The 71,568-nt window shown below is 45.8% G+C and overlaps 2 protein-coding genes across 6 annotated transcripts; both read right to left on the bottom strand.

The window, feature by feature from the left end:
• Positions 1-19,234: 19,234 nt before the first annotated feature.
• On the bottom strand, positions 19,235-25,907 carry Casp14 (caspase 14). 2 transcript variants are annotated; one of them, XM_063263160.1, is made up of 7 exons: positions 25,735-25,907; positions 22,845-22,911; positions 22,292-22,441; positions 21,966-22,191; positions 20,938-21,054; positions 20,676-20,779; positions 19,235-20,155 (listed from the first exon to the last, which is right to left on the bottom strand). In XM_063263160.1, exons 2-7 carry the CDS (start codon positions 22,881-22,883, stop codon positions 20,051-20,053), a joined length of 741 nt encoding a protein of 246 aa, XP_063119230.1. In that variant the 5' UTR covers positions 22,884-22,911; positions 25,735-25,907; the 3' UTR covers positions 19,235-20,050. The 2 variants fall into 2 exon arrangements, with proteins under 2 accessions (XP_063119230.1, NP_001178705.1); NM_001191776.1 differs by lacking the exon at positions 25,735-25,907 and having other exon boundaries at positions 20,051-20,155; positions 22,845-22,883.
• A 19,056-nt stretch (positions 25,908-44,963) lies between these two features.
• On the bottom strand, positions 44,964-51,673 carry Tektl1 (tektin like 1). Of its 4 annotated transcripts, none has more exons than XM_039079737.2 (7): positions 51,516-51,673; positions 48,325-48,429; positions 46,846-47,044; positions 46,372-46,538; positions 46,169-46,264; positions 45,969-46,082; positions 44,964-45,345 (listed from the first exon to the last, which is right to left on the bottom strand). In XM_039079737.2, exons 2-7 carry the CDS (start codon positions 48,406-48,408, stop codon positions 45,094-45,096), a joined length of 912 nt encoding a protein of 303 aa, XP_038935665.1. In that variant the 5' UTR covers positions 48,409-48,429; positions 51,516-51,673; the 3' UTR covers positions 44,964-45,093. The 4 variants fall into 4 exon arrangements, with proteins under 4 accessions (XP_038935665.1, XP_038935663.1, XP_038935664.1 ...); XM_039079735.2 differs by lacking the exon at positions 51,516-51,673 and adding an exon at positions 50,076-51,143; XM_039079736.2 differs by lacking the exon at positions 51,516-51,673 and adding an exon at positions 49,713-49,820.
• Between the last annotated feature and the right edge of the window lie 19,895 nt (positions 51,674-71,568).

The following is a 71,568-nucleotide window of genomic DNA, read 5'->3' as shown; positions in this document are numbered from 1 at the left end:
GACACAGCTTCTCCCCAGGACTTATCTTTACATCTCAGCTTGCCTTAGTGTCTCTCAGGAGCCTTTCCTGCTTATATAAGCTTAGGCAGGGTTGGGGTGCTGGTGGCGGCCAGAGAAGAATCTGCTCAGTTTCAGAGACTTCCTGGTACTATCTGACACTACCAAGTTTCTTTACTTCATAGGTTTAAGGAACTTCTTTGTAGGATGGCATGTTTTATCCTGGAGAAGAAAATTGCCACACAGTAGTGTGTGTGTGTGTGTGTGTGTGTATGCGCGCCCTGGGGATAATATGCAGGTCATTAGTCTTTGCAGTAAATGCCTTAACCCTTTAATCCTGTTAAATCCTTTCCTTGACCCCCAAAAGAGGTTTGTTGGAAGATCTAAGAGTTTGGTCAGAAGCTCACAGAGCATATTCCTTTCCTCAACTAACTTGTTGCCATCCACTCTAGTGACTTGTAGTCCTCAGAACTGCTACTTTGATGACTGCTTCACATTTTCTGGTCCTCTCCCTCCCTGCTTCTCACTCTTCTGCTCTCCCCCTGCCTCTACCCCCAACCCCCAATCCCCTTCCCTCTCCCACTGTCTAGTCTTTAGCTTGGGAACTCACTCTATGGACTCAAACTCACTGATCCTGTGCTGAAATTAAAGTCAAGTTCTTTGTACCACCATACACATCTCTCCTTTTCTGTCAGTTTCTTAGATCAAAAGAAGAGAAGGGGGTGAGAGAATGCTTGCCTAGGCTGCATGAGGCTTGGGGTTCCTCCCCCCTCCACTGAGAGTACTGCAAATCAAACCAAAAACAAAGGGGAGAAAGCTCTTTTACAGCCTTTGACACAGCAGAGAACTCCAAAGCCTGCAGGAGTTCATGTCACTACCAGATATTTTACTGTTAGCTAATAAAACCCAGCCAAGAGTTTATTAGGGTTTAACAGGTCTCGACAGGCCTGGAGGCCACTGCAGACGCTGTGGGCTAGCTTGAACCCAGCCTCATGGAAATTGTAGCATGGATTCTGTCCATGCATCTTAGTGTGAAAGGGCGTAGAGAGGAGGGGGCTCTGCGGTTCCTCTGAGGTTAGCCGGAAGTCCCTTTCTTCAGGATGTCTAGCTGTGGCTTCTTGCTTTCTTTGCAAAACCATAAATAACAATCTACCCAGCTGACCTCCCCTGTCAGAGTCCTATTGACCCTGTTAGAATTGAGTACTTGCAGCTCCCCTCTTCCCAGGCACAGATACTGGCAGGCTTTTTTTTTTTTTTTAAATTAAAGATAGTCTGGCAAGAAAGTAACTGGACCTTCCCTTCCTAACTGGACCCCTTTGCCTGGATTAGCCAATCATGTCAGTTAAGTTGGGCCTTCACCAATGGCATAAAATGTAGTCCCCACAAACGACACGGATAAAAAACTGGAGCGCTGTTGGCCATGTGTTGTTCAGCTCACTTTGGGTTCTGGTGGACCCTTAAAAAGGACATTGCCTTGTGGTGGTATTTTATTTTTGTCCTTCTATATTCCTTTGGGCAACATCAAAACCATTTTTTCTTTCTTTTCTAACACCATGGAGAGTCTGCTTGAGGACTTCAACTTCCTAGCAGACTTCCTAGGCACCTGAGTTTCTCAAGGGAGGCCTCCAGACTTTAGACATCAAAGGGCTGCAGTCGGCCTTGGGTAGTGATACCCCTCCCCAACTCCTTCAACCGGACGCCCTTCTAAGGAATTAGCCGCTGGCTGGAGGCCCCCGTTTCACCCTTCTTCTGAGTGTAAAAAGAAGGGTCTTTATGCATGTTTATTGTTTATTGCTCTGATCCCCGGATGCCTGAGAACAGTACTGAACTGTTGTCTGTCTGCCCGTGGCACTGTGACCTCTTCTAATACACATCTGACCCCCAACAGTCCGCCTCAGTGCTCCTCAGTGCTCCTCGGTCCCCTTGAGCTCTGCTTTTGAATCCTTTCAAAGTGGTTTAGTATTTTATTCTTGTCTTATTGCAAGAAACTCTGTTTCTCTGCCTCCGATGAAATAATCCAATTCAAGCCAGATTTGATTGTATCAAATGCAGGTTTAATGGGAAGTTGCTCATGAGCAGGGGGATTCTCTGGCCTCAAGGAGGGAGGGCAAGGGAGTAGCCATGGGAAAGGAGAGAGATGAGGGGGGGGGATGAGAGTGAGAAAGAGAGAGAGAGGGGGAGGGACAGAGGGAGGGAGGGGAGAGGGACAAAGAGAGAGAGGGGGGAGGAAGGGAGGGTGGGAGAGAGAGGGGGGAGGAGAGAGAGAGATAGAGAGAGAGAGAGAGAGAGAGAGAGAGAGAGAGAGAGAGAGAGGAGAGAGGAAAAAAGAGCCCACATTGTTGGTGGGGGAGACAGAGACACAGAGAGAAACACATAGACAGAGAGAGGGATGAGAGAGGAAGAGTCTGTGTGCAGGGGCGAGAGACAGAGATAGAGAGAAAGGAGAACTGCTGGGAGAACAAGTTGTTTGGATGGTATAGGGAAGAGCCTCTGGGGGACGGGCAGCCCAGTCCCTGGGCTGTAAAGTTTAGGGCTGGAGATAAGGTCTACCAGGTAGGGGCTGAGAGATGCTGGGAGAACCTGGAGGCCAGGTCTGCCTCGATAGGTAAACAGTACACCTATTGTTAACAATGCACCTTACTCCTTAAGTTTTCTAAAGCAGCTAGCACCCTGGAAAACTCACTGACCACCAAAGTCCCCCCCAAACCGGTGGCTTTTGGGCTCTTGTCTTATAAATTTAAAAATGAAACTCATGGGCCACGGAAGGTGAAATTTATTATAGATTTCTAGGAGGGCGCTTACGAGGGAGAAAGACAGTGAGCGAGGAAGCACTGAGTTCTTGCCCAGTAGTAACAGGGCTCCCAGAGACAGCGTGTTTTGGTCTGGGCTCTTTTAAAAGGACTTTCAGCAGGCGTTGGGTGAGGGGTGGAGAGGGGATATTCCGGAAGGCCAGGCAGGCGCCCATGTGCCAGCTCCAGTCTCAGCCATTAGGCGCAGTCTCTAGGCAGATGCTCATTTAGGAGATGACAAAGAAGCAGCAGGCAGAGCCAGGACTCTGTCAGAATCGCAGCTTTGGGGTCTTTACCCTTTCTGACTAGCTTCTACTTCCTGTTCTCACCAGAAGAATGTGGACACAGAGCCCAGCACAGTACAGGGGCATCTAAGGTAACACGCAGTGATGTCGAACTCCGTTTATTTATCTTGAAACAGGATCTCACTCTGTGTGGCCCAGGCAGGTCTCAGAAATGCTGTCTTCCTGCCTTTATCCATCTTCCCAGGGTTTTCAGTCTTTCAGCTCTGGAGTCGGGTGCTATTTTCCTGGGCCAGGAGTGTGGTACAGAGCTTTGCCTAACATGTGTAAGGCTGGTTTCTACCCCTAGGACCATAAAAACAAAACAGAACAAGACTGAAGAGATGGCTTGTTTCTGTGCGTCCTCAGTGGTCGTCCTCTGACCCTTGTACTTCTACTGTCGCACGTGTGCTCCTCCCCAGACACACAGAACAATAAATAAAAACATAATGAAAAGAACCTGTCAAAAAAGGAGAAAATCGGGGGTTGGGGATTTAGCTCAGTGGTAGAGCGCTTGCCTAGGAAGCACAAGGCCCTGGGTTTGGTCCCCAGCTCCGAAAAAAAGAACCAAAAAAAAAAAAAAAAAAAGGAGAAAATCAACCAATACTAAGACAAAAACCAACGTCAGCTCCCTGGCACCGGCTGAGGCTCGGAACCTTCTGTAGAGCTGATGAACTGTTCTGGAACCATTTGGAGATGTTGATTGTACAAAATTGTACTTGCCGCTGACCTGTATGTACATTTCGGTTAAAATGATAAACTATGAATTATACATATTTCACCATAATAAGAAAAGCCTCTTTCTCCCATCATCCTCCAACCCCCACGGTGCTTAACTTTTCTGTTAATATTATCTTAGTCACACTCGACTGTTAGGAATTTAGCAACCTCCTCCCTACCAGAATGTAAGTTCCATAAGACTTAAAGCCTCAGCCTTAGATTTGATTTATTTATTTGTTTGTTTGTTTCTTTATTTATAGTGTATGTGTTTCTTGTGCATGGAAGTCAGAGGACAATAACTTTCGGGGGTAGGTTCTCTCTTCCTACCATGTAGGTTCTGGGCCTCAGGTTATCAGGTTTGGTGGCAAATGCCTTAACCTGATGAGACAGCTCCCTGACTCAGATCTGGCACTTAAAAAAAAAAAAAGATGCGCTTATGTTTGTTTTATGTGTACAGGTATTTTGCTTGTGTGTACTCACAGAGGCCAGAAGAGGGCATCGAATCCACTGGATACTGACTTATCTACGCTTGGGAGCTGCTATGAGGGTGCTGCTGGAAGAGGAGACCTGCAAAGGCAGCAACTGTCCTAACCCCTTGAGCCATCTTCTTGCACTTTTAAAATCACATCATTCCCAGTACCCCACACAACCTGGCATTTGGTAGGGGTAAAATAAACCATTCTGAAGCAAGAATGAGTGGACAAATACATCAGAAATAAAAAGGCCTTTCCCCTTTGACCTAGCAGTTCTATTTCTGCAGAAATATTTGTACACATGCATAAAGAGACATGGACCAGGGCTGGAGACATGGCTCAGAGGTAAAGACCCTGTCTAGAATCCCCCAGTGAGAGGCTGGGGGTGTGGTTCAGTGGGAGAGCCTCTGCCGCAGCTTCTTGAGTAACTGGGCTCACAGGCGTGTACCACTGTGCCTGGCCCAGTGTGGCTCCATGCGACTGGAATTTTCCAGTCTTTCAAGCTCCGTTCATGTTATAACTTGTACCAGTTTTTCATTCTTTGTGTTACCAAATGAGATTCTGTGTTTATGGGCAATCACATAAGATCGTTTAAGGACAGATCTGGGCATGGAAAAGAGCAGTCAGGAGTGGTAGCTGCTTTTGTAGAGGAGGGAGTTCAGTTCCCAGCACCCGCATATAGTGGCTTACGACTACCTGTACCTCCAGTTCTGGGGACTACGGTGCTCTCTTTGGGCCTGTATGAGCACCAGCGCACACGCACACGTACCCAAAGCATACACAGAGGCACACACAGAATTACAAACAACAATAAACGTAAGAAGGAAATAAAGACAAATACCTTGGAACACCAGCTTGTGGGATGAAGGTTAATATAAAACACAGAACCGTGGGGACCGTGACATAGGAATCCTGTCTGGAAACTGGTGGGGATTGCATGAAGTGTTGGGGCATGCCTTCTGGGTGGGTGTGTAAATACTCTTTAATTCTGTGGTTTGAGAGGAAGGATTATTTACTGAGTGTTCCTGTCAGTGCTGATTTTACCCTGCTCTGTTGAGGTATTAGCGGGAAAGTGCTGGGTGGGAAACATTGGCCAGGGAGTCTCGATCTCTGTTGCATCATCTGTTTTCATCCAAGACTCTGCCCAGAGGAGCAGCTGCCTTAACAAGTTCAATCCACATTCCCACACATGTGTGAATATACCACCTTCACACGCCAGGCTCGCTCACAAAACCACACGGTACCCCTGGGTAGACATAGGGGTCACTTGACAATGAAAACCTTTATAAAGCAGCTTGTTGAAAAGCAAAAGGAAGAACTAGGCTGGTTTGTATGTTTGTTTTCCTTTATCAGTAATGTAATACCCATAATTTGGGGGATTAACTTTCCCCAGGTTGAGTGACAGTTTATCTCGATACAGTTTCATTGGAACCCTAAGCACCGGGACCAAACATCTAAATTCGTCCCAAGTTAAGCCTAATCACAAAAGGAGGGATTTGCTAATCAGAAGTTTCTGGCAAATGACAGATTCATTTGCATAGATTGGATTCCCTGGGTCTATTGCTCTGCTTTGTAATTAAGGATGATTAACCCTGTGGCAATTAGGATTAAACACAGGAAACAAAACACAATAGCCTATTCTGTATTTTATGACTGATCCACAAGAGAGGAGCTGAAGGCTCTAAGAAAGGACAAGGAGCAAGTTCAGGGTGTGGTTCAGTGGTAGCACAATTACCCAGCGTGTGTGAGGTCCTGGATTTCATCTCCGAATCTGGGGGTGGGGTGAGGAGGCAGGGGAGGGGGGTGAGGAAGAAGAGAAAAAAAAAGGAGTGCGCATTAAGCTTCTGTGCAGCTGGAGAAGTAATCAGGTGGAGAGTAAACCTATGGAATGGAAGAGAAGCCTTCCCAGATGTACATCTGACTGGGGATTCATATCTAGAATGTATAAAAACTCTGAAAAGAAACAGTCAAAGAAACAAATGACCTATTTAAGAAAATGGGCTCAGGACCTGCACTGAGAATTCCAGGAAGAGGAGGGGGAGGAATAGGGGGAGGGGAAAGGGATGGAGGAGGGGAGAAGAGGGGAAAGGAGGGGGAGAGGAGGAGGAGAAGGAGGAGAAAGAAGGAGGAGGAAGAGAAGAAGAAGAGGAAGAAGAAGAAGAAGAGGAGGGGGAGCAGGAAGAAGAAGAAGAAGAAGAAGAAGAAGAAGAAGAAGAAGAAGAAGAAGAAGAAGAGGAGGAGGAGGAGGAGGAGGAGGAGGAGGAGGAAGAGGAGGAGGAAGAGGAGGAGGAGGAGGAGGAAGGAGAAATTGCTAAACAATATCTCAAAAAAAAGTTCATTGTCCTTAACAGTTAGGGAAATGTAAATCAAACATTTGCATTGAAGTTTCATCTTACCCCAGGCAGAGGGCAAAGATCAATAAACCTACAGAAAACAAATGCCGGAGGAGATGTGAGGAAATGGGAACCCTCATCACTGTTGGGGTCCAGGTACCCTGGAAATCAGTGTGGAGAATCCTCAAACGGTTAAAAATGAAGGTACCACATGGCCTAGCTATTCTACTCCTTGGCCCAAATGACTAGCTACCTATGTACAGACACTTGTTCAGCCACGTCCACTGCTATTCTAGGGAATCAGAACAACTTAAATGTCCTTCAACTGAGAAATAAACAATGAAAATGCAGCACATATGTATACACCATGGAATACTATACAGGTGTAAAGAAGCTATGCATTGTAATTCAAGTAAAGTTTTCCCATTTGGGTTGACAGTGTTCCCTCTCAAGAGCTAAAGATTGTCTAACAAAAACCCCAACACCGATCATGAGAATTCCTCTTTTGAATTATGGGTTACAGTTGTTCAAGAGACCCCCAAAATATTGTAGGCTGCTGCCATTGTCCTTGCTTGGTTTTTCCTTCCAGAGGTGGAGTATATGCTTCTACTACTGCTGAGGCCTCTACTGCTGAGGACACCATGTATTTTGGACACAAGGCACGGAGTGTCTTGAGCTAGAACTGACTTGAAAGTCTCCTCCCTGAGGACTAGCTTTTCCTGGTATCAACCATGGTGCCACTCATGGTTCCAAAGGAGGGAAGCCACTAATAGCCCTACCCAGCTACAACTCCTGTGAGTCACTATGGCAACCAGCTGAGCATGACAACCTCAAGGGTGCACTAGCGTCACGATATCTATTGGGTATCCAACAGCTCTCACACTGGACGTAAGATCCTCTCACCAAGAGGTGTCCCTGGAACTGAAAACCTAGTCAACCACACAGGGTTGGTAAAGCCATGAACCTTGGACATTGCCTTGTTAAGTCATCATTATCTCCAACCGGGTCTGAACACTTGTCTTTCTACCCACAGACAAGTGTAGTCCTCACCCTTCATCGAGGGAACTTCTTTTGTTATAAGACTATTTCAGAAAACCAGAACCAATCAAAATGTGGAGCCCAGTCCCATCTACAACACAACTCCTGAATATAAGCGTCAGGGATAATTTTTTTAAAAAACAAACGAACAGACAATTCCTCACACCATAGAACTGTTGTTGTAGGTAGTTGTGTGTCTTCTGCTGTGTGCGCTGGGAACCAAACTCAGGTGCAAGAGCGGCAAGTGCTGTTAACCACTGAGGATCTCTCTAGCTCCCCAAATAGAAACTCACATAATTAAACACTGACTCCCAGCTGTCCCCTGCCCTTAGCGTTTGATGATCTCAAATCCATTGTCCCATCTCTGAACTTGCCTTTCTGTATACTTTCTGGAATCATGCTGTGTGTCTGGCTTGTTTCTTGAAGCATGTTTCTAAGGGTGAGCACAGGCATCTATCAGACCATCAGTAGAGGGTTAGAAGGGAAAGAAGGCCACGCTGAGCTAGTGAGATGGCTCAGGAACTAAAGGCATTTGTCTCTAAGCTGCATGACCTGAGGTCATTCTCTTGGACTGATACTAGGAAAGGAGAGAACTGGCTCCCACAAGTTGTCCTCTGACCTCCACACACAGGATGTGGCATACATGTCCACACTCACCCACCCAATAAATAAATGTTAAAAAAGGAAATGCTAGGGTTGCTTTAATTTCCCCCCTAATATTTTTCTGTTTAGCATTGTTATATGTATGTATATATATAATTTTCTTTGTTATTATTATTAAATTATGTTATTTATTTACATTCCAAAAGTTGCCTCCCTTCCTGGTAACCCCTCCCTGAGTTCTTCAACCCCTCCCCTCTTCCCATCCCCTACCTCTGAAGGTGCTCCCCCACCTGCCAACCCACTCCCACCTCACCCCAAACAGCATCCTTTTTCCCTGGGCATCGAGTTTCTACAGGATTAGTCACATCCTCTCCCACTGAGGCCGGACAAGGCAGTTCTCTGCCACATGTGTGCCCAGGGCCAGGGACCAGCCCATGTGTACTCCTTGGTTTTTAGTTTAGTCTCTGGGAGCTCTGAGGGGTCTGGGTTAGTGGACACTGTTGTTCTTCCTATGGGGTTGCAATCCCTCTCAGCTCCTTCAGTCCTTCCCCTAATTCTTCCATACTGGTCCCTGATCTCAGTCCAAAGGTTGGCTGTAAGTATCTACACTTGTCTCACTTAGCTACTGTTAGAGCCTCTCAGAGGATAGCCAGGCCAGGCTCCTGTCTGCAGCACCACATGGCATCAGTGATAGTGTCAGGGTTCAGTGCATGTGCAAGAGTAGGTTTTGCTGTTGTTGTCATTCTTTTTTGTTTTGTTTTGTTTTTTGTTTTTGAGACAGGGTCTCTCTATGTGGCTCGGCTTGCCTGGACCTTGCTATGTAGACCAGGCTGGCCTCAAACTCATAGAGATAAGCATATCCCTGCCTCCTTAAGTGCTGGGACCAGAGGATTACGTCACCACACCTAGCCTCCAATTTCTTGTATGTGTATGAATGTTTCGCTTGCATGTATCTATGTGCACTGCTGTGCATGTCTGACTCACTGAGGTCAGAAGATGGCCCTGGATTCCCTGGAACTAAATTTAAGGATGGTTATAAATTATAAACCAGCCCGGGTCCTCTCAAGAACAGTACGTGCTCCTAACTTCTGAGGCATCTCGCTCTCCTCTGCCTTCCCTCTATTTCTCCCTCCTCCCTCCTTCTCTTCTCCATTCTATCCACAGTGCTCCAAATGTAAGCTATGGCCTTGTATACGTGAGGCAAGCGCTCTACTACACGGCTGTTCACAACACTGTGGTTTTAGCGGATTCTTCTTGTGAGAATCTGCTGAGCAGCCCAGGTCTGAGAAGGAAAAGTCGATGTGAGATCCTATTAGTTTTGAAGACAGAAATGAGGCTGCTGTGTGGATCCACACTTATCTCTCAGGGGGATTGGTCAAGCAGCTGGTGCCACCATGTCAGAAACAGAAATCACAGGCCAAATTGAGTTCAAGTCCCAGGACTCGTATGGTAGAGAGAATGAATTTCTGCAGGTAGTCCTCTGACCTCCACCTCTTCAAACACATGTAATACATTGCAAACTAAGAGAAGCAGAAATAATTTGATACTGAAGACAATCAAATTGGAATAAAATCCCCCCCACTCTTCCTCTCCTTGTTCCCCCTCTCCTTGTTCCCCCTCCTTTCTTCTCCTATCTGCCTCCTCCTGTTCTCTCCTCCCTCTCGGGCCTTTCACTGTCAGAAGCTAATAGGAACAATTGGCCACATGGATCTTGGCGTAAGGTCATGGGTGTGGACTCCGAGCGAGGATCTCATCAATAAGGGATTAGTTTAATGATCTGGCTGGGTTGATAATGACCTCATTTCTTATAATTGATCACTGTAAGGACAACTTCATAAACAGATGAAATGCTCTCCTTCCCAATAGCCAAGGAGTTAGAATGAAGGTGGACTAGTTTTTGTGTGCAGTCCTCAAAGCTGGAAACACCATCAGTTTTCTTGGGTCTTCTGTTGAGTGTAGGGATGAACTTGGGGCTTACGTTTTACAGTGATTAAACCCTGGACACTTGTGAGTTAAACTTTCTCATAGATGGAGTGGCTTTGTCTTTGTCTCATACATTCTGTGCGTTTCTTATATGGGTTCTAGGTCATTTGCTATGATAGTCATTGTGCGGTGCACTGTCAACCTGGTCCTCTACCTTGGCCTTGTCTGCTGAGGGACCAGTCAGTACAGGTGAGGATACACTGCGTAACACGGGGCATCTGAAAGCTCACTGGCTCACGACATTTACCCAGGGAGTCATTGAGTGGGGAATCCAGATTTAAATAATCACAAAACCCAGAGCTTCACTTTCTTTATTGTCTAAACTTTTTTTTTTAGTTTACTTGATATGCCATAAAATTAGCATATGACCTTAAAGTTTCATGGACTTGGACTTCATGCTGAATTGTGCGGCTAACTTTGAGGCTTTTGGAAATGGATTGTTTGTGAATGAAATTTAAATACTATAAATTCAAATTCCTCCTAGATAGAAAAATATATTAGTGTGTGTGTATGTGTGTGTGTGTCTGTGTCTGCTGTATGTGTGTGTGTGTGCCTGCTGTGTGTGTGTGTCTGCTGTGTGTGTGTGTCTGTTGTGTGTATGTGCATGTGTCTGCTGTGTGTGTGTATGTGTGTCTGCTGTGTGTGTCTGTTGTGTGTATGTGTGTGTGTCTGCTGTGTGTATGTGTGTGTCTGCTGTGTGTGTGTCTGTTGTGTGTATGTGTGTGTCTGCTCTGTGTGTGTGTCTGCTATGTGTGTGTATGTGTGTGTCTGCTGTGTGTGTGTCTGCTGTGTGTGTGTATGTGTGTGTCTGCTGTGTGTGTGTATCTGTTGTGTGTATGTGTGTGTGTCTGCTCTGTGTGTGTGTTTCTGCTGTGTGTGTCCCTGTGTGTGCCTGCTGTGTATGTGTGTGTCTGCTGTGTGTGTGTGTGTGCCTGCTGTGTGTGTCTGTGTCTGCTCTGTGTGTGTGTGTGTGTGTGTGTGTGTGTGTACATGTATATGTAGTGTATGCTCCTGTGTATGCGGGTTCATGTACAAAGGATCTCCACCTCAGATATTTCTCAGGAGACATCTAGGTTTTTTTGTTTTGAGATGTGGCTTTTGTCTTGGACCTGGGGTTCTCCAATTAGACTAGACTGGTTGGCCAGCAAACCCAGGGATCTGTCTGTCTCTACCTCTTCAACCCTGGAATTGCAAATTCACACCTGCATGCTTCCCTCTTCTTTTTAAATACTATAATATAATTCCACCACTTCTGTCTTCCCTCTCCTCCTGCCTCACCCTCCCACGTACACTCCCATCCCTACGTCAAACCCATCACCTTTTTCTTTGTTGTTGTTACATATACATGTGTACCTATAAATATCTATGTCCAAGTATATAAATCCGACCTGCTAGTCTGTGTAATTTTACTCGTGTTTTCAGGGCTGGCGAATTGGTACTGGTTAACTAATTAGTATGCTTGTCCCAGGGGAAGTATTTCTCTTGTTCTCAGAGTTCCTTAGTTACTGCCTGTAGCTCTGTGCAGTATCCAAGGCCTCTCGAGCTTCCCCTGTCACCATTAGGCTGTCTATTGGGGCCACGCTGATTCATCATGTTTAGGACTCTCCCTGTAAGACTCCGTGGGTGTAACTTCTGGTGTTTCTAGGCAACTCACAGCAAACTTCTCTTACGCTGACCTCGTAGTCTTTCTATCTCCTCTTCCACGATATCCTGGAGTTGGGCTGTTGATGTAAAGATTAGGTCCCGGCTTTACAACTCTGCCCTGTGGTTAGTCGGAGCTTTCTGACATGGTCTCCATCTGTTGCAAAGAGAGGTTTTCTCGCGAGGTGTGAGTTACAGCCCTCAGGCTCCCATGACCCTGGAACCAGCTCTCTGGACTGGCAGGTGATGAGGGACGAGGGGATAAGGATACATATTTAAGATGTAGTTAGGGAGTATGCTGGTTTAGTCACGTCCGTGCCTGGCTTTTTGCATGGGTGCTGGGGATCAAACTCATCTGCTCAAGCTTACAACCATATTTATTTATTTATTTTTAACTTCTTATTGATTTTTTTCGAGTTTCTCATCAGGAACCCCAAGCCCACTCAACTTCCTATACCTTCATATCTGCCCTCTGCCCTTGCAGCCTCCCCCACAAAAGGAGAAACAAAACAAAACATAGAAAACATCTCATCACAGAAGCTGTAGAGTGTCATAGTGTGTATCCCACAGTATATACTTTTGTTCACACATCTTTTCTTGCAAATATTCATTGCAGTGAGTCATTGGTCTGACTTGAGGCATCTGGCTACACCATCAATGCTGGGTCTTCACCAGGACTCCTCTCAGTTATCCTGTTGTCCTGTGTCATGGGGATCCTGCAGCACTCGATCAGTCGGACTGACCCTTCCATACACTCCAGTAGTCCATAGATGAGGCCGATTTGGGATGGGTCAACTCAAAGGCCTGGACCTGGGTCTGAGTGGTAGGTGTTTGTCAGCCCACCAGCTCTTCTGCATCTGCACCACCAGGGGGAGCTGCCCTGCATTGCCGTGGCTTACCCAATGCTGTAGTCCGCAGTGGGGCAGGTCCGCTCTCTTGCTCTCTCACCTTTGGGCTTGGCTCACCCTTATCCCTGCCATCAGAGTCAGCTCTACTGTGAAGTTCAGTAGAGGTGCAGGACCTGCGCTCCTGAGTGCTGCAGCTCGTGAGGGGCAGGGACAGCCTCATGCTCTCATGACCCTGGAACCAGCTCTTGGGACTGGCAAGGATGAGGGGGTTGAAAGCATTACTCCCATACCCAAGCCACTTCACTACGAACAAGTGGCAGTACAAGATCTTCCTGCTTTCACCCTCGGGGCTGGTTCACCTGCAACCGCACCTACACGCACACGCACATGCACACACCCATTAGGACCAAGGCTCCTGCCCAGGTGAGGTGCAGGGTCTCCTCTCCACAGTGCTGGAGCTGGAGAAGTGGAGTCAGCACAGCCCCATCTACTTGGTCCCAGGCCAGGGACGTCCACATGGTCTCTCGTGGTAACATGAGCCATAGACATTGACACAGGACCCTGCTACTGCATGGCCGTGGACCCAGACGTGGTCCTCAGCGACAACACAGGCTGGGACTTCACCACGGCTACTCACAAAGGCTGTTCCTCTCCACCTCTCTAGTGCCGCCTCTCTTCGTAATGCTCAAACTCTTCTGCTTCTTTTTCTCTCCCATCTGTTCACCAAATACTTGGACCCTGTAGCGAGTCCTGCTGAGGGCAGGGCACGTGGCTGTCAGGTCATTGGGTGTCTTCTTTCACCTGTGTGTGTTACGTGGCATGGCGGTAGGCGAACCTTTGGGTGGCCTCTGCCCTCCTGCACTGCCTCGTGATCCACATTCGTTTTTAGCTTAAAGAGTCTGTGGCTTTCTCCTGTGGTTGAATATGTCATTTGTGTGAACACAAAACATCTACGGAAAAGTAAACTTTGGTCCTATATACATGAATAATATTTGTGCTAGAATAGGTCATTTTCAAAGGGTAACTCAGTGGTAGAGCTCTTGCTTAGAGGCCCAGGTTTAATTTCATTACACACACACACACACACACACACACACACACACACTCACACACACAGACACACTCACGCACACACACACACGCACACACGCACGCACACACACAGAAGACCCATAAACAGATGTACATACACACAACACACACTCATACAACACTCACATACACACAACACACACACACACAAAATACAGCATACAAATATGAAATCCATAAAAACAGGCATATGCACACACACATGCATACACAGATGCATGCCTGCACGCATGGCACACACATGTTCACAAGGATATACAAACATATATACACAAGTGTATAAAACCACATGTGCACACACATGCACATTTCTCCACTCCCACCTCAGGGTAAGCTTTCAAATCCTTCCTTTTGTCCCCTTTGCTGGGTGCGAACCTCAGGAAAGTGCACCAGTCTCCCTAGTAAGGGAGGGCAACCTGCAGCCCAGAGCAGGTGTGTTTCAGGGCTCTGCAGCTCCCTGCCCCAGGCACAGTTCCAGTGCTGAGTAACTCTGACTTCAGCAAAGTTGGAGTTAAAATTGTATGCATTCAAAGTGTATAACGTGCTGTCCCACGTAGACAGACGCTGGCTTTCCTATTGTGAAGTGAATGAACATATCCACTATATCTTTCAGTTAACCACCCCTCTCCCTTCTATTAGTGATAAGAGCACTGGAAATCTTCCTTACTGTGTGTTGTCCAGACTGACCTGGAGCTTGTGATTTTCCTGCCTCGGCTTCCTAAGTGCTGGAGGCCCCTTCATCGGTCGTATCTGCTGTTGTGTACTGTTTGATCCACTTCTACCCATTTCTTTTCCTATTTGTCCCTTCTCATCTATAACCAGTATTTGGTTCTCTACCTCTATGCAACTGAATTTCCAATTTCACATGGAGGGACAAGAAGGTGGTTAAGCAGTTAGGAGCACGTTTGCAGAGGACCCAGGTTCAGCTCCTAGCATCTATCCTGCATAGCACAAGGGACAGCTACCCGGCTACCTGCCTGGCTTATTTTAAAAACTTTTTTCTTTATTTCTTTAAACTTAAAAAAAAAAGTTTTATGACTGTGGGTGTTTTGCCCGCACACGTGTCTATGCACTGTGTAAGTGCTTGATGCCCTTGAAGGCTAGGAAATGGCGTTGGGTCCTTTGGAACTGGAGTTGCAGACGGTCATTCGAGCCCAACGGATGGGTCCTAGGAGTCGAACTGATGTCCTCTGTGAGAGGATCAAATGCTCTTAACATTTCTGCCGTCTCCAGTTTCTTTTCTTTGAAAAAAAAGTTTTCATTATATTTTATTTATTTATTTATTTATTTTATTTATTTATTTATTTATTTATTTATTTAGTGTGCATGTGCGTGTAGCTGTGATATGCAAGTGGCAGTCAGAAGACCACTTGCTGGAGTCCGCTCTCTCCTGTGGGTACTGGAAGCTATGCTCAGGGGGGCAGGCTTGGTTGGAGGTGCCTTTCCTTTAGGAGCCATCTCACACACCCTGTTTTCATGCCTTTAGGGACCTCTCTGCTTCCCCCCATGGTGTCCGTGTTTCCTATTAGCTGTAAGAAAGGCTCATTTTCCTGCACATTCCTCTGCACATTCTTGCTTGCTCCCCACCCAGCTTCTTCTCTCTATAAAAGCCGTACGTACTCGCTGTTGTGAAGTGGTATTCCGCTGAGGTTTTCATAGTAAATTTGGGATTGGTTGGTTTCGAGGATAATTATCGAATAAAAAAAAATCTCCATTTATTTATTTAAATATTTTCTAAACTTGGTTTTCAGTGCTGGGATAGAGGTCAGTGTTTGTGCGCATCAGATAATCACTAAACCACACCCCCAGCCCAGACAAATAGCTATACTTGTTTTTTTTTTTTTTAAAAAGTGGGGGAATGGTGGTGTAAACTAATCCCAGCACTTGAGAGGGGAGGTAGGTGGCTCTCTGAGTTCAAGGCCAGCCTGATCTATAAAGTGAGCTCCAGGAGAGCCAGGGTTACAGAGAAACCCCATCTTGAACCTCTCCCTGAATTTTATTAGTTAAATTTGTTTTAGACAGTTTTCCACATATGTACAATGCTCACCACCCTTACTGCCTACCCACTGCACTCTCCTACCCGCCTCCCCCACCTCCGTCTCTCCATGCAACATGTCTTTTTCACTTTCAGGTCTGCCCCTTTTGTTTGTGACCCACTGAGTTTATTGAGGACGGGTTGAGTGACCATGGATTTGGAGCCATCTGCTGGGGTCCGCTGGGCTCATCAGTGGCTAGACAACTGAGGACATCAAACCATTTTCGGCAAGGACCAGATAGTATTTTCAGTTTCCAGGCCATGTACTGTCTGGTGTAATGACCCATGTTTCCTCTTGTAGGATGAAGGCAACCATAGACAACATGTAAATGAGGGAACACCATTCTGTGCCAATAAAGCTTTGTTTATTAAATGGCCGCGGTGTGGATATAACATGTGGGCCATAATTCTTTGACCTTTCGTGTAAAGACTCCGGAGTGACTGGGTATTTGATCTATGGGTTGGTATGCTGTCTGTGCGTGCCATCTATACTTGTTTGGTTTTGCGTGACCACAGCTTCCTTGGTTACTTGATCTACAATTCTATCGATTAATCTCCACCCACACCATAGTCATGGCGGTAGCACAGATCCGGACCCCGAAGATGACCCTACGGAGACTTCGTTAGTGAGAAGGTTGATCAGCAATGACCGGTGAAAGCTATGGAAACATGGACGTAACTCAGTGGTGGAGCATCTGCCTGTAATGCACGAGACCCTGGGTTTTATCCCCCAAGTCACCAACAGGAAAGCTTTAAAAACTATCTCGTTAGGCCTGCTACACAGGAGGGCACCAGGCCTGCTACTATATAACCTGACCAAAAACAACCGATGGGAAAGCCATAGGACCTGGGAAAACCTACTGTTTGTCAAACTGCCTCCTTCGAGAGGTATGTCTCTACCCATGCACTGGTGCTTGCTGTAACCAGACAGGCTTCATTCTGCAGCAGCAGCCGTTAATGCTCACTCTGAACTTTTCAAACCGCTGGGACATCGATATCAGCACCCCTTCCAAGAGATCAGGGACCTTCATATAAAAGGGGTGCAATGAGAGCTGGATGGTGCTGGTGCAGGCCTTTAATCCCAGCACTCAGGAGGCAGAGGCAGCAAGATTTCTGTGAACCTGGTCTACGGAGTGAGTTCCAGGACAACCAGGACTGCCCGGAGAGACCTTGTCTAGGGGGATAAAAAGAGGGGCACGTGTGGAAAGAATGTAAGAACTGGAGTGTGTGGAGGAGTGCTATGAAACGCAGCCTTCTGAACATGTATAGCCATTGTTCTCATAAAGCTGCAGCTGTTGTCACCTGCACAAGAACAGGCCAGCAAGATTGGTTGATATTCCCCCAGGCATAATTAACTCAGTAAATTATTAACAAAAAGGGGAGAGGACACAAAGAGAAATGTGTTAGGGGATCCCAGGGAGAGGGGGAGGGGTAGCTGAGTTGCATATAAGCAAGATACATTGTTTACATGTGTAACATTTTCTTTTCCTTTCTCTTCCTTCCTTCCCTTCCTTCCCTTTCCCTTCTCTCCCTCCCTCCCTCTTTCTTTCTTCCTTCCTTCCCTTTTCCTCTCTTTCTTTCTTTCTTTCTTTCTTTCTTTCTTTCTTTCTCTCTCTCTCTCTCTCTCTCTTTCTTTCTTTCTTTCTTTCTTTCTTTCTTTCTTTCTTTCTTTCTTGTGTGTGGCTGCAGTATTTCGAGACAGAATTTCTCTGTGTAGCCCTGGCTATCTTGGAACTTGATCTGTAGACCAGACTGGCTTTGAACTCACAGAGCTCCATCTGTCTCTCTCTCTCAAGTGCTGGGATTAAAGGTATGCACCACTGCTACCTGGGTGAAAATTTCAAAGAATAGATAACAGAGATTCCGTCTTAAAAATTTCCCTAAATATGAACAATATACCTATACCAATAGACAAGTCTAACTTCTTGGATGCTGAGAAAAGAAGCTTTGAGGGTATGTCTGAATTTAGTAGGAGAGGAGGTGTGATTAATTAGTCATGTCTGCTAGGGGCACCAGGATAGAAATAGTGGCCTGTCAAACATGGTTCTCAATTTTCCTAAGGCTGCAACACTTTAATACAGTATCTCATGTTATGGTAACCCCTGACTATAAAATTATTTCATTGTTGCTTCGAAACTGTAATTTTGCTACTGTTATAAACAATAATGTAAACATCTGGTATACAGGTTATCTGACATGTAACCCCTGTGAGAGGATCATTCAATGTACAAAGGAAACATAGCCTGCAGGTCATGGACCAAGGTTGTCTTCAGCATGTAGCTTTGACAAGGCATGCTCAGATACTCTCTTGGAAAACATGTAGCATATAGCCATCTGGTATAGAAATGTAACCTGTAATTTTATAAATCCTAACATCTACTCGTACATCAGAGTCAGGATAAGGGTCTTGATACTTTGTTCATGATAGAGTCACACACAGATAGCCATTGGGAAAAAGGAAGCAAACTCATAACTCCTTCTATTTTACCCCCAAGTAAGTCTCAGAGCAAAGAGTCTAACATAGTTCTGGCAAAATTCAACAGATGTTTACTGAATTCTCATTACACCAATCAAAGGTTGACATCTGACAAAAGTAATTACAGCATTTCATCATGGAAGAGACCGCAGCATAAGCTAAAAAGAACATTAGGAGTGGAGTCAGTGGTGAGGGGGAGGCACTGGAAAAAGGGAAAAAGAGAAGAGGCAGGCATGTGGGAGACCTAAGCTTGGAGAATCGGTCTATTGGGCAAAAGACACAGAGGCAGAGGGGAGAGAGAGAGGATGCTAGCATTTCTGGGAGAACAATTTCATAGAAAAGGAGATGAATTTATCTGAGGGCAGATTGGATGGAGTCATAAAAATATAAAAAAAACCACATCAAAAACCACAGATGTAGGGCTTGCCTTTGGTCTCTAAATATTAGTGCTCTTTGTGTCTCCTCTAGGCTTCCAGAGACACCTCTTTCGTAGGAATTGATACCAAGGAAGTAGGGTCACTGCTGTGATAGACCTGACCATGTGGCTTTTATGATTTGGACATGTTTTGTGGGAGGAATTTGAAAGCTTTAGGTATAGTGGACTGGAAAAGCCATTAAATTCTGGAAACAGAACTCATAGGTTGTTTTGGGATCATTGAGGCCTAGCTCGTGGGGTTTTGGAGAGAAGCAAAGACTCTGTCAGGAACAAATAAAACTATTTATAGATAATTTGACTAAGGATTTGTGTGTGTTCACCATGCTTGGGCTGAAGAAGCTGCTGAGATCACCAGAGGCCAGCACCATTATCATGGTATCTTCTTTACTGGGGTAAACCTTTTGGAATAAGAAAGTTACTAGCTGGACTGCAGGAAGGGCTACTCAAGTCCTCTGGGGGTTTTGGTGTGATTGTTTCATGCTCCAGTCCTTTGATTTTGAGTAAGAATATTTATTGTCACTAGCTGTTGTATGTCCTGCCCTGATTTCCTTACAATGATGAATTGTACACCAAGCATGAGAAACAAGAATATGATGTCGTTTAGCTTTGGTCTCGGGGCTCATTGTATCTTTCAGCGTGTTTCAGAGAGAATTCCCCCACAGGTTATGCAGAGAGAGGAGGAAGAATTCTGGCTGTGGCAGAGTTGAGATCATTCAGGCCGAGCCTTGAGGGTCCGGGGAAGAGAAGAGAGACGGATGCGAAAGCCATTTCAAAGTCAGCTGGAGGGAAGTGAGGGGTGTATGAGCTATAGAAAGAATCCCAGGCAAAGAACAAGAAAAGGAGGAAGCTGGGAAAGCCTGAGAAGAGAGACCAGAAAGAAGAGACCCGTCTTAAGTTGTGACTCATAATGACCGTAAAGCCAACATGGCTGGTCTCTCTTCCAGCCTACTGCCCAGATTCCACAGTGGTGACCTTAATTGGTTATTGGAAGTTTCTAGAAATTGTTCAGAAAGCTACTACCTCTGAAATAGGAATGACCATTTTCAGTTGAGTCGTTGGAGGAAAAGGAAGGCTTGGTGAGGCAAAAGAGCCGAAAGGTAGCTATAGGAAGACCATGCGAGGCTGCATTAACAGAGTCAGGGAGTCCAGGCAGAGGAAGGTGGCGTCAATGTGCTCTGGTTGCCTGGCTTGCTCTGAAACTGATACAGATGAAGGGCTGTGATGAATGAAGAATCCAGGAACTATCTTTGAAGACTGGTGGCGACCGAGAAAGCGGCTGCAGGAAGGCCGTCACTGCCTTTCCTTTTATTGCAGATAGAGCTTCTTCCGGAGGGTGCTTTGGATTTCGGGGTTCACTTTCCTTGGTTTTCCCTCCTGCATCACCTCTGTGTTTGCCATAAGTCGGGTGATCTGCAAAATAGGTGTGGTCAGCTACGGGGACTGGCCTGCCAGGGAGGCTGATGTCAGGCGAGCATGGGGATGAGTTTGCAGGGAAAGGCAGGTTGGTCTCCATGTCTCAAGACCTTAATTGTCCTCTGGTGTTCCATAGTTTCTATGCACTCATTGGTTAGCTAGTTGGTGTGTGTCTACATGTGTACTTGTTCCCGTCATGCCTGTAACAACTGTTTGAGAGAGGTGACATAGGGATGTCGCCTTTCACAACTCTCCTGAATTAGTAGCTCAGCGATTTTGATAGACTCTCTGGGCCTCTGCATGTACGAATGTGCACACGCACCCATCCATCCTCACATACACGTGCCTATACAGATGCATACCACACACAAATACATGAACATGGAAAAAAACAACAACGGAAATCTCCCACACACAGGGGGCTCGGGAGTCCGATATGTACATGGAGATGAGAGCACAGGGAAAGGTTGGGAGGGCTCGGCCTGGGTGGGGTTCCCAGATGTCTCATCTGGCTCACCTCTTCTAACAGCTCTGTGATGGATCCTTTTTTATGAATGAACACATCCGTCAGGGTCTGGATGAAGCCAGAGCCTTTCTGGTCATGTCTATAGGAGAGGAACCCTGGGAAGGTCAGAAAATTGAGTTTGGAGAGTCTTCAGAGAGTGGAGGGGACCCCAGAAGAGGGTCCCTTCCTGAAGGGGAAGTTCAGGGATCATGGGTGCTGTTTGCGGGCAGGGGAGGAGCATAGGCCTCCCCCCAGGACATCTGAGAGCTCATACCCTCTACCGTGGAGTAGATATGGATCATATCCGTATATGTTGGGATAGTTGGGGGGTTTTTCTTCTTGATCACAGCAAGTTCATCTCCAGGTAGTTCCTCACCGGGGTCTCTGTGCTCTAAAACCAGGGGGAGGAAAAGAAAAAAGTCAGGAAGGAAAACAGGACCAAAGGAATGTTGTAGAGCAGTCTGGTCGCACGCCAGGTTCAGCTGAGGCTTGGAGTCTTGCACTGGGCTGGATGGAAAAGCACAAACTCTGGGCTAGAGAGATGGCTTAGTAGTTAAGAGCATTTACTGCTTTTGCAGAGGGCCAAAGATTCATTCCCAGGGCCAGGGAGACCCTGTACCTTCAGCTCCAGGGAGCTTCACCCTTTTGTGGCTGTCTCAGTTATTTGCAGTCATACACACACACACACACACACACACACACACACACAGACACACACACAGACACAGACACAAACACACAGACACAGACACACACACAGACACAGACACACAGACACACACATACACAGACACACACATACACAGACACACAGACACACACCACACACAGACACACAGACACACACATACACAGACACAAACACACAGACACACAGACACAGACACAGACACACACACACACAAACACACAGACACACAGACACAGACACAGACACAGACACACACACAGACACACAGACACAGACACAGACACACACACACACATACACAGACACAAACACACAGACACACACACACACCACACAGACACACACACAAACACACAGACACACACATAGACACACACATACACAGACACACACGCACATACACAGACAGACAGACAGACACACACACCTAAAATAAAATAAATCATAATAATACACGAGCATGGTGCTGCATAATGTCAGCACTTGGGAAACCAAGGCAGGAAGATCATAAATTCGAGGCCACCTTGGATTACATTATGAGTTTCAGGTCAGCTTGGGATACATAGTGAGTTCAGCCCTGAAGACCAAGGATAGAGTATCCCAGTCCCCACCTCCTCTGCAGGCCTGGATGATATACACTTTTGGCTTGCCTCTCAGGGCCTTGCAGTTCTTGTTGTTCAAGACCTCAAAAAGGTCTTCCAGTCTGACCATATTCCCGTCTTCTCCCTTGAGGAAGCCTTCCTCGCCGTGTGCCATGAGTACCACGAAGGCACAGCTGACAGGCTCTTTCCAATTCTCTATGGTCTGCTGAAATTCATCCATATCATCCAGAAATTGCTTGGAGGAAGAGGAATGAGCAGGATTAGAGAGGTGTCTCAAACCCTACCCTTCTTGTCCGGCCCGCTTCCCTCCTGACCTGGAGCCGGCTGCTCAGTACCTGAGCAGTAGGATCCCTCTTCATGGTGCTTTCAAATTTTAGGTACTGGAACATGCGTTCTAGGGCATCCATATCTACCTCAGAACCCTCCCGGGCTTTGGTGACACACAGCGTCAGGGCCAGGCGGGCACCCGACATATCGTATCTCTCCTAAGGAAGAAGACAGAGGAAGAAGAAAACACAGCACAGTGAGGCCTGGTGTTGGGGTTGGCAGATCCTCTGGACAAGTTGCCAAGAGATTCATGGTGCTCTGTGGACTTCTCCATTTCTTGCTTACTTGCAGAGGTCTCAGAATGTCTACAGCCATGACTGGGATCCTGTCTTATACCATGTGAGAAAGGACGGTATTGTGGTCAGAATTTCTTTTGTGAAGAACGGCAGTTGAGTAAGGAATAAAGTGATAAGAGCCTAGCTCTTGGAGACAGATGTTCTGGGATCCTTCCCTCCTTTTCCAAGTTGCTTTCCATTTCTAGGTCTATTTTTGTCGTCCTTTCTAGTCTTTCTGCAACATTTGTTTTTCCCCCCTTCCCATGCACTCTGTACCCTCACCCACCTCCTGCAAGGGCTGGGGATTAATCGTCTCTGAGTCCATGTCTGGCTTCCAGCACCTTTGTCTTGCCCTGGAGGTCAAGAGAACACAGGTAGAAAGTCTCCAAAGGAAGGCTAGTGGGGCAAGGTGGCAGAATTGTCTATCTCCGACTTTTGAGACTGCGTAGGAAAGTTACTGTATGGTCAAACCTAGAACTGAAAGTCCCCTAGAGTATGTTCTCTCTATAGTTACAATACAGTAGAGTCTTCCACCCATGTTATTCTAGGCCCATTAAAAATGACATCTCTTGCTGGGGGTGGCACATACCTTTGAATCCCAGCATACAGGAGACAGAGGCAGGAGGATCTCTATGAGTTCGAAGGTAGCCTGATCTACAGAACAAGTTCCAGGACAGCCAAGGCTATACAGAGAAACCTTGCCTTGAAAAACAAAAAACAAACAAAAAAACCAAAAAACAAAAGACAAAACCCAACAATGACAACAACAGAAAGAAAGAAAGAGAGAGAGAAAGAAAGAGAGAGGAGGAAAATGGCATTTCTTGAACCCCCTTTTTCTCCTCCTCCAGAACACTTACTTACTTGCCTGTGTTTGGGTCCCCCCTAGGATCATGGCAAATGGCTTACTTACATACTCCTCTATTATACCGAGGGATGTCTGGCTGAAGAGGTTCAGGGTTAGCTTAAATTGAGAATTCCATCAAAGCAAGGGCTGGCTTCATACTTGTGGTTTCTCATCTGAGGAGGGCAATCTATCTCTCCTTGTCTGCCTTGAGACTGAGCATCTGCCCGGAGTCTTCATCCTTCTCCCTGAGTCCTGTCTTGCACCCTGGCTAACCTGAAGGATGTCTGGCATGTCCTGGGCCTTTCCTCACACTCCTGTATGAGACTGGAATGCTTCTTATGTTTGGAATGACATAATGTCTGCTATGCCTTCTCTTCATTGCACATACTTTTACTCAGTTACCAATCCTTACATATACTGGCCATTCAACCATGTGTCTATCCATCCACTTATTTACCATTTATCACGTCTTAAAGTTATTCATCCATCCACTCACCCATTCATCCATCTACCTACCCATCCACCCATTCATCTATCCACCCATCCATCCACCCACCCACCCATCCACCCATCTATCCATCTATCCATTCATCTATCCACCCATCCATCCATCCACCCATCCATCCATCCACCCACCGATCCAACCATCTGTCCATCTATCCATTCATCTACCCACCCACCCATCCACCCACCCACCCATCCATCCATCTATCCACCCACCCATCCACCCACCCATCCATCCATCCACCCACCGATCCAACCATCTGTCCATCTATCCATTCATCTACCCACCCACCCATCCACCCACCCACCCATCCATCTATCCACCCACCCATCCACCCACTGATCCAACCATCTATCCATCTATCCATTCATCTATCCACCCACCCACCCATCTATCCATCCACCCACTGATTCAACCATCTGTCCATCTATCCATTCATCTACCCACCCACCCATCCACCCACCCACACATCCATCCATCTATCCATCCATCCATCCACCCACCGATCCAACCATCTATCCATCTATCCATTCATCTATCCACCCACCCATCCATCCATCCATTCACACATCCATGCACTTTAATATCCAACTATCCAATTATCCCTTTAGATATTCTCCTTTCAGCCATCAAACAATCTTCCAGCCACTGACCTATAAAACAACCATCCATATCTTGACTGTCCATACGTCTATCCATCCACCTACTTGCATCTAACTCTCTACTCCTTCACTGACCAAGCATATGTTTCCTGAGGGCTTCTTATGGATTAATCACTGGGAAGACATTACATTAGGTAGTCCTTCTTCTGGCCCTTATGTAGTTCTATGACAGACATGGACATTAACTTTCTTTCCTATGAAAATGCACACACACACACACACACACACACACACACACACACACACACACACTTGACGAGATCCAAATATGGAGACTATGGAAGTGACAAGAGCCCAGCTCTGAACTCAGACATAGCAGACCCCAGGCCCACCCCCGGAACCCCCAAGAACTTAAGCCTCTCTCTGTCTCTCTGTCTCTGTCTCTGTCTCTGTCTCTGTCTCTCTCTCTCTCTCTCTCTCTCTCAGATTCTGTTTTTGCGTCTGGAAAGGCAGGATCTGGGAACAGCAGTAGGTACTTCAGTGGTAAAGGCGAAGTAAGGCAGGCTTCATGATCCCTACTGGCCTCCTGGATGTGCCACACCCTCCTCTGCCTGTTCACACTTGCATTACAGCAATGCGTGTGTTTCTACAAGCTACTCACTGAATATCGCTTTAATCATCTTCACAATTACATGCATCTGAAGAAGAGTGTAAGACAGATGTACAGACAAGTAAAAATAAACTTTACAACGAGCATCCCAGGCTTTACATACGATGTAAAGTATTAGATCTCTCAGATTAGAAAGAAGAAAATGACAAGAAGAGGAAGTAGCCGGGTTTCCAGGTTCTTACTCCCACAGTCGAACTGGTAGCTGAGCTCAGTTTTCAGGACCAAAGCAAGCCTGAGGCCTTTATCTGTGCCTCCATCGAGGCTGACAGTGTGGGTGGAGAAGCAGGTGTTGAGGAGAACGTGTTGAGCAAACAAATACACAAATGAACAGATGAGGAAAGGCCTTTGTAGGGATTTGTTAGAACAGAGGGAAATTCCTTCAACTCTGTCAGAATAGAAAAGGGGAAGGGGAAAAGAGGGAGGGATGGCAGAAAGAGAGAGGGAGGGGAGGCGGGAAGAGAGAGAGAGGGACAGAGAGAGAGAGAGAGAGAGAGAGAGAGAGAGAGAGAGAGAGAGAGAGAGAGAACACGCAGTAAGTGACCGCAAAGCCCTCACCGGTGCGCTCCTTCTCCTTGGGTCAGGCCCTGGCTTGTCTGACTCCAAGCTGTTGATGGATGATGCAGCGCTGTCACTCAGGAGGAGTTAGAGCCACGTGTTGCTCTCTGAGAAAGGACAGACTCAGAAGTTTCTTCTGAGATCCTGTCTGTGACTGGAGCAGTGCAAACTCTGTCCCTTTATTGTCCGAAAGTTTGTTTTGTTTTTTTTTTTTCACTCAAGAAACCTCGTGACAAGAGAGCCACACCCCTCTGCGGCAGGTGTGGAAACAGAGTCAAACGCCCATGGAATGAATGAATGAATGAATGAATGAATGAATGAAGGCGTGGCTCAGCCAACACCACCCCCACCACATCGCCACTTGTTCTTGGAGGTAGAACATCCGAAGGAAACAAATCAAGGCCCCTCTGCTCGCCGCCCCAGGTTCAGCTCAGCTCGTTATTAATGCGTGATCTCTATCCTTCATTCCTCTCTCTATCAGGCAGATAACAGCAGCTGCTTTACTTTCTCATGACCTCCAGTCCTCAGGAGTCCTCAGGAGTCCTCTTTAGGAGACCTTAGCATTGTCCCTCCCATTTTGAAGCTGAGGTTTACGGCTGTGCAAATAGGTGGCAGCTCAAGGCCACCCAGCCAACACTTGGCATTCAAACCCAGAATTGTCCAGTCCAGCTGACTCCATGGTACTTCATGGCCCCTCCTCAGTTCTCCTCTCTTTCTCTTATTCTCTCCTCTCCGTTCTTTCCCAGTGTCTTGTTTTGATTACTTTTCTGTTGACGGGTTTCATGAGATAAACTCATACTACTCTCCTCTTCTGCTTGGCATGCCCAGTTTGCTGGCTTTAATACCGTTGTAGAGTAGTACCAGGGACTCTTCACCATGGAGCACTCTAGAGTATGCTCACTGCCTTACAAAGACAAGCAGGCTCTCTCACTGAACCAGGAACTAGGCTTGCAGCCAGCAATTCCCAGAAATCCTGCTGCCTATACCAGGGCTAGGATTTTAAGCCTGGGCATGTGGCCCCATACGGCTTTTTACATGGGTTGTGGTGATCTGAATTTAGATCCTCACGCTCGCTTATGAAAATCTCTGATTCACTGAGGCATCTCCCAGCCCTGCGTTTTAAAGTAATTTTTACTACATTTGTATTTGTTTATTAATTGCATACCACACCCCATACCACAGCATGTGTATAGAACTCATCTTTTGGTCCAAGGGACCAAACTCAAGTCATTCGAGGTAAGCTCCTTGACCCACTGAGCCATCTTGTCCACCCACCCTTTTCTGTATATGTGACATGGTACATGTAAGAGTGCATGCACATGCATTCACACGTGTGGAAACCAGAGTCAGTGTTGGTTATTTTCCTCTCTTGTGTTTCACTTCAGTTTATGAGCCATGGCCTCTCGCTGAACTTCAAGCTCACTGATTCAGTTAGACCGATTGGCTCGCAAGTGCCTGATATGCACCTGTCTTCACCCCTCCGTGGCTAGGATTATAAATGTGTCCTGCTGTGCTCTGCATTTTATACGGGTGCTGGGAATTGGAACTCAGTTTCTCATGACTGAGCCATCTCTCCATCCCCCCTTTCTGGATATTTTACAGAAATTGATGCACAGTGCATAGTCCTCTGGGTCTGGCTTCTTTCACTTAGCACAGTGTCTTTGAAATTCCTCGACACTGTGGCTTGCCTCCGTCTCTATTGCCTTCAACATTGAACACTATTCTGCTGAGTGAAACCTATCTGATGAGGCTCATTTAGAGAATTCTTGCCTTTGGCTGATGCACACCACACATATTCATGTGCAATGTTATGGACATTTATGGACAAGTGTTTGTGTAGGTTCACGTATGTTCATTCCATTTCTAAGAGTGGCCTACCGAAACACACATTTTGTTTTGGTTCTCACAATTGTAATATCTCTGTTCACCCACTTCTGTTTGTTTTGGGATTCCCCAGGCACTAGACCCAACATTTTCTCTACAATTCCCCAAACCCTACCCTAATAGAAAACACTAGAATTCATTTTTTTTTCTGGTTCTGGCATTTCACATAAGAGATCTCATAATACACTCTCTTGTAAATTTTATTCTTAAAATTCAGTCACTTTTTATTACATTTATTTATCTACACTGTGTACATGTGTGTATGTGCTGTGAATGAGTGGAGGTCAGGGGACAAGTTTTGGGAATTGGTTCTTTTCCCACTGTGCAGGTCTCAGGGATAGAACTCAGGGGGTTAGGCTTGGGAGCAAGTGCCTTTACCTACCATGCCATCTTGCCAGCCTGATGGGCAGTGTCATTGGCACTTAGAATAATAGTGATTTATCAATCATTGTGGCTGGAGCAGATTAATAACTATTCAACCACCACCCTTAGAAAGAATTTAGGGATGCAGATTGTTAGTATAGTTGTGTTAAGATGTTTTTGTTAGTGGCTTTGATGTAAAAATTCTTGGGACACAATTTAAATTTCAGAAAGGCACACTCCTGAGAGTTGAGTGAGGGACTCCCTGAAGTCAGGGAATAAGAACAATATCCATTTATGCCCTCAGCTTCCTGATTCTATGATTTAATGGAAAATTGTTAACAGACGGGTAGCTGTGTACTCTGAGGATTTAAAGAAGAAATGACTGCTTTTTTTATATGAAAGTTTAGATTTGTGATTCTTTTAAGATTTTTTATAAGATTACTTTTTGAGAAAAATAATAAAATAGTCGATCCTTTTTTTGTAATCGAAAATTGCAGACTGCCAGTAAGAGAACTGACTGAGGAAAAAACCTTGCTTGCTTACGCTTTGTTAATCTATAACAAGTTACTTAAAAATGAAAGTTTGTAGGTCTTTGGGAATAATTTGTTTTTTATCTGTAATATGTAAAACATTTAATCATGTAGGGGTATTGGGAAACATGCAGTATTTCATTTGTACTTACTGTAAGCATTCACTTAAAATAGAATATAATTACATTGTAGTTTTTATATTGCGTGAGAAATTTTCCTGGGGGGTATAAATTATAGGAGAGGAAAAATAAAGTTGTTGGAGCATTGATTTATTTACCAAATGTGTGTGTGTGATTGTGTGTGTGTGTGTGTGTGATTGTGTGTGTGTGATTGTGTATGTGATTGTGTGTGTGATTGTGTGTGTGTGTGTGTGTGTGTGTGTTTGTATTTGTTTTACATTCGTCACCAATCCCCACATCTCCTCCTTTTGATTGCTCAACACACTGCTATAGCTGGCCTCCAACAACAGGGCATTTATGATATTTTTTCTCATTGTCCCACCATGAAATTTCAGCTGGTTATCTATCTATCTATCTATCTGTCTGTCTGTCTGTCTGTCTGTCTGTCTGTCTGTCTGTCTATTTATCTATCTATGTATCTATCTATGTATCTATCTATCTATCTATCTATCTATCTATCTATCTATCTATCTATCTATCTATACATCCATCCATCACCTAGCAATCAATCTATCAACCTATTTCACACTCTACCTACATAAGTCTGTTATACATATCCATTTCTGTCCTCTACATCTATATATGTCTGTACACATGTTTTTATCTGTACATATTGTGTATACACCTGTGTACCTGAGCACAGGTAAAGACATATAAAGAGTAGGGTTATTCTTTCTCCTTCTCAAACCGGTTTTTGTACCTCTGGTGGTGGTGGTTCTCCGTGAGGATGGATGCTTTCTATGTACTGCACCCTGTGGAGAGAACACACTTTCTTACCTGATTTCTCACTGATAGGTATTTGGGTCGTTTCTAGTGCAACTTTTCAGATTATGAACCAGGAAGTTGTGCGTGCACGGCTCGCCTCTCTTGGCGAATGCACACTTGCATTGATTTCGAGTGCCCCTTTGTGAGGAGCCGCTGCTGGAGCTATGGCTGCTTTGAGTCTCGCACCAGTGTTTTCAAGCCTGTCCAATCCACAGCAGCACAGCTTTCCCAGCCTTTCTACCCTGGTCGTTTCAGTACGAGAGCAACCTCCAGGCCCTGTGAACTGCACAATATCTCATTAAGTGGGTGTCAGGAATTCGTTTAGTTATTCCTCTGCTGATGGATGTTTCAGGAGTTTCTTGTTTTTCTCCATGACAAGTAAAAGATGCCACGGGCAACTTCAACACACGCCTCCTTAAACCCGAGATTGAGTATCTTTGCTTTCTTACAGAATTAAGATAATGTGCACACTTATTTATTTGCACGTGTGTGTGTGTGTGTGTGTGTGTGTGTGTGTGTGTGTGTGTGTATGAGGGTGTGCGTATGCCACAACTCCTGGGAGTCAGTTCTCTCCTTCTGTCATGAGGGTCCTTAGGAATCTCACTTAGGCCATCAGGTTTGGCAGCAAGTGAGTGCCTTTACCGGCTGAGCCATCTCACTTGCTCCTAAGAGTTCTCTGAAGGCAAAGTTCCTAGAAGTAGATTTATTGGTCCCCAGATCACCAATAGCACTCCTTCAGTCACTTTTCCACATCAAACAATATGAGGGGGGAGAGGGGGAGGGAGAGGGAGAGGGAGAGGGAGAGGAAGAGGGGGAGGGAGAATCATTATTTCTGCCTTGCCATCAACACAGGCTACTCCTACCAAGCCAAGCTTCCCATATGTAAAATTAAGGTGACTCTGGCTGCTTTCTCTGGCTGCCATGGGAGGCACACACAGAGCAGGGCTTGAAGCTGGCTTTCTGCACATTGGAGGCACACCGTGATTCCTCCTTCTCTATATTTTCATGTTGCAGGCATGCAGCCGGTCACCACCATGCTGGGGTTTCTCTCCAGTCTTTTTCCCCATTCATTCTGTTGCTTTCAGTCACAGTTCTCTAGGACTAGGTCCAGAAATTTCCACTGAGAAACCTATCCTGCCAGAGAGTGGTGGATATGCCTTCAATCCCAGCACTGGGGAGGCAGAGGCAGGTGGGTCTCTGAGTTTAAGACCAGCCTGTTCTACAGAGTGAGTTCCAGGACATGGAGGGCTACATAATGAGATCCTGTCCTAAACGAAACAAAAGCAAGAACAGAAGACGAAACAAACAAAAGACAATACAAAAAAGGTATATAGAGAGATTAGAGCAACACACACAACGAACGAAATCAAACCACGAAAAGCAAGTCAAATAATAATGATGTCCGTTCGTAGCATTGGGCAATTTCTTTTGTATAAATACTCTTTCGGCTGATGTCAAGTTACCAGGAAAATGCTTGAGTGTGGGATGAGGAAGACGTGGCCCGAAGTCAGGACTGAATGGTGTGTAGGACAGCAGGGCGTCTAGACAGGCTGTCCCCTGTAAGGGAGTAGCCTGAGCCGTTCCCTAGGAGATAAACATGTAAGCATCTAGAAAGAAAAAGCAGGTGGCTGAGTGTGCTTGCCTTAGTGAGGTCTTGCAGTGAAGAGTGACAGGGAGGGGTCTTTGCTAACGTCTCCCTAACCCAGCCTTGCTGAGATCTCAGGAGGGAGTCCTCTAATGAGACACAGGCGTATGTGTCAGGAGCCATGAGAGTGAAGGATTTATCACTATGGGCCAGAATAATAGCTCATCGACTACCTCAATTGAGTTATCACACTAATAAGGTATTGGATGATTGTTGGGTGAGAGAAAGTCTTGTATAAAGGCTCCAAGGATTGCTGCCTGCTTGAAGTCGCAGAGCAATGGGGTGTTTTGGGGATGAGCACGGTGAGGGAGGCAGCCACTGCAGAGGGATGTCAGTGAGGAGAGAAGCAGCGGAGAGAGCTTGGTGGCCTTGGAGCTCCATGCTTGTTTTCACGTGGCTAGGGATCAAAGTGTAAGAGGATGTTGGTGTTAGTCAGTGAGTCTGAGTGGTGAGAGGCTATTGTGTGACACTTCCTCGAACACTTATTCACCCTAGATAGAGAATTGAACTTGGTGAGACAATGAGTTTATTTGGGTTACTTACAGGAGTGCAGATAAAGTGTTACTTATAGGAGAGTGAATGACTCAGAGCTCATCCCAGTCTGGAAGACAGAGCATGAAGACTGCAATCCCAAAGCTTTCTGAATGACCTGCAGGCAGCTTGACAGGTCGGAGAACGTCCCTTCCTAGAGTCCTTACCACGTACATAACCTTACAGAGGGAGGGGTCTCGTGCATCCTGATAGTTTTAGGGCTATGTAGTGAGAACCTGCCTCAAAGTTCAGGAGGATTGGGGGTGGGACTGAGGCTTTGATCCATGAAAATATGCCCAGCGACAGAAGCCAGACTGAGGCCCACGTTGTAGATTGTGGGTTGGTAGAATCAAATTCCACCTCGTGTCATATTTAATATTCATCGTTAGTGGCTTGATGTCAGGAAGTGATTGATATTCACAATCGTAGCCAACAGTAGTATCCTGAAACTTTATCTGAAAGCCACAGTGAGCTAGGAGGAGCACACTACAGTGACTTGTTGCACAACTCACGGACAATGTATACTAAAGCATTGCACTGTCGAGCGAAAGCAGATAAGGAGATGGGTGTGTTGTTCGCCTGGCATAATCATGTTATGGCGTACAGAAGCCCACTCGATTTATGGGATTCTGCACCAGTGGATCCCACTAACTGCTCATTGAAAGAATTGGGGAAGGACCAGTGAGTGGTTTAAATGGCGAGGGTACTTGCTGCCAAGCTTGAGGACAGAAGTTCAATTCCCCAGGGCTTCCATTGTAGAAGGAGAGAACTCACTCCTGAAAGTTGTCCTCTGACCTCCACATGCACACCTTACTCCCAAATACAAGAGCACACATGTGTGTGAACACACACCAATATAATGATAATGATAATGATAATGATAATAATATATTTTGAAAAGAGAAAAAATTTGGGAAAAAGTTGACATCTGAGCTGGCTGCACAGGTCATCAATTCCAGCTACTTGAGAGACTGAGGCAGGAGGATCACATGTTCAATGTCAGTCTGGACCCTGCCTCAAAGTAAGGAATAAGAGGAGGTGTAGGGGTATAAGAGTCAGAGGGGATGAAGGACACACACACACACACACACACACACACACACACACACACACACACACATACACACCTCAGTGGTATCAAGTGGCACAAGATGATGAATTCGATCTTGAGCTGTTTGATATAAACCAAAAGTCTCACAGAGTTACTTGTTCTTCCTCAATATCCCATTAGTGATAGAGCACAGCCTTCTATACCATTGACATTTGACTAGGTGTTATAAACAACTCACAGGTAATTCCAAGAAGGGAGGCAGGAGGGACAGCTCGGCAGTTTAGAGTGCTTGCTGCTTTTGCACAGGACTTGAATTTGGACTTTCACAGCCATCAGCAACACCAGATCCAGGGGAATCCAACCCCACTTTCTAGCCTCTTCAGGCCCTAGTACCTATGGCACACACGCAGACAGACAGACAGACAGAGACACACACATAAATAAATAAATAAGTAAAAATGCAATTTAAAAGCTGTTCAAAAGGACTGGGGGTGTAGCTTGGCTGGTGATTGCTTGTCTAACACACGTGGAGCCCTGCGTTTTCCCCTAGCGCGGCATACAACTCTATATGGGAGGCTCACACTTCATCCCGGCACTGGGAGGTGGGGGCAGAGGATTAGAAATTCAAAATCGTTTCAGTTACTTATGGTGTTTCAGGTCGGCCTGGGCTACCTGAGACCACGTCTTTTAAAAGAAAAAAAAAGTACATTGAAAGCTGCCTATACATTCACTGTACACATTTAATGGTATTTAAATTGTTATTACACTTATTATTTTGTATACGAACATGGGACCATGCATGCTGTAGCATGTGTGTGAAGGTCGGAGGACAACTTGTAGGAGCTGATTCTCTCCTTCCACTATGCAGGTTCTGAGAATTGGACTGGTCTTTAGGACTGCTGTCAATCAACTTCACTCACTGGGTCATGTCATTTGTCCTATGGCACTATCCATACAAGGGACTTGAATATCTACCTTTATGGTATCTGTGTGCTGGAACCAATCTTCGTGTCTTTGCAGCCTCTGAGTATTTTCTCTGCTGTAGCCTGTACTCTGTGTCACCAGTGCATGGTACTGGTGCAGGACCTGATGCTTTCCCCTGTATCCTGAGCAACAGAAGAGAGATTCATGGTGACGAAAGAGAGTAAATGGGGGTAGAGTTGCTCCAGTACTTGGGACGGCTTTCTGTCATCCCAGGCTGCCTTGGAGCCTAAACAACTCCCTACACATGGCACTGGTAAGATAGGGTAGCATCTTGTTAGGCAGGATTTTGTCAGGCATAGTCTGGGAAGATGCCCAAGTGCCTCGGGCGCTCACGTCCTTGAACAGATACAAGTTTTGCAAGACACTAGTTTGACAACCAATAAGAAGGGCTGCTGTGTGGCTGTGAGTTTTCAGGCCTTCTCATGGAACATTGATTTTATTTGTAAATATCCCTTCTGGTATTTATTACTACATGTATTTACAATAAAAGTACAGACAGGTTTAGTGGCAGCAATAACCATAGGAGTTGTTATTGTTGGGTAAAGCTTAATCCCCTTCCCTTTCCTCTCTGTCTCATTCCCTCTCCCTTCCCCTCCCATCCCTTGTGTCCAATCTCCCTTCTTTATCCCCCCTTCTGTTTTTTTCTTTTCTGTTTTCACTTGTTAGTCAGGACCTTACACATACTGGGTAAATGTCCTATTACTAAGCTACATCATTAGCTGTGAAAAATACTGATTTAGTCTTTTAGTCTTGGGAAGTGAACCTAGGGTCTCACACAAGCTGGGCAAGCCTTTGACTATCAGGTTGCCTCCCAAACCATCTTTTTCCTTGCAAATCCTCTTGCCTCAGGTAATAGGGCAGCTGAGATCACAGGCCTGCGCTCCCAGGCCAGGTGGAAGAGCTTGATCTCCCACTGCTTGGTTTCTTGCACCTCATTTGCAATTTTCTGTAGAGACGGGTTGATATCTCATCACGGCAAGGGACACATAACGCGTATTTTACCTCGCACAAAAGCACATGGTGTTCTCAATGGACATGCCATTCTGCATAAGCATGTGGTACAGTGTGATATCCCGGTACATGACTGTAATATGAAATGATTTGGCCTACACATATAAGACATATAGTTAGTAAGGAACACAGAATACTTAAAGTTCAGGTAGGGTAGCCTTATCTTTGTGTGTGAGTTCATGTGTGGCACATGCATATGTGCGGAGGCCAGAGGAATGTCTGCTTTGTCACTCTAAGACTCTCCACCTTATTCCCTGTGGACAAAGGTCTCTCGCTGAACCTGGAACTAGGCTGGGAGCTAGCAAGGCACAGTGAGTCTACCATCCCTGCTTCCCCAGCACTAGGGGTATAGGTGGCATTTATTGTCTTTTTGAGTGGGTGCTGGGGATTTGAACACAGGACCTCATGCTTGAGGTAAGCATCCTTAGGTGAAGGTCTCCCATTACCTGGCCCTTACTTTCCAGAGGAAGAGTTTATAATACTCTCTCAGGATTTTAAACATCAGAACTTGAAACCTACTAACCACTGTGCTTCCCTATGGGGGAAAATCCATGTGAAGTTTAAGGAGAACCGAGGTGGTGTCATGGATGTTGAAGGTAGCTCGGACTCTTGACTTCTCTTACTTCCCTTGCTCCACAGCCTTGGGTGAAGTCAGTGGAAGAAAACAAGCCTGAAAGCCTAGAAGACCACACAAGCTACCAAAGATCCTTTGTTCTGGAGACCCAAGAGATCAGTGGCAAAAGTAGTTTTGTTCCTGACTTTGGCCAAGTACACTCTTCCCTCATGGCCCTGGCTATGACTTCTGTTCTGTTACACCTTTTGGCCAGACTCATGTTGTTTCAATTTCTATTTTTTTTTTTAGTTTGTTATAAAGAGTATATGTCTTGGAGCTAGAATGCACAGTGATTAAAAATACTGGCTGCTCCTCCAGAGGCCCTGTGTTCAATTCTCAGCACCCATATGGTAGCTCACAATTGCCTGTAACTCCAGAGGATCCAACACCCTCTTCTGACCTCTGCAGGAACTGCGTATACATATGAACAGACACATGCAGGCAAAACACCCAGTCCACTTGAAATTGAAGAAAAATTTAAAAGGGTGTGTGTGTGTGTGTGTGTGTGTGTGTGTGTGTGTGTGTGTGTGTGTGCGTGTGTGTGTGTGCATTTTGGGGAATGGATTAGAGAGATGGCTCAGTGGGTAAGAGGGCTTTCTACACAATCATGAAGACTTGAGTTCAAAACCTTAACACCCAAGTGAAAAACTAGGCATGCGTGATTGTGGCCTTGGTGCTGTGGGGAGTGGAAGCAGGATGATTGTTGGGGATTGCTGGCTGAGAGCCTAGCTCCAGTTTCAGCGGGAGACCCTGTCTCTAGAGAAGGCAGAGACTGATAGAGCCTGGTATCCGATGTTCTCTGCATGGACACCCCATCCCCCAAACACAATGAAGAGAAAGAATAGGTGTGTGTGTGTGTGTGTGTGTGTGTGTGTGTGTGTGTGTGTGTGTGTAGTGAAGAGGAAAGCTTCACTCTGTAGAACCATATAACTGAGTAGAAGACACACAAATGTAATGGAGTGAAGCAGAGGCTCTACAGCCCAGTGTGCTGGCTTGGGCTTTGACATTGCTGTCTTCAGTTGGGTAACCCTTGGTGATTCAGTTTCTCAGTCTATAACGAAAAGATACTGATTCCCACATTACCGGAGTGTCACTTGGGTTGATACATCTAAACACTTAGGGGAGTTCTGTGTTTTAGGGAGTATTGGACTCCTTGGTACCCCCTCCCCCCATTGGTGTATGTTTGTGTTTGTGTGTTGTGTACGTGGATATGGAAGCACAAAATCCAATCATTACCCATCACTCTCCCACCTTATTTGCTGAGGCAGGGTCTCTCAGTCAGACCAAGAGCTTCCTGAGATGCCTAATCTTATTAGCCAGCTTGTCCTGGGATCCCTTCCAAGACTGGAGTTTTAGTTGGGCTGCCCCAAGAATCCAACATTGACTCATGTGGATTTCTGGGGATTGGATCTCTGTTTTTTTGGCTTCTGCAGCAAATGCTTTAACCCCAGAGCCATCTCCCCTGACCTTAGGATGCTTTTGGAATCTATCATTTCCTGTCTATGATCACTTTCTTGTCTTAGATGAAAGGACCAGCACCCAGGACCTGGGAGGGACCTTACATGCCCAGTAGACCCTAACTGAGGTGGGGAAGATCTCTGTGCCTTCCAGACTCTCCCTTTCCCTCTGAACAGGCCCTGGTTCGTGCCCATGAGGTGGCCAGAGGCTGATGCTGAGATGGGACTTCAGGGAGCTTCATGACTCGCTAGGATGTGATGACTTCAGAACAATTAGCGATCGCTGTAAGAGCCGTGCTTCTCAACGAGGCATGAGGCGGAGATAAAAGAGTAATTATCGGAAATCCGCAACTGTGGTTGTTCTTACAACTAAGAGTCACCAGTATGTTTGCGTGTTCAGAAATGGGTGAAGAATGAAGTGGGAAAGAATGAAAGGAGGGAATGTTAGTGACCCAAGAAAAAACCTCGATGGAAAATTACTGCTGGGAAACAGATTTCAGGAGAATTAACTTGCGCAAGGTCATTTCTCCACAGGGGAATGGTTCGGGTGTCCTGTGAATGATTGCTGCATGCTAGCCAATAGGAAAGTTTTAAATTAATTTTTAAAAAGGTCCACTTCCCCGGTGTCCTTTCTTTTCTACTACCTCTGGAGGGTGGTGGGCTAAAAGGGAGGTTAAAGCATTTAAGAACCATCATTAAAAATAGGCATTTGAAACAATTGGAGTTACAGGTATCATATCAAACGCAGGTCCTCATGTTTGCAAGGCAAGTACTAACTGTCCTATTAAACAGTAAACCTGTTTGGGATTTCTAGCTCTAGACTCTTCCTAAAGGTTCAAAGCACTAAACTCATGGTACTTTATTATAATATTAATAACAGATTTATATTGAAATGGAAATCGGCTGAAGTCAAGAGAGAGTTGTTTGAGATGGGGGGAACTTGAGGAGGAGCTGGGGGTCACAGCCTTTAGGGCCATAATAAAACCCTGTTCCAGGGGCAGTGGGCACCGTAGTGGGTGATGATGACTAGAATGCTGGAGACACGCGTGGACACTGTTGTGCTTTGAATGAGATGTCCCCCATAGGTTCATGCATTTGGACACTTAGATGCCAGGTGGTGGTACTGTTGGAGGAGGTTGTGAAACCTTTAGGAGGCAGAACTTTGCTGGAAGAATTATGTCATTAAGGGTTTATAATCTGAGGGTTTATAATCTCTACTTCCTGTTGGCTTTCTTAGCTTCCTATGTGTGGATACACATGTCATCGGCCAGCTTCCTACTCCTGCTGCCATGTTTTCCCCACAAGGATGGACTATGCTCCTTTGTAACAGTGTTTCTCAACTTGTGGGTTGTGAACAATCCATCTAAGATATCCTGTACAACGGACATCTACATTATGATTCATAACAGTAGAAAAACTGTAGTTATGAAGTAGCGACAAAATGACTTTATGGTTAAGGGACACCACAACATGAGGAAGTGTACTAAAGTGTTACAGTACACATCAGGAAAGGTTGAGAATCACTGCTCTGGAACCATGAGCTAAAAGAAACCCTCTCTTCCTTATGTTGTGTTTGGTCATGATATTTTCATCAGAGCAACAGCAAAGGAACTAGTGCAGACAACCAGACAGGAGGCTTCACAGCAACACGCAGGCAGATGGTGGCATGGGTCACAAAGTGAGGTGGGGCTAGAAGGAAACAGATGTATTTAAGATTATTAGGAGTGCTATGATTTGAGTGTGGTTCTCCCTCCCCTCAAAGACTTGGAAGCCTGGTCTTTAGTGTAGAGGTGTTAACAGTTGCAGGTATCTTTAAGAAGTGAAATGTGTTTGAATATGATTGGCCCAGGGAGTGGCATTATTGGAAGTATTGGCTTGTTGGAATAGGTATGGCCTTGTTGGAGTAGGTGTGGCCTTGTTGGAGTGGGTGTGGCCTTGTTGGAGTAGATGTGGTCTCATTGGAGTGGGTGTGGTCTCGTTGGAGGAAGTGTGTCTCTGTGGGGGTTGGCTTTGAGACCCTTCTCCTAGCTACCTGGAAGACAGTCTGCTCCTGGCTTCCTTTGGATGGAGTGGAGTTCACAGCTTCTCCAGTGCCATGCTTGTCTGGATCCTGCCATGCTTCCTACAATGATAATAATGGATGGAACCTCAGAATCTTATAAGCCAGCTCCAGTTAAATGTCCTTATAAGAATTGTCTTGGCCATGGTGTCTCTTCACAGTAATGGAAACCCTAAGACATGAAGTCCATCTACCATTAGAGGGCCGAATAGCTATGCACATGTGAGGAACACTAACCAGCTTTCGTATGCAAAATATTCTATTGGTTTTACTCTTGTATCTACCCATTTTTATTACTATGACTAAATATCTCAGGCTTGGTAATGTTATAAAGAAAATACTTCATTTAGCTCATAACTTCTAGAGATGAAAGGGCACAGAAAATGGAGTCAGGTCAGCTCCGGTGAGGACCTATGAAAGATAGTGTATAATCATGAGGAAACGCACCTGTGGTCTTTGAGTCAGAATGTCTCCCATCGACTCATATACTGGAATGTTTAGCCCCCAGTTATTGCCACTGTTTTCGAAAGATTAGGGTTGTTTAACACCAAGAGATGTGAAGCTGGGAGGGAGACATGGGATGAGGGTAGCTAGGATTTAGTTCTAGTGAGAGTTGTAAGAACAAGCCTGGTCCTAAGCTCATCCCTGTCTTTCTGGCCTGGGATAATGTCTTAGTTTCTTTTGTATTGCTATGAGAAGACATCATGGCCAAGGAATGTATAGAAAAGTTTATTGGGTGCTTACAGGTCAGAGGGTGTGACCATGACCATCAGGTAGGGAGAATGGCAGCAGACAGGCAGTTGGAACAGTAGCTGAGAGCTTGTATCTGACTCTCAAGCTTGAGGAAGGGAGGGAGGGGGAGAGGGAGGAAGGGAAAAAAGAAGGGAGGGAGGGAAGGAAGGAGGGAGGGAGGTAGGACAATGATATCACAGTCTCATGGGCTTTTAAGGCCAAGCATTCAGTATATGAACATATGGAGACCATTTCTAATTAGAAGACCACAGGTGGGCTTTCTCATGGTTATACACGTTATCTTTCCTAGGTTCTCACCAAAGCTGACCTGGTCCCATTTTCTGTGTCTTTGAGTCTCTAGAAGTATGAGCTAAATGAGTTATTTTTCTTTATAAAGTTACCAAGCCTGAAGTATTTAGTTACAGTAACAAAAATGGGTGCATACAAGAGTTAAATCAATAGGATATTTTGCATACAAAGTTGCTCTGTCTAGTAACACATACTTGTAATCTCCATTACACAGAGTCTGAGGCAGGAGGATTTTGAGTTCAAGTCAGTCTGGACTACTTAGTGAAATTCTTGTCACAATAAGTAAGTAAGCAAGCAAGTAAACAAACAAACAAAAGCACAAATACTTCTCATATTTAATAGTGCATTGTTTGTTCATTTACATTCGAACACATGTGTGCACGTGTGCATGTGTGTGTGCATGTGTATGTGTGTTCATGTGCATGCGTGTGTGTGTGTGTGTGTTTGTGTGCATGTGTGTGTGGGTGTGTGTGCATGTGTGTGTTGTGACACTGTTTCTGGGGGAGATGTGAAGAAATTTCTGCTGACCCCAGTTAGGGAACCAATGACAGAGCAGACCAAAGTAAGGATACTACTAAAGTCTAACTTGGTGAACTAGTTGATTTCATTGGGGTTAATTATAGGAATGTGGGTGAGAGGTTGCTTAGAGAACACAAAATGACTCAAAGACAGCTGCATCACCAAAGCCCACCCAGGAATGAGAGGTGGAACCCTGGAGTTCAGTGCCCCATCTATAGCCACTTAGCAGGTTAGAGGGTGTCCTTTCCACGTAACTCAGTTGGTCTGTGCCTCTTCTCAGAAGCTTGTCTTGTCTGAGAGTCTTCTAGGTATCTTATCTTCTCTGAGAGTGACTCTAGGCAGTCTTTTTTTTTAAATTAATTTATTTATTTACATCCTAAACTCTGCCCGTCTCCCAGTCTCCCCCTCACAGAGATCTTCCCCCATATACCCCTCCCCTTCTTCTATGAGAGGGTGAGGTCCTCCTGGTTATTCCCCCACCCTGGGTGCATCAAGTCTCTGTTTAGGCTTATAAATATTGCAGAGGAAGGGATTGAATGTGATTAAATCTATTCTGTTTCAGGAATTTCCTGATGTTGTTTTGAGTTGTATAGTTCTGTCTTCCCTTTAGGATGCAGTGTTCACCCTGAATCCCCTAGTATAACCTATTTCACTTCCTTGAAAATGTTCTGTCCTAAATGAATGTGTTGTTTCACTCTTGCCTTACATCCTATGTCTTAGGAGGTTTCCTTCCAACGTGGAATGTTTTAACCTCAGAGGTTTGTGTTGTGCCATCTCCCTAGGCCCAGCAGGGAGATGGGATTAATCAGAGTGAGATTAATAAGGCCGTCAAACAAGTGAGCCGGGTGTGTTCAGTATGGAAGGGAAGATTTGCAGGCCTGGACTGTTTCTTCTTTTGAGAGGCATTTGTTCATTTCACCTCCCAATTTCATACTGGAGTATCCATTTGGATTAAGACCTTCCAGTTCCACATATAGTCTGGGCCAGTGGTTTTTAATCTTCCTAAGGCTGTGACACTTTAAAATAGTTCCTCATGCTGTGCTGACCCCAACCATAAAGTTATTTTCATTGCTACTTCATAACTGTAATTTTGCTACTGTTATAAATGGCAATGTCATATCTGTGTTTTCCAATAATCTTACATGACCCCTGTGACAAGGTTGTTTGAACCCCCCTCCCCCAAAGGGATTATGACCCACAGATTGAGAACTTCTGGACATTAACCTATTCCTCAGTGATGCTGATAAAATATTCTTTTCTATCCTGGAGGCATCCCTGCCTCTCCAGTGATGGATCTCTTTGCTGTGTGGAAGCTTTTCATTGGCATAGCTCTGCTGGCCAACTCTTACTATTGTTTCTTGTTTGGGTTGCAAGTACTTACAGGTTAGACAGAGCCTTGCACTCACTGAGTGCCATATCTGAGCCTCATCACTGCCCCCAGCCTCGTCCCTCTTCTCTAAGGTGTGGATTTGACACCGCCTTATGGCCTCCCAGAGAAAGTGTCTTGCAGAGTCCCTGGAACTCAACCCTTGGGGAGCAGCTGACACCTCTGTAGGATTGTGCAAATGCCGCCTGGGAATATTGTGTAAGGCTGGGTGACAAATGGGGCTGTGTCAGCAACGATGGGGGCAGTGGCATGGGGCAAGGCATCGCTTGCAGAAAGACCATTTGCATCCCTGAGGGTGGTTTCTGAGAATCAACAAGCAGTCCTGTGCTCAGGGAAGGCAGTGCTGGAGCTTAAAAACGGGAGGCTCTACCTACAGGGAAAGCAGCCGGTGGGGTTCACCCTGAAGAATCTCCTAACAGCTTCTTGATTCTGGTCCTGGAGACCCCACCTTTGGAAAACTGCAGGAGTTAATATTAGGCCGCCCTGTCCGGGTTGTTTTCTAGCACATGACTCACATCTTTGTAAGGAACATTCTCGTTAGTGATCGTAGCTATGTTTCACAAAGCCCCTGTGAGTACTGAATCAGCGGACGTGGAACTGTGGCTCCTTTGGGAAATGACGCTTCTGACTACAATTCCACCAAATAATCCACACCCAGCCTTGTTTTCAGCTTCTGTTTAAAGGCACTTTACTTAGGACTTGGATCTCGTTGACCTGTTTACGGGTAAACAACATTGTAATGCGTGCCCGAACGAAGCTTATACGACGTGACGCTTGGCGTGTGTGCGCATGCGTCCATGCATTTGGTTTATGTGTACATGTGTGAATATGGAGGCTAGAGGTTGACGTCAGTTGGTCTCTTCTGTTACTCCTCATGTTACTTTTGACACAGTGTCTAAGTGAATAAGCTTACCAGATTGGTTAGACAGGCTGACCAATGAGCTCTGGGGAGGAAGCTCTGAGGATTCAGACTCAGTTGCCGGGTCTGGCTTTGATATGGGTGTTGGGGATCTGAATTCGGGCCCTCAGTTTCCTGATTGATACACCTCCTCGTCTCCCCTTTTATTAAGATTGTTCATTGGCAGTCTCATCCGGGTTTATGATATGTTCTGGTCACCCACCCACCCACCACCCCATATGCCCCTCCCATTCCAATCTATTGCCTTTTCGGGTTGTTGTCTTTCTGTTCTGTTACCCACTGAGCTTAACCAACGACGTCTGTGTGACCATTGGATTGGACCTAACGACTGGATCCTGGTGTGTTTATCAATGGACTCTCCATTCAAGACACTGACTCCCTGTAGGAGTCTATCAGGAGCTACTATTCATCAGGGAGGAGTAGGGTGCCACGAGTCCCTCCCCGATCCGTATCTGACTGTTGACCGGCTCAGTCTTGCGTAGGCCCAGAGGCAGGCTGCCTCAGCTGGTACGAGTTCATGATTACAACTGTCTTGTCCCGACGATGGCATTCCTTAGCCCTTTGCCTTATCTTCTGGTTCTTACCGTCTTCCACCCCCTCTTCCGCGGCGTTTTCCGGGCCTTCGGGGAGGTGGTAGAAATGTTTGGCTTAGCCCAGCCTTTTTCTTTCTTTCTTTTTTAAGGGAATGTTTCTCCTAGCCCAGGCTGACCTCGAGCTTACTGTGTATCTGAGGGTGAACTCTTGATCTTCCTACCTCCACCCAAATGCTGGCATGACCGATCTGTGTCAACCAACACACCTTGCAGTACGTTTTATTTTTTCCTCCAAGACACAACACGACTTTTTGGGTCAGAGACCTTGGACAGTGTTTCAGCACTAAGCATGGGATGTCATCCGAAACAGTGAAGCCACTATCCAAAAGCACGAGAAGTGCAAAACACAGACTGCCAGGAGAGCGCTTGTTCTCAGTTAGGATGCTGAAGCCAGGAGGAAGGGCCTCTTCTGCTTTGTCCCTGCTAGGGGAGCCTGTGGAGTCAGAATGGCTGGAAACTTTCAGTGCTCAGTGGCAGCAAATGACCTCACACACATCAGTATTGATTGGTGGTTATAAATTTTTTGGGGCATGCACAAATATGGGATCTGATCGGTGAGGATCAATCATCATTTCTTTACTAAGTTCCCTTGTGTTGAGGACTGGAGAGTTGGCTCTGTGGTTAAGAGTGTGTACTGCTCTTGGCAGAGGGTGGGAATTTAGTGCTCAGCTCCCAGCATCAACAAAAAGGTGGCTCACAACACCCTATTACTCCAGCTCTAGGGATCTGATGCCCTCTTCTGGCCTCTGGGGTCAACTGCATGCACATGCCCACAGACCTCGCAAAACAAGTACACATAATTAAACAACAAAACAACAACAAACAACAACAACAACACCCAAAAAACAAAAGGCAAGCAAGCAAACAGAAACTTCCCACAATTCCCTTAGGTTTCATGTACTCCTTCCTGATTGGTTTCCGGAAGAGACTGACAGGTGCTGATGTAGAAGTCTGATCCCTAGGAGTCCTGAGACTTTTCAAGTTGACCCTTGTTGAATCCATGGATTTAGATTCAAAGTGAGACGGCAAAAATCACTCGCCCCTCTTTGTCCGTGGATCTCAGGCCCTGGAATCTAGGGAGAACAGATCACAGAGTTCTTTGCTGGTGTTCAAGGTTACCAGAGCACACATGAGGCACTGAGCTACAACTGGACATGAACAGGGCCACTCGAGGGTCTCTCCCAAAAGAACACTGTGGCTGGGGGGGGGGGGGGGGGGAGGAACAGATTGGAGAGCTTCACAAGGGCAGTGGCCATTTAAGCTGTGCCCACTGCTGCAACCTGCCTAGTTCAGGGCCTGGTACTTTGTGGTATGAGGACAGAAGCAGATGTCAGAGGCATTCTGCTAAGAGGGCAGGCGGTGGATGAAGCTTGGGCAAGCGACTTACCCTCTCTATGACTCAGTTTCCTCCACTGTAACATGGGACTGTTAATATCAGCGTATGTTACTGCTCAAGTTCTGATAGGCAGCGACTGTGCTACAGCCCTTCTGCTGATATATTCATCTGTTATTACCACAACCGGTTAAAAATGGGTGCTATAATATTCATTTTACAGGCCTGAAAGACTGAGGTCAGAGAAGGGCAGGGACTTGCCCAAGGCCGCACAGCTTGAAACCAGCAGCTGGGATTTAAATCCTAACAATTTGACTTCGAGGAGACTCTAGGTTTTGCGGTGTGATTGACGTACAGTAGGTGGATAATAATGATAATATATTTTAATTATACTTCTGTTAGAGGGCGTTTGGAGGGAAGGTTAGTCAGAGGGAAGGGAGGGCCGTTTATCTGGGGGCATCCGCTCCAGCTGCCCAGGGCCAAGGCTAGCTGTGATCACTTGGAGGAGGTATTGGTTCGGCTGCACGGTGGTGGTGTGCGAGGGTCCCAGTCGTTGATCAGGCGCTTCGCCTGCTCATAGCACACGTGCGGGTGGAGCTGGCGTAGGCGCAGACGCACCACATCATAGTCCACATCGTGTCCTATCTTTTTGCAGTTGAGGCTCCAGGCGAGGTTGTCGTGTGTTGTACGGAGTTCTTTTAAGTTCTTTTCCATTTGCAAGTTGTGGCGGGTTAGCAGGTCAGTACCCTAGAAAGGGAGGGGGCAGATATCTTGATGGGGAAGGGCAAAGCCTTGGCGAAGAAGCTGCCAGGTTGAGCTGGGGGCGCGGCGGGGGGGGGGGCAGACCCTGGCAAAGAGAGCAGGGCCCTTACAGTGGAGGGACTGTTCTTTAATAGAGAGACAGCGCCTGTCTGAGCGGGATCAGGGCTTGTGGAGAAGGGGCGTGGCCGCGCTTGGGAGGGGCGTGGGCATTCTGGGGGAGGGGTGCGGCTTTTAGGAAGTAGTGGAGCTCGCAAAGTCATTCTGGGGAGGGTCAAGGCAGAGCTTGGAGGGAAAAAAGCTGGGCCAGGTTTGCCAGAAAACCAAAACAAAACAAAAAAGCAAAACAAAACACAAATACTAAATGGCTGAGATGGCTGAGGGAGGGATGTTCTTACAGCACTAAGAATGGTAGAACACGTGTGAGCAATTTATGTTAAGAGTTTCTGAGTTGTGGGAAGGCCAAACCGTGAATGGTGAGGCCCAGCAACTTGAAAAGCCTGATGTCAGAGGCCGATTGGCAGTGAGCAGTTTTCCCTTGGTCTCGTGTGCTTGGGGAAGGCAGCTTTTACGGATATGATCTCACCTAGGGGGATGTGGAGGGGACATACCTGGGCAAGGCGAGTAGCTTCCGGCAGCTGGGTGCCCACATGTCTCTGATACATGCGAACCAAGGGTCTGTTCAGTTTCTCTCGCGCCTCCAGGTCTCTTTTCAACAAAGGACCCTGGCAAAGTGTGTTTTGGGGAGCAGTGAGGCCGAGCCTACCATATACCTGCCCCTTCCCAAATATTATTCTCCCTCAAACCTTACCTTGATGAGGCCCCGTGTGACATACATTTCTTGATTGAATTTCATGCACCGGTGGATAGTCCCCCTCATTAGCCCTAAAGTCATGGTCATTCTTTCCTGGAGATTGGGGGGTACAGGGGTTTCGTTCTGGGCCACTGTTCCCTCCTTCCCCAACCACTCCAGCAGTAACCATTCTCCGGAGCCCAGCCAGGCAGTGTGGGCACCTTCAACTCCAAGGTCTCGCGCATCTTCTGTGCCAGAGAGTTGCATACACGATCGCTTATCTCCTGTTGTTGATTCTGAATGTCCACCTCGTTCTTCGCCAGCTCGGCTAAGATGTCCTTGGACTCCATCAACAAGCGCTTGGCTTCAAACAAGGCCTTAGCACAGGCTGTGAAAGCACAGGGTGTACACGGGGGCTACAGGCCTCTCCTTGTCTTCCTTTGTCTCTCCTCCCCTTCTCCCCTCTCTATGGTGGTGGGCCAGCGGTGAAGGACCATGGGTTGGGAGAAAGGCCAGGAAAGGGCTCGTAAGCGAGGACAATCTAAATAGTGCCTTGGGTTGGCTTCTTTTGAAGTAGAACCTGTGAATGAATGGGTGCTGTCGGGAGTGTCCAGGGAAAGAGGCCAGGCCAGGCTGTTACTCGAGTAATGGTTTACGGAGCATAGCTTTAGCAGACACCTTTCTGTGGTGCCTACCTGGGGTGTATGCGCCCACGGGGTCAGGAGGAGGCGTTTTCAAGCCCTGAGTTCGAGGAGTTGGGGGTCGGGTGATGTCTACCCACGAGTGGCGGCCAGCCTGCTCCAGAACCTTGTCCAGCGGCTGGTTCATGAGTCCCACAGCTTGCAGCCTTTCCTGACAGTAGAAGTCCAGAGTGTCCCTGCAGGAGGCCAGAGCCTGCGGGCCAAAGAAACAAGGCAGAAAGTAAGCTTGAATGTAGCAGGGAAGAAAAAAGGCAGAAAGTAAGCTTGAATGTAGCGGGGCAGGGCTAAACCCTTCGTAAAGCTCTTGGGCCTTTAAGCTGACTCAGCTCTTCGTTGTATTGAGGCCCGACTTCATCAGATAGAAGTCTTTTTGCACACATATGTCCTTGCAAACATACGTACCTAGATGATGCAGTCTTTTAGTAACTCATGCATTTTCCTGGTGCCTCTTGGTACCCTGAACCAAGATAATAGTTCTGCATGTTTTCTGAAGGGGTTAGCAAACCAAAGCCATACAGACTGCTGGCCCGCTTTAATTTTTATTATTACTATTTTTTTTTTCTGAGACAGTTTCTCTCTGTAGCCCTGGCTGTCCTGGAACTCTCTCTCTGTAGACTGGGCTAGCCTCAAACTAATAGAAGTTCACCAGACTCTGCTTTCTGAGTGCTGGGATTAAAGGTGTGTGCCACCATCCCCTGGCTATTTATTTTAATCAGGACACAGTTGTAAACCTATTCCCGGACACACCCAGTCTGATGACTTTAAGCTGCTCTGGCCTCCTTGAGTAGTTATAACGGGGCATACAGAACACAAGGCTGAAGACATTTGTCATTTGACATTAAGAGAAAGCCTGCTGAGGGCTGGTAAAATGGCTTTAGCAGGTGAAGGGGGCTGCAGCTAATCCTGAAGACATGAGTTTGATACCCAGTACCCATATAATGAAAGGAAAGAACCTACATGGGAACCTTACAACTGTTGGTCATTTCAGCTCAATGAAGAATTGACACTACTGGTTTCTTGGGGGCACCTGCACTGCACACACACACCCTTCCAATATACGCATAATTAAAATAATCAAAAGTGATTCTGTGACGTAACTCAGTGTGTCCAATCCAAGGTGCTTCGAAAAATGTCTTCCCTAAATGGATCCTAATACTTGTGTGCCAGAGACTGTGCTGAGTGGAGATTTGGTGCTTGGCTAACAGGGACGAAATGGTCAGATCCAATTTCCACCAAGAGAAATCTATAGACAGGCTTGACTAGCAGCTGGGTATCAAGAGAATGGGGCTATTTGTTTATTCACTGTTTTTAAAAATGTTTTTATTAGTATATCTTACTTTTACACAATGAGTTTTATTATGACTTTTTTTTTCAGAGCTGTACACAATGCAGTTCGACCATATCCATCCCTGCTTAGGTCAGAGCCCTTTGTGTATTAGGCATCCAGGGGTCCCTCTCCAGGTACCCCCTAACCTTGAGCAAGGCCTCCGATCTTTCCATGTCTTTCTCCATTTTTCTCTTCATGGACTTCAGTTCCTCTCTCTCCCAGACAAGCATGCTGTCAGCCTTGTCTGGGATCTAGAAAGAAAGGGGAGAATTACTCTCAGGAGAAGGCTGGGAGGCGATTTTATCTTTTAGAGTAGAGAGGACTCCCACATCCTATGAACTGCAGCGCTTACAGGGGGAGGAGTTTTGTTCCTTTGGGGAGGCAGCGGGGGTGGTGGGGTGGTGGGGGATGGGTTGAATGCGTGGGGGAGTGAGGGTGTGTCTTTCCAGGAGGTGTGCCTATGACTTGCACAGGGAGCTGTTTACTGGCTTTTTAAAGTTTGCCATTTGGGCGAGGCGGCCTGCCCAGTGAGCTTCCGGGATACCTGTTTCCTGCCCTCACTGTTGGGGCTAAAGGCCCTCTCAGCACAAGCCACCGATTCCGGCTTTTGTGTGGATGCAGAGGATTCAAACTTAGGTCTTTGTATTCACACAGCAAGGGTTCTAACTCACTGAGCTCTCTCTCCAGCTCAGGAATGACTTATTTATTTGTTGTTTGTTAGTTTGTTTGTTTTGTGTGGATTCTTTTTGTTTGAGGCCCAAGGAATCATCAAGTGCTCTTCTTAACCAGGTCTGAGGGCGTGTTTCATCCTTGAAATTGAGGCATCATGGCCTCTTGGCAGAGGCAGATTCTGTGAGTCTGGGAACTTCTTGGAGCAGGGGCAGAAGTGATGTGATACTCAAACTTGGGTTTGCGAATTTCCCTCTCTGGAAAGATTTTTATGCAATGTGACTTGGGGTGGGGGGCTGTCTACCCTCGTAGCTGGGAGGATTTCAAACAGTTTGTCTATTGGGAAAAGGCATCTGGGCTGTCCTTTTGGAAGTACCCTGATAGGAACGAAGACATTCGAAAGAGACACTAAGACCTTCAATCTGATCCCAGGAAACAGGAATTCACTCCAGATATCCCCCATAGGAGAGGGAAAAGGCCTGATGCCAGCTGGAGGAGAAACTTTCATCCCAGAAGGATGGCCACCTTGCTCCAGAGACTGAGCCTAGACAAAAGGTCAGCGATGGGCAGGACCACGCCTTAACTCGCACAGCTTAGATGTGCATAGTGTGGCACCCTCTTTAAACTTTATTCTCTCTCAGGACAATGAAAATGGATAGAAGAGGGTCATCTCTTTGTCCTTCTTCGTGATATGGTCTCATTTGTTAAATAACCTATTCTGTTTTTTACTATTAATTTGGCTGTTCTACTTGGCATATAGAGGATGGATGGCCGAACCTGTTTTCTTGGAGGCACAGGCTGTGACCTCACTTTTGGTAACAATTTTGGGGGAACTCAGGCTTAGGAACTTGGGAGGTATAGCTACCCTATCCTGGGGGTGTCCTCGCTGGAGATGGAGCATAGGGCGTGTTGTCTAGCTGCAGAAGGAAGCATCAACCTGTGCCTCTGGTGTGGTGGCGGGGAGGGTCGCACCTTCTCACATTTGGGTCGGTAGCCCCGCAACTTGACGCTTTGCTCATTGATGAGCAGGCCCTTGCGCACCTCGCTGAGCCTGCGGTCAGTGGCCTCTCGCTGGCGCAGCAGCAGCCGCAGCTGCCCATTGATCTGGTGCTGCGCGCGGCCCAGGCGGGCGGCGGTGAGGCGCGCCCCGCGCGCGTGCGCGTGCACCACCTCGGCGGTTTGCTGGGCACGCGCGTCGCGGTGCATAGGCAGCGGTAGGCGCGCGTACCAGGCCGGGGGTTTCATCTTCCCTTTCCATAGCGTGACGCCTTCGCCGGGAGGTGGCTTTTCCACGGTGCCGCCCCCTTTGAGCATCTCCACTCGAAAGCGCCAGGGTTCCATGTAGGCGGCACGGCCCAAGTGGTGCGCCACGTTTGGGTCCAGCACACTGTCCTTGGGCTGCCACATGGTCACTGCCTCCTTCCCACAGCGATCGGTCAGAAGGTGTGCCTTGCGGGACGTGGCCTTGGCCGCCTGGTGCCATTCTGGAGCTCCAACACGCGAGTCCTGGTCCCGGTCGGTGGAAGGGAGCAACACAGGCATGGTTCCTAACTTGGTACCCGGATTTGGCCCACGATCCCCTCGGAGAATGAACAGGGGTTCACCCACCCCTAACCACACACCACTCTTTCCTGGTGGCTAGAATGAGTGCGCCCAGAGCTCCCTTGGCAACCAGGACAACCTCAGAGACTGCGTTCCAGGGGCGGGGGATGGGAACGGCAAGCTGGAGAACTAGGCCTGGAAATTCAGCCGCTTTTGCAGAGTTCCCTCTCTCGTTTCTCTTGATTTTGGAAAGATGTCAACCAACCTATACCTCGGTCTTGCATTTGGAACATCCTAAGGAATTCACGAACTAGTACTAATATTAGTAGTTTTGAAGTATACACGAATACCATATTTGTGTGTGTTTGTTGGTGAGAAGGAATTGTGCAGTAATTAGTTCATCTTGATAGGTTCCGGGATCAAACTCAGACACTTGGGTTTGGGAAGTGCCTTCGGCTGAGTCATCCTGTGTGTTTGTATACTCTTGAACAGTAAAACAAACAAACACCCCCCCCCCCCCAAATGCTGAATTAAGAATAATTCCTGGGCTGGAGAGATGGCTCAGTGGTTAAGAGCACATATTGTTCTTCCTGAGAACCTGACTTCCATTACTACCACCCACACCAGGTGGTTTACAACTGACTTTAACCCAGGGGAATCTGATATCTCGCACCTCTGTAGGCCCTTGCATTTATGTGCACCGATCCACCCCCCACCGCCACATAATTAAAAAAATAAAAATAAATCTTTTTTAAAAAAGACTACAATTCCTGTAGCTGGGGAGATGGCTCAGCTGGTGAAGTACCTTGCAAACACAACATCTGAATTTGATTTGCAGAACATACATGAAAACATGCCAGGCTGACTTGGTGGTGAGGTTGTAATCTTAGCATCGAGTCTATTCTAAAATGAGGATTTCTGGGCTGGCCGGTCACTAGATGACCCGTCCAGCTCCTGGGTAGTGAGAGACTCTGCCTCAAAAATGGTGGAAGAGCTACTTGAAGAGAGACACATGAAGTTTTATGTACCTTAAACAAACAAACCAAAACACTGCGATTCCATTTAAAATACCATCAAAAAGATTAAAATATGCAATATTCTTAGGATAGTCTAAGTTCTTTCTCACCTCAAAGTTTAGAACTTTTTCCTTCTTGTAGAATTCTCCTTTGCTGACTTCAAGGTTTACTTCAGTTTGGTCTTCAGAACCCAGCTTGTGTATCTTAAAGGAGTCTTTCTCTACTGTGACCACGGGTAGCTTTACCCTCTGATTGCACAGGGTTTTAGTGCAAGCCACCAAAACTAAGAAGAAGATGGTCTTTTAGATGACAGTCACAAAAGAAAAAAAGAAAAATGCCCAAGTCAATGCTTTAGACAATGGAAGCAAACAACAAAGATCAACCAACCAAAGACTCAAAGAAAGAAGAAGAACCAAAGGCTGGAGTCTTTTCAGAAGGGGAGATGAAATAGATACCAGAAGTGGATGGAGGGAAAGGAACTGGGTGAGGGGGTGGAGAAGAGTGGGGGAGGGGATCAGATGTAGGAAGAGCTGGGGAGAGATAAATCATCTGTGGGTGTTTGGGGGGGCATCTCTAGGATATGCCAGAGACCTGGGACTGGGGGAGAGCCCAAGGTGGCTATAGTGATGACTCTAGTTGGAACTCCTAACAGCGGGTGACATGGATCCGGAAATGGCCACTTCCTGTAGTCAGGCAGGACCACCAGGATAAGGACAGCAACCCACCCACAAAACCTTCAACCTAAAATGTGCCCTGCCTACAAGATGTTCAGGGACAAAGATGGAGTGGAGACTGAGGGAAAGGCCAACCAATGACTGCCTCATCCCATGGGCAAGAACCAATCTCTGACACCATGATACTCTGTTATGCTTGCAGACAGGAGACTCGCATAACTGGGCGCTGAGAGGCTCCACCCAGCAGTCAATGGACACAGCCCAAATATTAGATGGAGCTCGGAGAGTCTTGCGGAAGGGTTGGGGGAAGAATCGAGGAACCCAAAGGGGGTAGGGACTCCAGAGAAAGACCAACAGAGTCATAAAACTTGGAACATTGGGGGCTCCCAGAGACCAAATCACCAACCAAAGAGCAAGCATGAACTGGACCTACGTCCACACATATGTGGCAGATGTGGAGCTTGGTCTTCATGCAGGTCCCCCAAAACCTGGAGCAGGGACTGTTTCTGAGTTTGTTGTCTTCCCGTGGATCCTATTCCCTTAACTGGGCTGCCTTGTCTGACCTCAGTGAGTGGATACACCGAGTACTGCAGTGACTGATGCACTGCAGTGGACAGGTGGGTGGGTGGGGGTAGGGAGTAGGGCGGGGAGTGAAGAGGTGGGAGAGGGAAGTTGGGGTAGGGAGTTGTGATACCCAGGGGTACTCTCCCTTCTCAGAGGAGAAGGGGAAGGGATAGGGAGGGGCTATGGGGTGGGACTGGGAGAAGATGGGGACTGATATTGGGATGTAAGGTGGATTAAAAAAAAAAAAAAGATCAGGTTTTTATCTGGATCCCCAACCTCACTGGGCCCAACCTGCAGCTCACTGCTCCCAAACCCCTTGGGAGATAGAGCTCACTGCCCGGACAGGTGGGCACTCCTGAGGCTGCAGAGCTGGAGAGACTACCAATACTGCCTACCCCTGCCCACATCCCTGGCCCAAGAGGAAACTGTATACAGCCTCTGGGAACCGAAAGATAGGGGCACTGGAGCTGCAGGTCACCCCCCTCCCCACGCTCCAGACACTGCCCGGACCTGAAGGGACCAGATCAACAGTTCTCTGCGCCCAAATCCCGTGGGAGGGAGAGCTAAACCTTCAGAGGGTCAGACACGCCTGGGAAGCCAGAAGAGACTATACTCTGCCCACATTTCTGACTCCAGAGGAAAACACCTAACGCCGGTGCACAGGGGCTCCCGGAAAAGGCAGCACAGGCCCTCCTGGTTGCCACCGTCACGGAGAGCTTGAAAGCAGTTCCCCACGAGCAACTTGAGCCGCGGGACCACAGGTAAGACCAACTTTTCTGCTGCAAGAGACCTGCCTGGATGACTCAGGACACAGGCCCACAGGAACAGCTGAAGACCAGTAGACAGGAAAGACTACACGTCCGAAAGCAGAACACTCTGTTCCCATAACTGGCTGAAAGAAAACAGGAAAACAGGTCTACAGCACTCCTGACACACAGGCCTGTATGACGGTCTAGCCACTATCAGAAATAGCAGAACAAAGTAATACCAGAGACAATCTGATGGTGAGAGACAAGCACAGGAACCCAAGCAACAGAAACCAAGACTACATGGCATCATCGGAGTCCAATTCTCCCACCAAAGCAAACACCGAATATCCAAACACACCAGAAAAGCAAGATCTAGATTTAAAATCATATTTGATTATGATGCTGGAGGACTTCAAGAAAGACATGAAGAACTCCCTTAGAGAAATGCAGGAAAACATAAATAAACAAGTAGAAGCCTATAGAGAGGAATCACAAAAATCCCTGAAAGAATTCCAGGAAAACACAATCAAACAGTTGAAGGAATTAAAAATGGAAATAGAAGCAATGAAGAAAGAACACAGAGAAACAACCCTGGATATAGAAAACCAAAGGAAGAGACAAGGAGCCATAGATACAAGCATCACCAACAGAATACAAGAGATAGAAGACAGAATCTCAGGAGCAGAAGATTCCATAGAAATCATCAATACAACTGTCAAAGATAATGTAAAATGGAAAAAGCTACTGGTCCAAAACATACCGGAAATCCAGGACTCAATGAGAAGATCAAACCTAAGGATAATAGGTATAGAAGAGAGTGAAGACTCCCAGCTCAAAGGACCAGTAAATATCTTCAAGAAAATCATAGAAGAAAACTTCCCTAACCTAAAGAAAGAGATGCCCATAAGCATACAAGAAGCCTACAGAACTCCAAATAGATTGGGCCAGAAAAGAAACTCCTCCCGTCACATAATAGTCAAAACACCAAATGCACAAAATAAAGAAAGAATATTAAAAGCAGTAAGGGAAAAAGGTCAAGTAACAAATGAAGGCAGACCTATCAGAATCACACCAGACTTCTCACCAGAGACTGTGAAAGCCAGAAGATCCTGGACAGATGTCATACAGACCCTAAGAGAACACAAATGCCAGCCCAGGTTACTGTATCCTGCAAAACTCTCAATTAACATAGATGGAGAAACCAAGATATTCCATGACAAAACCAAATTTACACAATATCTTTCTACAAATCCAGCCCTACAAAGGATAATAAATGGTAAAGCCCAACATAAGGAGGCAAACTACACCCTAGAAAAAGCAAGAAACTAATCATCTTGGCAACAAATCAAAGAGAAGAAAAGCACACAAACATAACCTCACATCCAAATATGAATATAACAGGAAGCAATAATCACTATTCCTTAATATCTCTCAACATCAATGGACTCAACTCCCCAATAAAAAGACATAGACTAACAAACTGGATATGCAATGAGGACCCTGCATTCTGCTGCCTACAGGAAACACACCTCAGAGACAAAGACAGACACTACCTCAGCGTGAAAGGCTGGAAAACAACTTTCCAAGCAAATGGTCTGAAGAAGGAAGCTGGAGTAGCCATTCTAATATCAAATAAAATCAATTTTCAACTAAAAGTCATCAAAAAATGTAAGGAAGGACACTTCATATTCATCAAAGGAAAAATCCACCAAGATGAACTCTCAATCCTAAATATCTATGCTCCAAATACAAGGGCACCTAAATACATAAAAGAAACCTTACTAAAGCTCAAAACACACATTGCACCTCACACAATAATAGTAGGAGATTTCAACACCCCACTCTCATCAATGGACAGATCATGGAAACAGAAATTAAAGACACAGACCGACTAAGAGAAGTCATGAACCAAATGGACTTAACAGATATTTATAGAACATTCTATCCTAAAGCAAAAGGATATACATTCTTCTCACCACCTCATGGTACTTTCTCCCAAATTGACCATAGAATTGGCCATAAAACAGGCCTCAACAGATACAGAAAGATAGAAATAATCCCATGCGTCCTATCAGACCACCACGGGCTAACGCTGGTCTTCAATAACAATAAGGGAAGAACGTCCACATATACATGGAAGTCGAACAATGCTCTACTCAATGATAACCTGGTCAGGGAAGAAATAAAGAAATAAAAGACTTCTTAGAATTTAATGAAAATGAAGGTACAACATACCCAAACTTATGGGACACAATGAAAGCTGTGCTAAGAGAAAAACTCATAGCTCTGAGTGCCTGCAGAAAGAAACAGGAGAGTGTAGTGAGCCATATTGGATTTGGGCCTGGCCGCTTTGTAACTGTATGGCCACAGTTAAGATTACTGCCATAAAGTCATGGGATTGTTGGACAGAGGCCTCTCCCATGTATTTACGGCACAGGAAGAAAAGACAAAGTAGTAAACAGCGGGTGTCTCCACTGCATGACCTCTGCTGAGCCCGGCTGATGCATGTGGAACTGACACAACCGGACCACACCTGGGTGGTGGTCAATTTACTTCTGCCTTTTACTTCCTCAGCCTTTATCCTTGAGATTTAGGCTGGTCTTCTCGGATTTCTCCCTAATTAATTCAGGTCTCCTAGTCCGTCTTTTGTTACTGAAGTCAGGAGCCAGGTAGTCACGAGCTAGGGTTTCCCACTGTGCTTCCCAGATATTTTCTACCTGGAGAACTTGGGTATATAAGTGGTAAATAAAGCTACAGGAGATTCTTCCTCCTCTCTCTTCCTCTCTTCCTCTCTTCCTCTCCTGGCTTGACACGATAACCTGTGTGTGTGTGTGCGCGTGTTTCTTTCATCCCGTAGGCTTTCGCCCGATTCTCGGTACCGTGTCGGTGCTGGCCCTGACAGGAGAGATCATATGTCACCAGCTTGACAGCACACCTAAAAGCTCTAGAACAAAAAGAAGCAAATACACCCAGGAGGAGTAGAAGGCAGGAAATAATCAAACTCAGAGCTGAAATCAGCCAAGTAGAAACAAAAAGGACCATAGAAAGAATCAACAGAACCAAAAGCTGGTTCTTTGAGAAAATCAACAAGATAGAAAAACTTAGCCAGACTAACGAGAGGACACAGAGAGTGTGTCCAAATTAACAAAATCATAAATGAAAAGGGAGACATAACTACAGAATCGGAGGAAATTCAAAAAATCATCAGATCCTACTACAAAAGTCTATATTCAACAAAACTTGAAAATCTGCAGGAAATGGACAATTTCCTAGACAGATACCAGGTACCGGAGTTAAATCAGGAACAGATAAAACATTTAAACAACCCCATAGCTCCTAACGAAATAGAAGCAGTCATTAAAAGTCTCCCAACTAAAAAGAGCCAGGTCCAGATGGGTTCAGTGCAGAATTCTATCAGACCTTCATAGAAGACTTCATACCAATACTATCCAAACTATTCCACAAAATTGAAACACATGGAGCGCTAACGAATTCCTTCTATCAAGCCACAATTAATCTTATACCTAAACCACACAAAGACCCAACAAAGAGAACTTCAGACCAACTTCCCTTATGAATATTGACGCAAAAATATTCAATAAAATTCTGGCAAACCGAATCCAAGATCACATCAAAACAATCATCCACCATGATCAAGTAGGCTTCATCCCAGGCATGCAGGGATGGTTTAATATACGGAAAATCACCAACGTGATCCATTATATAAACAAACTGAAAGAACAAAACCACATGATCATTTCATTAGATGCTGAGAAAGCATTTGAAAAAATTCAAAACCCCTTCATGATATAAGTCCTGGAAAGAATAGGAATCCAAGGCCCATACCTAAACATAGTAGAAGCCATATACAGCAAACCAGTCGCTAACATTAAACTAAAGGGAGAGAAACTTGAAACAATCCCACTGAAATCAGGGACTAGACAAGGCTGCCCACTCTCTCCCTACTTATTCAATATAGTTCTTGAAGTTCTAGCCAGAGCAATCAGACAACAAAAGGAGATCAAGGGGACACAGATTGGAAAAGAAGAAGTCAAAATATCACTATTTGTAGATGATATGATAGTATATTTAAGTGATCCCAAAAGTTCTACCAGAGAACTACTAAAGCTGGTAAACAACTTCAGCAAAGTTGCTGGGTATAAAATTAACTCAAATAAATCAGTAGCCTTCCTCTACACAAAAGAGAAACAAGCTGAGAAAGAAATTAGGGAAATGACACCCTTCATAATAGTCCCAAATAATATAAAGTACCTCGCTGTGACTTTAACCAAGCAAGTAAAACATCTGTATGATAAGAACTTCAAGCCTCTGAAGAAAGAAATTGAAGAAGACCTCAGAAGATGGAAAGATCTCCCATGCTCATGGACTGGCAGGATTAATATAGTAAAAATGGCCATTTACCAAAAGTGATCCACAGATTCAATGCAATCCCCATCAAAATACCAATCCAATTCTTCAAAGAGTTAGACAGAACAATTTGCAAATTCATCTGGAATAACAAAAACCCAGGATAGCTAAAACTATCCTCAACAATAAAAGGAGTTCTGGCGGAATCACTATCCCTGAACTCAAGCAGTATTACAGAGCAATAGTGATAAAAACTGCATAGTATTGGTACAGAGACAGACAGATAGATCAGTGCAATAGAATTGAAGACCCAGAAATGAACCCACACAGCATGGTCACTTGATTTTTGACAAAGGAGCCAAAACCATCAAATGGAAAAAAGATAACATTTTCAACTAATTTTGCTGGTTCAACTGGAGGTCAACATGTCAAAGAATGCAGATCGATCCATGCTTATCACCCTGTACAAAGCTTAAGTCCAAGTGGATCAAGGACCTCCACATCAAACCAGATACACTCAAACTAATAGAAGAAAAAGTGTGGAAGCATCTCAAACACATGGGCACTGGAGAAAATTTCCTGAACAAAACACCAATGGCTTATGCTCTAAGATCAAGAATTGACAAATTGGATCTCATGAAACTGCAAAGCTTCTGTAAGGCAAAGGACACTGTGGTTAGGACAAAATAGCAACCAACAGATTGGGAAAAGATTTTTACCAATCCTACAACAGATAGAGGCCTTATATCCAAAATATACAAAGAACTCAAGAAGTTAGACCACAGGGAGACAAATAACCCTATTAAAAAATGGGGTTCAGACTAAACAAAGAATTCACAGCTGAGGAATGCCGAATGGCTGAGAAACACCTAAAGAAATGTTCAACATCTTTAGTCATAAGGGAAATGCAAATCAAAACAACCCTGAGATTTCACCTCACACCAGTGAGAATGGCTAAGATCAAAAACTCAGGTGACAGCAAATGCTGGCTGCGGATGTAGAGAAAGAGGAACACTCCTCCATTGTTATTGGGATTGTAGACTGGTACAACCATTCTGGAAATCAGTCTGGAGGTTCCTCAGAAAATTGGACATTGAACTACCTGAGGACACAGTTATACCTCTCTGGGGCATATACCCAAAAGATGCCCTAACATATAACAAAGACACATGCTCCACTATGTTCATCGCAGCCTTATTTATAATAGCCAGAAGCTGGAAAGAACCCAGATGCCCTTCAAAGAGGAATGGATACAGAAAATGTGGTACATCTACACAATGGAATATTACTCAGCTATCAAAAACAATGACTTTATGAAATGCATAGGCAAAAGGATGGGACTGGAAAATATCATCGTGAGTGAGGTAACCCTATCACAGAAAAACACACATGGTATGCACTCATTGATAAGTGTCTATTAGCCCAAATGCTTGAATTACCCTAGATGCACAGAACACATGAAACTCAAGAGGGATGACCAAAATGCAAATGCTTCACTCATTCTTTTAAAGGGGAACAAGAATACCCTTGGGAGGGAATAGGGAGGCAAAGTTTAGATCAGAGGCAGAAGGAACACACATTTAGAGCCTGCCCCACATGTGGCCCATACATATACAGCCACCCAATTAGATAAGAGGAATGAAGCAAAGAAGTGCAGGCCGACAGGAACTGGATGTAGATCTCTCCTGAGAGACACAGCCAGAATACAGCAAATACATAGGTGAATGCCAGCAGCAAACCACTGAACTGAGAACGGGACCCCTGTTGAAGGAATCTTAGAAAGGACTGGAAGAGCTTGAAGGGGCTTGAGACCCCATATGAACAACAATGCCAAGCAACCAGAGCTTCCAGGGACTAAGCCACTACCCAAAGACTATACATGGACTCACCCTGGGCTCCAACCTCATAGGTAGCAATGAATATCCTAGTAAGAGCACCAGTGGAAGGGGAAGCCCTTGGTCCTGCCAAGACTGAACCCCCAGTGAACATGATTGTTGGGGGGAGAGCAGTAATCGGGGGAGGATTGGGAGGGGAACACCAGTATAGAAGGGGAGGAGGAGGGGTTAGGGGGATGTTGGCTGGGAAATCGGGAAAGGGAATAACAATCGAAATGTAAATAAGAAATACTCAAGTTAATAAATATAAAAAAAAGGAAAAAAAAAGGGACAAAAAAAAGAGCTAAAGCCAAACTGCCGCCATCATCAGATAAAACACTCGAATACAAAACCAAAAACCAAAAATCAAAACCAGACATGTTAAAGAAAAAACACATGCAAATATGTAAAAACAAAAACAAAAACCAAACTCCACTCCCCTCCCCCCCAAGAAAACAAACAAACAAAAACCAAAAAACAAAAAACAAAAATTCCCCAAACCCTCAAACCTGCTTCCCTGAGCTAATTTACCTTGTACCTCTAACTTCAGCCTCTTCCTCACTTTTGGGTTTCTCTGATGTGTTGGGTAGTTCTTGCCCCAGGGCCTTTGTTCTTTCTGTGTTCTTTGACTGGCTCTCTTTCTCTTAGTATTTTAAAATCTACCTGAGTTTTTAGTATCTGCTAGATTGGTCGCAGTTACGTCCCTTATGTTAAAGCTTAGTCCTTCGCATGGCAGAAGACACCTCAAGAAGTGGATCCTAGTCAAATGTAGTAAGAGAATTGACGTCGCCCTTGGAAGGAATAAATGCAGCTCTCATGTGATCTTGACTAGTTCAATTTTTTAAAATTCATTTTTGATTATGTACCTGGGCATGTACGTTCAGTGCCTGCAGAGGCCACAAGAGGGCACTGTGAGCCACAATCCTAGGAACTGAACTGGGCAAGGGAAGTTAGAGCTCTTCCCGCTGAGTTGTCTCTCCAGCTCCTTAATTTATATATTTATCATCATGGAATGAACGTATGGACAAGCTCTTCCCCAAGCAGGAGCTGCTGAGAGGGTTTCAGGGGAGGCTGCTCACTTGGGACGCACTCTGGACTCAGCCGTTATCCTTTGCTTCCTCTATGTCCTACATTCTCCGCTCCTTTTTAATTTTAGTATTTTCGTTTTTTGAGAACTTCACATATGAGTTCTGTATTTACATAATTTCCAACTCTCTCCCTTTCAACTCTTCCTACACTCCTCAAATTCATGACTTCTTAAATTCTCTCTCTCTCTCTGTCTCTCTGTCTCTCTGTCTCTCTCTCTCTCCCTCCCTACCTCCTCTCCTCTCCTCTCCTCAATCCGTTTAGTGTTGCTTGTATGTACATGTGCTTAAGTAAGAGCCTAAGGACCAGGATTCTTACTGCTAAATAGTCCCTTCTAGACGTGACAGAGAAGCTGAACTCATGAGGACTTTCTTTTCCTTTCTTCTTTCTTTCTTTCTTTCTTTCTTTCTTTCTTTCTTTCTTTCAATTAGTAGCTGAAGAGATGACTTCAGTGGTTAAGGCCTTTTGTAGAGGAACTGATTTGTGAGTGTGGTAGCTCACAAAGGTCTGAAATTCCAGATCCAGGGAGTCCAACACTCTCTTCTGGCCTCCAAGTGCTCCTGCACTCACATCCATACGGAACCTGTCACCTACACACACACACACACACACACACACACACACACACACACCACAAACAACACACACACACAAACGCACATACACCACAAATCACACACACACGCACATACACCACAAATCACACACACACACACATACACCACAAATAACACACACACACAAGCACATACACCACAAATCACACACACATGCACATACACCACAAATCACACACACACACATACACCACAAATAACACACACACACGCACATACACCACAAATAACACACACGCACATACACCACAAATCACACACACACACACACACACCACAAATAACACACACGCACATACACCACAAATCACACACACACACACACATACACCACACACATACACCACAAATCACACACACACACACACACCACAAATTACACACACACACCACACATCACACACACATATACCACACATCACACACACACATACACCACACATCACACACACACACACACACCACAAATCACACACACACACACCATACATCACACACACTCACACGCACATACCACACATCTCTCACACACACAACACCACACATCACACACATGCACCACACATCACACACACACATCACATACACACACATCACACACACACACCACACATCACACACACACATTATACACACACACACCACAAATCACACACACACACACACCACACATCACACACACACATACCACACATCACACACACACACACACACACACACACCACATCGCACACACATCACATACACCCCCCCCACACACACACAATTTTAAAACCTTATGGTGTGGAGCTCAGAGAACCCTTTGTGGGAGATGGGTCTCTCCTTCCGCCATGTGGGTCTCAGGGATCAAACTCAGGCTGTCAGGTTTTTCAGAAAGTGCTTTACTCACAGAGCCACCTTTCAAGTCCTGATTCCTTTTGTTGACCAGAGGAATTCAGTAGGCTGATTGCTGCCTGCTAAATGTAGACTAGCGTTGTATCCAAATACCAATCTAGCGGAGAGACACTGTCTCAGCTAAGGTTGCTACTGTGATAAAACGCAACGGAAAGCAACTTGTGGAGGAAAGTGCTTATTTGATTTATGTATCCCGAATCACAGTCCACGGAGGGAAGCCAAGGCAAGAAATCAAGCACGGCAGGAACCTGGAGGCAGGAGATGATATAGAGGCCATGGAAGGGTGTTGCTTACTGGGTTTCTCTTTATGCCTTGCTCAACGTGCTTTCTTACTGAACGCAGTACCACTACCCCAAGGATGGCACCACCCACAATGGGCTGGGCTCTCCCTCATCAACCACTAATTAAAAAACGACCTACAGCTAGATCTAATGGAGGGGTTTTCTCAGTTAAGGTTTCTCCCTTCAGATGACTGTAGCTAGTCTGGGTCAAGATGACATAAAGCTAACGACAACAAAAACCCACAGCTCTGCTGGGCCAGTCCTATGGGTGGGGACTTTGTCTCTCACATGGATGTTGTAACTCATTACGATGGTAGATGTGGGTACCTTCTGTCTCATGCTGACTTGCTTTCTTGCTCCTAGGAAAACGTTACTTTTACTAGTGTCTGTTAATAGCACGAGATAATGATTCTCATTGTGATATCTTCATAAAAATATACAGTGAACTTTGATCTGGTTTCCCCTCTTATTAACCTTCCCGTACTTTATGACTTCATACTTAATAACTTCCTGTATTAACCTTTGTACTTCGCCACTTCCTCTGTTTCTTCCCTTTCTGTAACCCGCTCAGTCCAGTTAGTGCTGCTGCTGGAATGTCGACTCTTCTTGTAGGCTTGATCTTTTTGAGGTAATCACAGCTGCAGTGAGTTTGTGACTGCGGTGCTCACGTCACGTCTGGAACACAGCATTTCATAGTCTCCTCCACAGTCTCTGGCCCTTAAATTACTAATGTCCTCTTGTCCTCTCCTCTGGGATGTTTCCTGAGTCTTGGGGCCACAGCCTCTTAGTCTCAGCACATCTGAAACTTATGAGTATCCTCACTAACTGCTCTCTGATGGTAAGTTACTTCTCTACTGGTGAAATAAGCCAATTCAAGCCAGATATATAGGTTTAGGAGGCTGGAGAGATGGCTCAGCGGTTAAGAGCACTGACTGCTCTTCCAGAGGTCCTGAGTCCAATTCCCAGCAACCACATGGTGGCTCACAACCATCTGTAATGGGATCTGATGCCCTTTTATGGTGCATCTGAAAATAGTTACAGTGTAATCACATAAATTTTAAATTTTGCAATTTCAAAAAGCAGTTTTATTGAGATGATGCTCACAGGTGGGTGGCTCCAAGGAAGGAGGCCATGGGAAGGGAGACAGGGGAGGGGGAAGAGAAAGAGAGAAGGTACATGTGCAGAAAGAAGGAAAAGGGGGAAGAAGAAGAGGAGGAGGAAGGGAAAAAGGGATGGGGATGTGGATGGGAATGGGGGAGGGGAAGAAGGAGGAGGAAGAGGAAGAAGAGGAGGAAGGGAGAGCCCCAAATATCTGGGTTATATAGCAAAAAGTCTCTGGGGGAAGAGCATCCCAGCCTCCTGGACTGGACAGTTCAGGGTTGGGGGCAGTGTATGCCGGGTAGGGACTGAGGGATCCAGGGAGAACCTGAAGGCCAGGTCTGCTTTGATATGTAAAATATCCACCTCACTCCCTTATTCCAGGGTCTGAAACCAAACACTGTTCACTGCAGAAGCTGAGAGCAGCACTAATGCATGGACATAAAAATAATTTTCAGAGGCAGTTTAACAGCATTCCTGTGTAGTCAAAGAACAATATCAAATTCCCCCTAGAGTTACGACCTGCAACACGTGGTGTTTGACCAGGTTTCTATTTCCAGGCATGTCCCATTTTAGACACTTCTTTTGCCCACATTTCTGTGCATTTGAAGATAGGCAAACCATTTTCTGCTCGGCTGTTTTGTTCCATATTTACGCCGCATGTAAGCGTGTTTTGCCAGTATGCGTGTTTGTGCAGCACGTGTGCCCGGTTCCCGTGGAAGTCAGATGAGTGCACCGAAACTTCCAGGACAGGAGTTACACATAGTTGTGAGCAGGTATGTGGGTGCTGGGACTCTAACCTGGGTCCTCTGGAAAGTCAGCCAGTGATTTTAACCACTGGGCCACATTCTCTGGCCCTGATTCTGCCCTATTTTTAAGCGTTTTATTTTTATTTTTAACTATTTGTTTGTTTATATGCCTGTGTAGGAAGATGTGCACACGGGTGCATTTACCCCAGGAGGCCAGAAGAGGGCGATGGATCCCCTGCAGCTGGAGTTACAGGTGGCTGTGAGCAGCAGGACACAGGTGCTGGGATTGCAAGCACAGGGCACACTCTTAACTGTGTCCATCTCCCTATGTGCCCTGATTGATTCTCACCCAGGTCAGTGGGGACATCTATATCTATATCTCTGAGAAATTAGCTCTCTGAATTTTATAATAAGTGACACCTTATAGAATTCCCTTTCCCTGTCCTATTAGCCTATGCTGTCTGTTCTCCATTGTGAGAGTCAGGTAGGCAGCAGAATTGTGTCCTTAGGTAAGGTATAGGGACGCTGGGTGGACAAGCGGGTGAAGAGAACCTCTGAAAAGTTCTAGCTCCCCTTTCCTCCTTTTCTTTCACGATCGCACGGAAATGCCCTTTGCTCTGAAATCTTGGCAGGTAATTATCAGAGACCCTTTTTTAGGTTCCCCGATGTCTTCCCTTCTGGGGCACTGGTTTCTACTTTTAGCAGGTGCCCCCTTTCTCTTGGAGATAATCACATCGGTTGGTCTCTCGTTCCAGGGGGACGTGACCTAGAATCTGTTTTGTCTTTGAGAAATGAGGTCGATTTCCTGGCAGAGGTGTCAGGAGACGTGGGAAGCCCCAGGCTTTGTGGAAAGCTTTCTGACCACCTCCTTCAAAGGTGGTGACCATATAGGTCAGTGAGTTGTAGGGATTCGTCTTTGGGATTGTAACCCTATTGACTCAGGCCAAGGGCATTAAAGGCGTCTTACTATTCCTTCTTTCCCAGTTTTTTTCCAACCGGATCGACGGGAAGCATTTTAAATTGTTGAGCACCTTAAACTTGAATCCCCTCCTGTGACAGTATATTGAATGCTAACTTGACACCATCTGAAATTACATGGGGAAAGAGTCTCAACCAAGGATCATTGAGTTCGCATTGATCTGTGAAATAGTCTTTGTTGTTAATTAATGAGGGAAGGCCCAGCCTATTGTGAGCAGCCAGTGCTATTCCCTAGGCAGGGGATCCTGTAGAGATCCCCTTATATACTTGTAGAAAGCAGGCTGAGCATGTGTGAGTACCTATGTACTTCTATCTCTCCCTTCTTCACAGCGGATACAGCATGACTAGCTACTTCAAGTTCCTGCCTTGACTCCCCTGATGTGCTAGACTGTACCCTGGAATTATAAACCAAACAAACCCTTCCTTGTCCACGTTGCCTAAAATATCAGGGTATTTTGTCACAGTAGCAGAAATGAAACACTGCATTTATATTCTTTCATATGTTTTTTTCTACTCTACTTCTGTCTACATCTATCCTTCATTGCTACTTGTTCACCATCTGTCTCTCACACTCAGTGTTCCTTAGTGGAGTTGGTATTCTCAAACATACCTCCAAATAGTCCCCATCTGCTGATTTCATACTCTCTATAAAATCCTTCTGTTCACTACGAATCTAACAGCTCACTTTTAAAAATATAGTATTTTTATTAATTCTTCAAAATTTTCACGTAGTAGATTGGCCATCTTGACTGGCCATTCATCTCGCCAACTCCTCCAGTTCCCATTCACCTCCTTGCTCAATGAACTTTCTCTTTTTCCTCTTTTTAAAATTTAACCTGCTGAGTCCAATTCATGCTACCCATACACTACTCATGGTGATCCTACCACAGACCATAGTCTTAAGAGATTTTCCATCCCCAAGAAGCCATCAACTGTCAATAACTTCTTAGTTTAGGGATGAAGACTTGGGAACTCCTTCCCTCTCCATGCAACAGTGTCCACTGGCTTGATCTTGTTTAGGCCTTCTTTGTGCAGGCAACCACACAGCTGCAAATTAATGAGTGCTGCCGTCTTGTTATGTTCAAAAGGACATTTGCAAAGTAAGAAGTGCAGGCCCAGATGTGGGATCTCTCCTCCTGAGCTGTTGGTTGAATTATTGTTTTACTTTGGTTTTCCCAGACCTTTGGCTCTTACGATCTTTCTGTTTTCTCTTTAATCATTGCCCCCGAGGCTTGGGGATGATATAGATGATTGACATATCATTTCTGGCTGAGCACCGTGTGTTTTTTTTCACTAACCACTACCCATCACACAAGGAAATTTCTCTCATGAGGCCCAAGAGCTGCACTGATGTATGGTACAGAGACACAAGTTTAGAGGACAGTTTGATATTATGTCTATTTGGTACAATAAGAGTAGCAGACACATCCCTGGACCCAACCATGGGTTTTTGTCCCTGTTTATAGGACCAGCCATGCATTTCCTCCTGTAGGGTAGGCCTTAAGTCCAATCAGAAAGTGGGTGGTTATCCCCGTAACAGTTTTGCCACTGTTACAACCATGGATATAGCTTGCTGTGTCAGTCATCGTTGTGGTTCACAGGACCAACAGCTAGGTCAGACTACTAGTGGCTTTTCCCCCAGCAAGCAGTCTGCATAGTGACTTCTAGTACTATGGAGTTTAGGTAGCAGGCAGAAAATTTCCTGGTCAGAACCAACTAGATCTCTCCATGTCCTAGGGTCAAAGTGTTGGGCGGCTTCATCAATAGGGACTTCCCGTTAAGTTTTAGTGAAAAACACAAGAGCAATAGCAATGGGCTACATCGTTTGGTGGGGCCTCTGGGTCGCCTTCAACCAACAGTTCAGGAGGTGGTGTCCCATGTCTGGGACTGGACTTGTTACTTTGCAATCTGTAACTTTTTGAAGTAGTATTGTCACCTGTGTAGGATAATGTTAATTAAACTCATTTTTATAAGTTATGTGCAGAATTATTTCTACCATCCTTGGTCTCCCCATTCTTTTCTCTGCCCTCTTGTTTTCTTACTTAGACCTCCATCTCCATTTTACGACCCCCCTTCCCTTCACATCTTCTTTGCTCTAGCATCCTCCCCCTTGACCGTCTTTTTTCCCAGTCCCCACCAATGATCCTTTCCCAGTTTCCTGGTTTCTACAGGTACTCCCATTAAACACACAAACACCTAAAGGTCAAAGATCCACATATGAATGGAAATGTGACATTTATCATTCTGAGTCTGAGCTACTTAGAACAATATTTTCCAGCTCTGTCTGTTTACCGGTAGATTTTATTTTCTTTACAGTTGATTATAATTTAATTGTGTATAGTTACTACATTTTTATTATCCATTCATCAGCTGATGAGTGTCTAGGCTGTTATATGTCCTAGTTATTGTGAACAGAGGAGCAATAAACCTGGATGAACACACGTCTCTACTTGGAAATAGAATCCTTTGGACATATGCCCAAGGAGTGGTATTGCTGGGTCATATAGGGTAGATCTAAGTTTTGTCTTTCAAGACTTCTCTATAGTAATTTCCATAGTGACTTCACTTCACCAATTTGCGTATCTACTAATAGTGCATAAAGCATTTGTTGTTGTCCCAAATAAATTCTACATAGAGCAGTGGAGAAGAGATTCTCATTACAATAGCCACCTGATCCCTACCACTTGACAGGCCTGGGAGAAGGGCTTGATCATGTATATGCCAGGAAGACTAGGGCTGTTCTATCTGTGAGACTAGTAGGAAGATATCATCCCTGTTGGCTTTGACATATCACTGGGTGGGTTCCTATAAGTAACCTCTCATCTGTGCTCAATTTAAAGCCGAATTTAAACTCATTGGGACCTGGGGACAAGGGTTAGAGTTACCTCTAACCCTGGAAAAGAATTTTAGCAACAGTTTCTTTTGATTTCTAATTCTTAGTCATTCTGACTGGGGTAAAAATGAAATCTCAATTTTTTTTCCTGTTTTCTGAGACAGGGTTTCTCTGTGTAACAACCCTGGCTTTCCTGGAACTCACTCTGCAGATGAGGCTGGCCTCCAACTCATAGAGATCCTCCTGCTTCTGTCTCCTGAGTGCTGAGATTAAAGCCGTGCTCAAGTTAGTTTTGATTTGTATTTTCCTGGTGGGTGATGCTGATGAACGCTTTAAAAATATTTCTTAGACATCCGTATTTTGTTTTCCAAGAGCTTTGTCCGGTTCTGTAGCATTCTGTTCAGTTGTGTTTCTTGCTTTCTTGGTATTTAGTTAAATTTACATTCGCAAGTCCCTCCCTGAGTCTGTAGGCTGCCTCTTAAGTTGATTAACAATTTCCTTCACACTGCAGGAGCCTTTTAATTGTGTTAACTGGCGGGCTTCTAATTGTTGCTTTCATTTCCTGGGGGACCGCAGTCCTATTCAGAAGATCCTTGCCTTAGCCTACATCCTGAGCTGTACTTCCAACTCCTTCTTCTAGAAATTTCAGGTCTCACATTGAGATAATTGATCCATTTGGAAATGATCCATGTGTAGGACGAGAGAGGATAAGCTTTCATTCATTTGCGAAGGTACCCGGCTTCCCACAAACCATTTGTTAAAAACACTGTCTTATCTCCCGTACATATTGTTGACACCTTTGTCAAAAGCAGGTGGCTGTCTGTGTACTGTACTTTTATTTTATTTTATATTAATTTTTATAGCAGCTGATGTAGTGAAATCAGGGATCATTTCTTTGTGGTGCGATCATTTGAAACACATGAGTTTGATCTCAAGAACCCATTTAGGAGCTGGTATGTAACTGTAATTTTTTATGCTGGGGAGGCAGAGGCAGAGGGAGAGGCAGAGAGGCAGAGGCAGAGAGGCAGAGGCAGAGGGGCAGAGAGGCAGAGAGGCAGAGAGGCAGAGAGGCAGAGAGGCAGAGAGGCAGAGAGGCAGAGAGGCAGAGAGGCAGAGAAAGAGGCAGAGAAAGAGGCAGAGAGGCAGAGAGGCAGAGAGGCAGAGAGGCAGAGAGGCAGAGGCAGAGGCAGAGGCAGAGAGGCAGAGAGGCAGAGAGGCAGAGAGGCAGAGGCAGAGAGGCAGAGAGGCAGAGGCAGAGGCAGAGGCAGAGGCAGAGGCAGAGGCAGAGGCAGAGGCAGAGGCAGAGGCAGAGGCAGAGAGGCAGAGAGGCAGAGAGGCAGAGGCAGAGAGGCAGAGAGGCAGAGAGGCAGAGAGGCAGAGAGGCAGAGAGGCAGAGAGGCAGAGGCAGAGGCAGAGGCAGAGGCAGAGGCAGAGGCAGAGGCAGAGGCAGAGGCAGAGGCAGAGGCAGAGGCAGAGGCAGAGGCAGAGGCAGAGGCAGAGGCAGAGGCAGAGGCAGAGGCAGAGGCAGAAGGATCCCTAGAATCGGCTGGCTAGACAGTGTAGCTCTTGGTTCAGTTAGAGACCCTGTCTAAAAAAATAAGGTGTATATGCATGGGTGTCAGGGTGGCGCTGAAAAGATGGTGTCTTAGTTAGGGTTACTATTGCTATGATGAAATTCTATGACCAAAGCACACTGGGGAGGAACAGGTTTATCTGGCTTATACTTCTATACTATGGTCCATCACTGAAGGAAATCAGGACAGGAACGATGCAGAACATGGAGGGATGCTGCTTACTGACTTGTTCCTCATGGCTTCCTCAACCTGCTTTCTGGTGTAATCCGGAACCACCAGCCCAGGGAAGGTGGTCCCACCTACAGTGGACTGAGTTCTCCCCCATGAGAAAGAAATGCATGACAGGTTTGTCTACAGTCCCATCTTATGGAGACATTTTCTCAACTGGGGCTCCCTCCTCTCTGATGATTCTAGTTTGTGTTAAGTGGACATAAAACCAGCCAGTACAGACTCAGTGGTTAAGAGCACTTCTGCATGCATTTGGTGTACATAAATATATGTTGGCAAAAATATTCATAAATATAAAATAAATAAATCTAAAAACAATAAAATCTTCAAACAAACAGACTCCAGAAGTAAATAAAATGCAAGTCTCAGGCTATCCTGGAAATTTATAAGATTTATAAGGTCTTTTCAGAGGTTATTTAAGCAGAAAAGTCTGTTGGGGAGAGGAGACCCCGATCTGTTCGGTGACCTGCAAGGTATGCAGGGACCCTGCTGTTAGGTCCAAAAGAAACTCAGGATAAATGGCTAGCTGTGGTGCCCATTAGCTTACCAAAGTGCATGCTGGCCTGCAGGATCTCTCAGCACATCAGGTAGCCATCCTGGCTTTCTCGCCTCACCCCTCTCTCCTCACCTTAAACTTTTCCAGATCATGGGCTTCCCTTCTGGAAGATTCTTTTCTCTATGTAACTCTGCCATTGTGGGAATGTGCTTTCTTGGCTCTCGGCCCTCTCTTGGTCTCCTCCTTAACTCCCTCTTTCTTGGCTTTCTCTTGGACCCTTCTCTCTCTTGGCCCCCTGTTTCTTGCCCCTTTCGCCTGGTTCCCCCCATCTCACTTCTCTTACCCCATGGCTCACTTCATTCTGGTGGCCAAGTTCAGTGTACTGCTCTCTCTATCCATTCTGGATTCTTCCAGATGCCCCTCGCTATACCCTTCCTCCTCTCTACAACAACAACCTCCTAAAACATACCTTGGAATGGTCATGTTCTCACTTTATGCCTAGAATATACCTTTTGTGATTTGTCACCTGTGCTAGGATAGGCTTTCTGGTGATACGGTTGCCTCTGAAGAATCTACACTCTTGTAGTAACCCATAATCCTGCAGGTAACCGCAGTAAACTCATTGGCTTATCAAGTCGGCTCTTGTTGTATTGTTAGTTGATCTGTCGTTGGCTCCGTATCTGGGCAGTAGATGTTTGTTCATATCTCCCCAGAAAAATGCGTATAACACCTGCTCGTGACCAAGCAAATGAACCTAAAATGGAGACTTCCCCAGTGTACTCTTATCATGAAGTCCAAGATGACATTTATCTGTAGGCTCGGGGAAGACCTTGAGCCAGAGGACCCAGCTAAACCGCATCTTGATTCTTAACATGCAGGGACCCATTCAGTATACTTACTATGTAACATTTTTAAGCTGATAGATTTAGAATTGTTTGTATAAAGTAATAGGTAACTCAAACACTAACCTTCCATGCTCCTTTCACTTCTTTACGTCTCACTTCTGTTTTATTTACGAGTATGTGTGCATCTATGTGAGCGTACGTGGCAGAGGAGGGCAGAGAAGACCCTAGAGCTGGGGTTACAGGTGGGTTTTTGTA

The sequence above is a fragment of the Rattus norvegicus genome, chromosome 7 (genome assembly GCF_036323735.1).
Source record: "Rattus norvegicus strain BN/NHsdMcwi chromosome 7, GRCr8, whole genome shotgun sequence".
Lineage (NCBI taxonomy): Eukaryota > Metazoa > Chordata > Mammalia > Rodentia > Muridae > Rattus > Rattus norvegicus.
The sequence above is the reverse complement of the archived record's forward strand: the minus strand, read 5'-3'. Positions and strand labels throughout refer to the sequence as shown.

Bases quoted from the DNA above. Each gene is read 5' to 3' on its own strand.
- Casp14 (XM_063263160.1), bottom strand. From the start codon at position 22,883: ATGGACTCAGAGACGATTAATCCCCAGCCCTTGCAGGAG. The intron at 22,192-22,291 runs GTACTGAGCAGC...TCTTCCTCCAAG, and splicing joins AGAGGGATCCTACTGCTCAG to CAATTTCTGGATGATATGGA. The intron at 20,780-20,937 runs GTATGAGCTCTC...TGACCTTCCCAG, and splicing joins TATCTACTCCACGGTAGAGG to GGTTCCTCTCCTATAGACAT.
- Tektl1 (NM_001025774.1), bottom strand. From the start codon at position 50,389: ATGCCTGTGTTGCTCCCTTCCACCGACCGGGACCAGGACTCGCGTGTT. The intron at 46,539-46,845 runs GTAGGCACCACA...GTGCTTTCACAG, and splicing joins CGTGGGCGCATACACCCCAG to CCTGTGCTAAGGCCTTGTTT. The intron at 45,346-45,968 runs GTATGTCCCCTC...CTCCCTTTCTAG, and splicing joins AAGCTACTCGCCTTGCCCAG to GGTACTGACCTGCTAACCCG.